Below are 72089 nucleotides of genomic sequence, written 5' to 3' on the forward strand. Positions count from 1 at the left end.
TAGGTGAGCTCGGCGTGCGAGTCCTTCCGAACTGTCGTCGCTGAGATCTATCGTCTCAAAATCTTTCGGTCGTTCCCGGTTTTCGGAGGGCGTTGGGGAAGAGGGAGGTGAGTCCCCAAGGATAATAATGGAGGGAGCCGGGGACGGAGATCGAGGTGGATCGGGGCGTGTGGGAGAGAGGGGAGGTGGAGGAGAAAGGTTCCGCTGAGATTCGGCAGGTGATTCAGGTGAATCAGCGAGAAGGAAGGGAGGAGTTCGCTCCTGTTCGGTGGGTTCGAAGGGAGAGGGAGAGGGAATTCGCGGGGTTCCTGCGTATTCGGGGGATGAAATCGGAGAGTAATAAGGTGGGTCGCGGTTAGGTGTATTACAATTTTTTTCTTTGACATAACTATTAATAGTGTTAATGTGTTCTCTAGCTAATATCGAGTTTTTCGTGGAGTAATTTATGGTCGTCGGTTGTAGAAAATAAGTCCGCCGTAGCCCGAGCCAACTCTCGCCTTAGACGACGATTGCGACGATTTCGGGACCGCTTTATAACCCGTTGGGAATGGCGCGTAGTCTCCACTAACAACAGCGATATATGAGAGCTGTTCTTCGAGAAAGAGTCCTTGAATTCAATATTTATTTAAGAAGTGAAATTTTAATATTTATTCCGAAGAAATTTGCATCTTTGCAATTTTGTTTAGGGTGAGGGAACTTTGCGAGGGCTCTCACTGCAGTTATGCAGGAAACCCGACGGATACAAGAAAAGGTCGCGCTGCAGTTATACAGGAAACCGTGGAACCAAGGCTCGCACTGCAATTATGCAGGAAACCGTGAAACCAGGGCTTGCACTGCAATTATGCAGGAAACCGTGAAACCAGGGCTCGCACTGCAATTATGCAGGAAACCGTGAAACCAAAGCTTGCACTGCAATTATGCAGGAAACCGTGAAACCAGGGCTCGCGCTGCAATTATACAGGAAGCCTTCAGCGGGGGAAGGAAGGGTTCAGGAATAATTAATACGAACTTCTTCGAATATTAGGTAACAGCTTTGAATAAAAGAAATTAATTTATTCAAGAACTCTTTTTAGTAGAGTGAGATTGTATATGCATATAAGGGGACTTACTACTTATGGCGTGCGTCGATAAAATGTTCGGTTCAAGATCGGCCCGTTGTAGGATCAGTGGGCCTCTAGGTCTGGCTGGTATATTCAATTGTTGTTATGCCGGAAGTTTACAGAGTTTCTCACTGAGTGTTCACGCTGATCTCACACTAAGAATTCTTTCGCGCACTAAGTGTTGCAGTGGAGACGCAAGGAAAACTGTGGATGTTCGATGAAGAACGATAAGTATCGCTCCGCAGAGAAGTTCGCGTTTATATCTCGGTTTTTGATTCACGCCCTCCATTCCGCCTTTTGACAAAATCCTGCGAATAGAGATTCATAATCGCGTTTTTAATATTTTTACTTTCCCTTTCTATGGGGAGCGTTGCAAGGATCGACGAATCAAAAGTTTAGTGCAGGCGTCTGCGAATCGGAGCTCGCTTTCCAAAAACGGGGATGTCGAGATTTCGATATCGGCGGCGGTGTTTGTTGTTAGTTTTTCCTATATCGCGATATTTGGCGTTTGTTAGTGCCGCTTTTATCGGCGGGTTTTCGCTTTATTGCCCTCACGTGCGCCTTACAGCTTGTTTGCTGAGAGGCGATGCGTGTGGCATCTTTTTAATCTTTATATTTTTCGCCGCTTCCTCGCGAGAATACCCGCAGGTGTGCTATCTTATTTTGCACACTTTCGTTTTCATTATTTGTTTTCCCCTAATCTTATCAGGGAAGGATTTGCTTTCGACGCGTTCTCGCCGTCGTTGTGTTTTCCCGATTTACAATGTTTGTCGGTTTCTCGCGAGAGTTTCCGCTGCGATGCCGCTTCGCTCGGCACGTTTAATTTTATCAATTCATTTTTCTAGTTTTCCCCTCAAAGGTGGGCTCGCTTTCGGCCCGCTCTCGCCGTCTTTGTGTTTTGCCGATATGTGATTTTTAACTTATTATTCGCGAGAGTGTCGGCAAGAATCCGCTTTCGGTATCTTTCCGCCCGGTCTTTTTTATTTACCGATTTGTAATATTTATCGGTCGCTCACGATATCTGCAGCTGTCCGTTTCGCTGGGCACGTTTTCGTTTTATTATATGCGTGCCACTTAGATTATTATTATCATCTCTTTTCTTCCTTTTTTATTTACCTAACAACAAACTTCGCCTTGATCGTGGAGTCCGCCGGACGTAACAATTGAAATGTTTCACATTTTATTTTAAGACTTTAGTACTCTGCGTTGATACCACTGCTTTCACACGCACACACTCAAAGCGATTTTGTCTTTCAAGGTATCACTCACAACGTGCATGGACGAATATTCATTTGATGATTATTGCAAGTACACCTTAATAGGAGATAAAATTACATTATGTGAGTGTGCAGATGTGTGAGTATAAACCTGTCACGATTGAGCGATGCATTTTGACAGTTCAAACGTATATCGAGAGGTTAATAGTGTACTCGTATATTAAAATAGTGATTTCAGTATATTGGTTATGTTATAGCCCGAACTATAACCAGTAGTTATTAGGAATAAGAATTCACTAAATATTTTTATAGAATATTATAAGATATTTTTACGTATAAAAGAGCGCTCTCGACAAACGTTCGTCGCGTGAAAACGCTAACGCAGCGAGACACGCGCGAAGCACCGGAAACCGCGAGATGCAAGCGAAGACCTGCGACTTCAACCTGCTTCGCTTGCAGTTAGAACAAAAACGCGTGAATATTATTAACCAATCGGGGACTTGTTTCCAAGGGCCTCGCCCGTTGAAAATCAAAGAACAAAAGAAGATATAAGACGGAGAGCCCGCCCGCGAAGGCAGTCTCGAATAAAACTCCTAAACATCAAGACGGAGTCGCTAATAAGAATCCGGAACATCAGGACGAGACTCACTAATAAAAATCTGAATCATTAAGAAGAATTACTAATAAACGCTCGCTAGCCAAACCTCGAATGTTACGCGAATATTTAATTAAAGAAATAACGAGAAATAAAGTGAAATCAAATTTAATCAGAAATAAAAGTGTATTTTAAGAGAAAGAAAAGAGTACAACACTCCTAACTTCCTACGAAGTCCTGCACGACCCGAGGATCCTCATCCTTAATTCGGCGCAACCCCAGTGCCTTGCTCGAGGCACACAACAGTTAATTAAAAAAATTTAATGTAATTTAAAAAAATAGAGATAAAGAAGACAAAGAAGAGAGGAAGAAGAAGAGAAAACAATTAGAGAGAAAGGTATGTATACTTTATACATATATGTATATGCCATTATCCTTTCTAATTTATATTCACTATTTTATGAAGAGCTTTATATCATATTGTTAAATATTATTAATAAGTATTATAGTTAAATATACATTATTAATATTATTTAATTTTATTAATTATATTATTAAATTTTCTTAATTTTATTTATTTTTGAGCTGCACATTTTCTAAATATGTTTTTAAATTTTATTTTCAAACTTCGAAAATGTTTACAAAAACATATTTGCATACAATATTAAACTTTTTACATACTCGGCGTGTTTTTTTTTTTCTTTGAAGATTTTTTTATGGTTTAAAAGACTAAAGACAGATTGTTCTAACTTTTTGGTAAATTTTATCCGACAGATAACATATCTTCATCTCTTTTCAGATAAGTTTAAAGGACGATTCAGATACATCCGTATTGTATCCGTGATCCGTTCCGTACTGATACGGATACTGAATTACAAGAATATGTAATATAAAATTAATGGAAACGATATTTTCATCAGTGCACGTCCGTGCACGGATGCTAGATTCGATCCCATATGATTAAATGCAAGTATTTATACTGTATTCGTACCCTCAATGTCTGTCCCGGCATCGCCGACATCGTTCTCGACGAGATTTTCGCGGCACGGACGAGGACGTGCCGATGCTGATATATACAAATACACTTATTACCGTATAGCGTTCAACTTTTTTTGTGTCATTTGCATTAGTCCGCTACATCAAAAACAAAAAATGAACAATGAGAAATTAATTGAATTAGTACGACAACACGTCGAACTATATGATCTGTCGTACTCGAAATACCTGAATGGAAACCATAAAGAAAAAATATAAAGGTATTGCTCAAGAGCTTAATTAACAAAGTAATTTTACTCACTATAAATATTATTTTACAAAAATATATAATATTTATGTAAATATTTACCTTTATTATAAACATTATTATATTTATTCTATTTTATTATAAACATCATTATATTTATTATTTACTTATTTATTATTTTTTACTTACATTTATTTATTTTTCATAATTTTTTTATTTATATATGTATATTATTCTATGTATATTATTCTTAAAACTTATTTTCAGTCTGTGTCTGTAAGACTCGGTAGAATAATATAAGAGATAATTATTAATATAAGAGATAAATCTTTGAAAAAAAGAGTAATAACAAGTGGCCAATCTATTGTAAAAATAAATAAATACAAATACAAAGATCAATTAAGTTTCTTGAGTAGTTTTTTTAAGGAACGCGATATTGTGTCTAATATAAGTCAAGATGTGGACACACAAGTGGAATTCAATAGATGGCAATAATGCAGATGCAGACAATAACAAAACTATTGAAACGGTTTCTAATGAAGATAACGAAAGGCCAGAGGAAACACCTGATCATACAAAACGTAAACCCATATCTTCGATTAGGCAACAAAATCAAAAGCACCAGAAAGCGCTGCATCTATCTTAATGAAGTACATAATAGACAAAAATAAGAAAAAAACAAATATTCTGCATCCTGTTGACACTTTCCTTAAAGGACTTGCTCTCATTCTTAAAAATCTTAGTTCATATTTCCTTAATATAGCAAAAAGGAAAATTTTTTCAATTATCCAGGAAATAAAATAAAATAAAATAATGGAGTAACAAAGACAATTACAAGCAAATAATAGACATTATTCAAGTATTCCTAACTATTCTGCAACACCAACTCCCATCTCAAATAAACATGCAATAGTGTCATCGCCATTGTCATCAACAATGCATGCATCATTACATTCCCCAATACCTTCAATATCTAAATATTTTACTTTATAATTAATCCCCTCTTATGTTTTTCATAATTTCTTCTTCGTATTTTTAAAACGGCTCGTTCTCGGCTCAGGAAAATCCTAGCGAGCTCGGGTTTTCGGCATATGAAAATATTAGAATGACAACAGCTTTTTTTTCCACCTGGCCAGAATTCACAACAGAACGTATTAGTTACTTTATGAGGGGATTGGCTTCGCGGAATTGTTTTTTCCGCATTACTAGTGATTATTTTATTTTACTTTGTTTCATCTCAAATATTAGTGTTCATTAATATATTTTAACAATATTTTATTATTTAACATTATCTTTAACATCTGAATATTTAACTTTATTATTTTATTTTACTCAGTTATCTCAAATATTTTGTTCATTAATAGATTTTGTAAAAGGTAATAAATAATAAATAAAAGATAATGAATAAAATTTCATATATATTGTGACGACTTTTCTTGTAATTGATTAAATCAAAGGAACGGAGCAAGGGCCGTCATCAAAAAAGAGATTATCTAAATTCGCGCGTGAGGAACTCGGATGTCGGGCGTTCTGCGCGTACCGCAGCAGAGAAAAAGGTCGTAATCTTCGCGATACTTTAAATAATTAAAGTTGGGCGTCAGACGCGGTCTTCCACGCGTCAATTCGCGAAACGATAACCAAACACCAAACCTTGGCCGAAATACCGCTACAGGCCGGTTAGCTCTCCTAACAGTAGAGGGGCAGGGTAATGTTGCCGCGAAATTATTAGACTCGGAGATATCAAAAATCGCGAGAAAGGACAGACACAAGAATCATAAGTTTGCGTGGAGACGAGACAAAAAAAATAAAAAAGACGCGAGATAAGTAACAAAAATAATAATCAAAATTTATTACAAAAAAATAGAAAGAAATAAAAAGAATTAAGTGAACAATAGAATCAATAATTTCCAGAACAGAGAATAATAATGAGCAAAAGAAAATAAACGGACAATAACAGATTAATATCAATTATTCGCAAGCTAATCTAAGATTAGAACTATGAAACAACACGTTTCGGTATTGTATGGAACAGCAGTTAATAATTACGGCACAACAACAGTCACGAGAGTGCTGGGAATAATACTGCGCGAATGATTTTAAATTTATCAGGAGGTTCGCCAACGAGACTTTACAACTTACTCACTCAGCGCGAGTCGAAGGCCAAGACGAGAGAGGTTTTCCCATTATACAATACTCACGTAAAAAAAAATCAAAGTATTACGAATCGGAAATTACAATAACTAAGATATGTCGGGGAAGTCGTACGCGCGATCTAAAGCGGCGAAATCGATAACCGACCGCCGGGCGACGTGGCCGGGAATGCTCTCTCTCTCTCTCTCTCTCTCTCTCTCTCTCTCTCTCTCTCTCTCTCTCTCTCTCTCTCTCTCTCTCTCTCTCTCTCTCTCTCTCTCTCTCTCTCTCTCTCCCTCTCCCTCTCCCTCTCCCTCTCCCTCTCCCTCTCCCTCTCCCTCTCCCTCTCCCTCTCCCTCTCCCTCTCCCTCTCCCTCTCCCTCTCCCTCTCCCTCTCCCTCTCCCTCTCCCTCTCCCTCTCCCTCTCCCTCTCCCTCTCCCTCTCCCTCTCCCTCTCCCTCTCCCTCTCCCTCTCCCTCTCCCTCTCCCTCTCCCTCTCCCTCTCCCTCTCCCTCTCCCTCTCCCTCTCCCTCTCCCTCTCCCTCTCCCTCTCCCTCTCCCTCTCCCTCTCCCTCTCCCTCTCCCTCTCCCTCTCCCTCTCCCTCTCCCTCTCCCTCTCCCTCTCCCTCTCCCTCTCCCTCTCCCTCTCCCTCTCTCTCTCCCTCTCTCCCTCCCTCTCCCCCTTCCCTCTCCCACTCTCTTTTTTTCTCTGAGAAAAGACGTGTCAAACATCGCTCTGCAAAAGTGATAACTTTTAAGTGGTTATATAGTGAGGGAGAGTGGCGAAAAAGTATTGAAGTAATAGTTGCATAGACCGGGAATAGACATGAGTGTTATCTAACAGGAATATGCTGATTTGTGAGCATGAGAGTTATATTTCTTGTATGAGGCATCGAGATTTCACGCGACAGGTAGACATTAAAGGTGGACACAAAGCGCTGACGTGTGAATTTGGACAAAGATAATTGACCGCCTATGCTGGTATTAACAGCTTCGGCCGGTAATTATCGATATGAACGATGAATATGATGAGTATCGATGCTCGGCATGTAAGAAGGCAATAAAAAATCAGGTTGTTGCATGCAAGTCTTGTGTTAAGCTGTTTTACCATCCAGGATGTGCAAGTAAACAAAATTTATGATAGAAATCGCGAACTGGTGTCGTGTCCTGGCCCATTTGAGAAATTTACAATTGAAAGTGAAGCAGATATGAAGAAGGCACCGACAGCAGCGGGGAGCAGCAGGGAAAGACAAGGATCTACAGGATCTACGGGTTCGTTTACGACATCAAGCAGTGGAAATAGAATATCAGGAGCGAGTGGATCATCGAGTATTGACGTAAAAATAGATTGGCTTGTAAAAACTGTGAAAGAAATAAAAGACGAAACAGCATGTAAGAAGGAAATTAAAATGATGGTTAAGGAAATAGTTCGAGAAGAATTTGGAAGTATTAAACAAGAACTGGAAGACTTGAGAAGAATTATACAAGGAGGAGTGGGTGGACTGGCAGGAGGAGCTCAAAGATGTTATAGTGAAGCAGTTAAAGAGAAGAAAAAAGAAAATATTATAATTGTCAAACCCAAGGTGCAACAGGAGAGTGAAGCAACTAAAAAACTGATAAAAGAAAAGGTAGATATCAAGAATATGGCTATGGGAATAACGAAGTTAAGAAAAGGAAGTAAAGGAACAGTGATTCTCGGCTGTGAGACTGGAGAAGAAATGGAAAAGCTAAAGGCGACAGTACAAGCCAAGCTGGGCGAGAATTTTAACGTTACTGAGTCACCGCGGATGAAACCTAAGATAAAAATTGTCAATATTGGCGAGGAAGAAATGGAGTTGAATGATAATGATTTAATAGGTACAATTAAGAAGCAGAACAAAATTGACGCGAAAAATGAAGGAATTCATATGCGAATAGTGAAGAGAATAGTTAAAGAGAAAATAAATGAGAAAGATCAGTCCGGAAGAAGAGGAAAAGATGGTATCGTAATAATTGAAGCAGATGAAGAGACTCATGAAGTAATGTTGAGAAAAGGGAAACTGAATGTAGGATGGAGAAAGTGTCCTGCATTCAATCACATTAACATTAAAAGATGTTTTAAATGCTGGGGTTATTATCATATTGCAAAGAATTGTACCCGTAATGAAACATGTCACAAATGTGCAGGAAATCACAAGGTGAGTGAATGTACAGCGACAAAGAAAAGATGTATAAATTGTATGTTTAAGATTCAAACATACAATTTGAAAATAAATGATGAGCATGGCGCACTTGATCCGGAATGTCCGACTTTCAAGAGGGCGATACAGGAGGAGAAGAGGAGGGCCGGATGGGAGGAAGATAAATAGCAACTACAGAAGGAAACGGAATTAATACTATATACAAATGCGCAAAGTTTGATGGCGCATAAAGACGAGATACAGCATCAGATTATGAAGAAAATGAATCCTGCGTTTATAGCGTTATCAGAAACCAGAGTGACTGCTGAAATTGAAGACTGTGAAGTGAACGTACCGGGGTATAGTATGATTAGATGTGATGCTGAAAACAGAAATACAGGAGGGGTTCTTTTATATGTAAGGGACGATATTAAATATGAGATAGTATTAGTAAAAAAGTTAGAAGCGAATTGTTGGTGTGCTGCGATTGAGGTGAAAGATAAATTGTATAAAGGAGTGATAACAGTAATATATCACTCACCGAGTTCATCGCATGGTGAGTTCGTGAGATTTCTGGAGGATATAATAGAAGAATTAATAATACGGGGAGAATGTATAGTAATAGGAGACTTTAATATAGATATTATGTTGGACTCGTTTTATACAAAGAAGTTACAAACGACAATGTTGAGCTTAGGCATGAAACAATATGTAAATAAACCGACGAGAATTACGAAAGATAGTAAGACAATTATAGATTTAATTTACGCTAATAATAAAATAGAAGTGCAAGTAATTCATGAACCTAAAATAACGGACCATGCGTGGTTAAAAGTTGATCTTAATGCGAATAAAATTGATAATAAATACAGAGAATTTAATGCTAGGAATTTTAAAGAGTTTAATGTAGATGAATTTATTAAATTAGTGGAAAATAAATTAGGAAAAAGCCAAGATATGAATGTCAGTGTGAAAGCGAAGAAACTTGTCGATAATATAGTAGATGCATTGGATGCTACAGCACCTAGAAAAAAATTTAGAATTCCGAAAATATGGGAAAGGGAAAAGTGGTTTCGGATGAAATAAGGGAAGCAGCAGCTAAAAGGGATGAGGCGTATAGTAAAGCGTTGTATGATGACACGGATGAAAATTGGTCACAGTTTAAAATCGAAAAAAATGCAGTGGTTAAACTAATCAGGACAAAGAAAAAAGAATACTATGAAAATATGATAGATCATAACAAGGGAAATCCGACATCTATGTGGAAAACCTTAAAAGAAATAATAAGGGGCGAACCAACGGGTACAAAAAAAATAGAGAATATAGATTTTGAAATATTAGATAATACTGAAGGGTGCAATATAGCTAATAAATTTAATTTATATTATATACAGAGTATTGAGAACATAGTGAAATCTATAAGTAGAGATAAGTTAGGAAATCCAGGTAAAAGAATTATTTTTGTTATTGAAAGCGAGGGAATAATGGAAAATTTTGAGATGATTAGAATAGAGCATTTACAAAAAATTGTTATGGAACTACCAAAAAAGAAAGGTACGAAGGAGGGATTAACTAGTGATATACTTAAAGCAGTATTTTATGTAATAAGAGAGGAATTTATTGATATAATAAATAACTCTTTGAGGGAAGGTTGCTGTCCAGAAGGTTGGAAAACGTCTACGATAATACCGATTCCAAAAATAGAAAAAGCCAGAAAAGCAAGTGAATTTAGGTCTATTAATATGTTACCAATATTCGAGAAAATATTAGAATTAGTAGTTAAAAAGCAAATTGAGGCGTATTTAGAAGATAACTGTATTATAACAGAACATCAGTCAGGTTTTAGAAAACAGTATTCGTGTGAAACAGCGATTCAAACAGTCATTGACGAATGGAAACTGGTAGTTAGTGAGGCAAAAATGGTGGAGGTAATTTTCATGGATCTCAAGCGAGCATTTGAAACGATAGATAGAGAAAGACTGTTAGAGAAATTATATCAATACGGAATTAGAGGAACAGCTTTAGAATGGTTAAGATCATATTTAAAGAATACAACACAGCAGGTACGATTTAACGATGAATGGTCTACATTATTGGCCACAGAATATGGAGTACCACAGGGATCTGTATTAGGACCTTTGTTATTTATAATATATATAAACAATATAATTAAAGTCTGTCCGGAGGGATGTAGTATAAAAATGTTTGCAGACGATACGCTAGTGTATGTGACTGGAGAGAGTAGTGCGGAATTAGAAAGAAAAATAAATATGGCATTTGTTACAGTGGAAAGATGGATGAATACAAATAAGTTAAAAATGAACGCAGGGAAAACGAAATATATGATAGTTCGAAGTATAAGAAAAGAACTGAGAGGTAACATTACACTGAAATGTTTGGATGGAACGGAGATAGAGCGTGTGGAAAGAATGAGATATCTAGGCATAATTATTGACGATAGGTTAAGATTTAAGGACCACTGTGATTATATGCTAAAGAAAATAGGGAAAAAAGTGAGTTTTTTAAATAGAATAGGTAACTACATATCGGCATACACTAGATGTATTATATATAAGTCAATAATAGCACCTCACTTTGAGTATTGTGCGACGCTGTTAATTGATATGGGAGAAACACAATGAATTGCAAAAAGCGCAAAACCGGGCCATGAGGGTCATATTGCAATGTGATAGATATACCAAAGTGGAGAGTATGCTGCAAGCGCTGCAGTTTATGTCCATAAGACAGAGGCTGAATTATAATGTGTGTATATGTATCTTTAAGATTTTAAAGAATATGTTATCGGATCAATTAAGAAATAAGTTAACAATAGTGGGAGAAGAGAATGAAAGACAGACACGGCAAGCTGGGGACATTGTAGTACAGTTTCGTAGAACAACGAGTGCACAGAAGAGTATGTTTTATGAGGGAGTGAAAATGTACAATGCCTTACCAGCTGAAATAAGACGAATCGAAGAACTGGAACCGTTTAAGCGAGAGTTAAAGGAGTATACTGTAATTAATGTAAATTAGACTTGTATTTTACAAATAGCTGAGAAAGCTAATAAATATCAATCAATCAATCAATCAATCTCTCTCTCTCTCTCTCTCTCTCTCTCTCTCTCTCTCTCTCTCTCTCTCTCTCTCTCTCTCTCCCTCTCTCTCTCCCTCTCTCTCTCCCTCTCTCTCTCCCTCTCTCTCTCCCTCTCCCTCTCCCTCTCCTCTTTCGGCGGCGTGTGTCGCTCTCGGTCGTGGCGAGTGTCGCTCTCTCGAATTTCTATCGTTTTGAGTTAATCTGCACAGCATTTATTCATCACACAAACACTACTGTCTCCACTGACCAATAGGCTGTTAAAGGCTGTTGCAATTTGTCAGATTACTGCATCTGAGAGGTGAGAGTTTCTTCTATATATTTTCTGCTTAAAACACAGAGAAAAGGAACTGAGAGTCTCGGTGACGGTCGGAGTCACCGACGGGCGCGTGCCGAGATGTCAAATCAAAACAAAACAAAACAAAGCAACGCGCGTCAGGGCATCGACCCTTGTGTTGACAACATAGGAGAAAGAAAAGCGCTATCTAAAAGGCCTTCACAGCTATCCTTGTCTGGTGTGTCTGATAGGAGCGTATCTCCGAGGGAAGGCTTAAATCCGTCAAAAATAAATGCTCTAAAATCATCAATTAAGGAACAGTATGACAACGTAATGAAAATCCTCCTAACAAGCAAGGAAACATCTGATAGGAAAAATCAAATTGAATCCACTCTCCGTCTTTGCAAGGAGTCGTTCCTCGAGGCGGCTTCGGCACTCACTTACTTTCTGGAGGAGGACTCGCTCGAGAGGAAGACTGATGTGATAAGGAGCGCTCTCAGGGAGGTGCTTAGCGAAAGGGACAACGACAATCAACTGGCGCACTTGAGGGTTGAGTCATCGAGGACCTATGCATCAGCGGTGAGAGGTGAGGCCTCCACAGTGCGTGTCTCGGGCGGTGCTGCTTATGAGGTGCCCACGACAACGTCTTTTGACATCGTACCTGACGGAAATGAATCGATTAAGTGCGCATCGTCGCAGGCTACCAGGGAGACCGTGTGCGGAATCCTCAAGCCCTCCGATTGTGCTCTAAAAGTGACCCGAATCAGCAACATAAGAAACAATGGAATCCGGATTGAGGCCGTCTCTCCGAACTTGGAAAAAATTAAAGCGCATCAAAACCTCGCGCGCGCCGGCTTTAAAATTATAGAACGAGCAAAAATAAATCCAAGGCTTATCATACGTGGAGTGCCCTCTCACATGTCGGATGAGGAGGTTGAGAGGGGGTTGATTGCGCAAAATCTCAGCGGTGAGAAAAGTGACGTCGGACCTAAAATTATATATCGATATCAGAGCAGAGCCAATAAGAACTTCTCGAACTACATCATCGAGGTAACACCAGGAGTACGAGAACGGTTGCTTGAGAATGGTCGGATCTATTTGGGTTATTCGGCATGCAAGTTTGGAGACCATGTCAGAGTCCTTCAGTGCTTCAGGTGTATGGCCTTCGGGCACATCGCAAAAGACTGCAAGTCAGCGGCGGTCTGCGGGCATTGCTCGGAGGCTCATGAAATGAAGGATTGTGATAAGGAGAGGAAGTCGCCTTGCTGTAGAAACTGTGTGAGAGCATCGAGGGGGGCACAGAGCGACAGATCACATTCGGCCTTGGACACGGATAAATGCCCAATACTTCGTGACAGAATTATGGACAGAATCAAAATGATCAACTATGGATAGACGGTCACAGGGAAGTGAAAGGTTGTCTATTTGTCATGTAAACTGTCAATCTTTGGTGGCGCACTTCGACGAATTCTGTCACTACTTTGGAGATGGAAGATATCACATCATTTGTCTGTCAGAAACGTGGCTGAGACCTGAGGTTCCTGACAGCATGGTAAGAATTCCAGGGTATAATCTTATGAGGAACGATCGCGATGGCAGGAGGGGAGGTGGAGTGGCCTTCTATATTAGAGACTCGATTAGTGCTGTTGTTCTGGAACGGTCCTCGGCAGACTTACAACACCGGAAGCCGGAGTTTCTCACGGCGGAAATCATTTTCAAAAAAAATGTGCGTAAGCTACTTCTCGCGGTGGTTTATCGACCTCCGAACTGCGGATACCTTGATGAATTCATGTACATCTTTCAAGATCTACAGACCAACTACCAGCATGCGATGATTTTCGGTGACTTCAACGCTGACATGAGAATTAGAACTTTCGATAGCATACAGATTGAGAACTTCGTTTCATCGTCTGGGATGTATCTAATACCATACGGAGCCACACATCATCTCACGAACTCAGCCACTTTCCTCGATCTGTGTATAATTGATGATGTAGATAAACTCATCAATTACGATAAAGCAGCGGTACCTTTCTTGTCGGCGCATGATCTTATTGAGGTCACCTATGGCATAAGTGTTGAGAAGCGAGAGGAGAGGCGTGTCCTTTGCTGAGACTACAGAAGCTTTAACAGGGAAGTCTTCCTTTCGGAGGTGAGTCAACTTGACTGGTCTGAAATCATGATACTGGAAAATATGGAGAATAAGGTGAGAGCCTTCAATGACAAACTAATGAGCTGCCTAAATGGACATGCGCCTCTGAAATATATCTGCTTTAAAAACCTCCCGGCACCATGGCTCACGGACGAAATTCGCGACGCAATGCATGCAAGAGATGTGGCAAGAAGACTGTGGCGGAGGACGAAACACATTACCAACCATGAACGCTTCAAAACAAAGAGAAATCAAGTGCAGAATATGATCCGGACGGCAAAGAAGGACTACTACATGACCTTTTTCTGTCAGAAGGACAAACCTGCCTTAGTCTGGAGTAGACTAAAACACCTCGGTCTAATCAAAGCCAAAAACTCCCACGGAAGGCTGGTTCTCTCAGTTGACGAACTCAATCTATACTTTGCCGATGCTGGGGGAGAACTTCAAGATCTCACAACTGAAGAGTCGAGTGGAGGAAACCCTGGACGTGAGAATTTTGACGACAGTAAATTTTACTTCAAATATGTCCGGCCTGAGGTAATACGGTGATCACTTCGCTGCAGGTCAAATGCGGCGGGTTTGGACGGAATCACGCCCAAGCTCATTCAAATGACGCTACCATACATTATGCCGGTCATCAAGCACTTGTACAACTTTTCTCTCATGTATGGAGTGGTGCCAGCGGTGTGGAGGTCGGCGGTCGTCACACCTATTCCCAAGATCAATCATCCGACCTTGGTGCAGCACTACAGACCAATCTCTATCCTGCCATTCCTCTCGAAGGTTTTGGAAAGGGTGCTTTTCGATCAGCTGACTGAATATCTGAGGGAGAAAGATCTTCTAGATCCGTGCAATTCGCCTACAGACGAAATTCCTCCACGCAGACATGCATCATAAGAATGCTGGATGACATTCGACTAGCTGCCGATCGAAGAAAAGTCACCATCTCAATTTTCTTTGATTTCTCCAAGGCGTTTGATAGGGTGCAACATAAGATCCTTCTCAAGAGACTAAAAGAAATGGGGCTCTCTGACATCCCTCTGGATTGGGTTGCTTCTTATTTGAGTGACAGAATGCAAGTCGTAAGAGACGGGTTTAACGGCACCACATCATCTCCGGCACGCTTAACTACAGGAGTACCTCAGGGCTTTGTACTTGGACCGCTCTTGTTCACGCTTTATGTTGCTGACATTAGCAAAGAATTGCAGTACTGTAAACATAACTTCTACGCGGACGACCTGCAGATCTACCATCACTGTGAGCCATCGGATCTACCAAACAGTATTCAGAGGGTGAACAGGGACATCGTCTCCTTAGCTCAATGGGCTGCCATCCGTGGACTAACACTCAACTCAACAAAGACGCAAGCCATCATCTTTGGTACGGCTAGATATATAAATTCAATCAAACATGACTTGCTACCTGCGATCAACATCAACAAACAGGCCATCAAACTTTCTACCAGTATCAAGTATCTTGGAGTTACAGTTGCCAACTCGCTATCTTGGAACATTCATGTTCAAAATGTCGTCAAAAAAGTACATACAAAATTATACCAGCTAAAATTAACCAAACATTTGTTGCCAAATGAGCTTAGACTGCGCCTAATCATCTCGTTGGTTTTTCCGCACCTGGACTACTGCTGTGCGGCGCTCACGGACATAACCGAACAGCAAAATCTGCAGCTCTACAAAGCAATAAATGCCTGTATCAGGTTCGCAGCAAATGTAAAATGGAACGAGCATGTGACGCCGCACTACAGGGAATTCCGCTTGCTTAAAACAGAGGCCAGAAGGAGGTACTTCATTGGATGTCAGCTCTTCAACATCATTTGCACACAATAGCCACATATCATCTACAATGAGCTTGCCTTCAAATCTACAACGGCACTGAGAACGACCCGGGCCGCGGGAGACTTACTCTCTCTGCCCTTGTGCAGGACAGAGATATATAAACGCTCGTTCAAATCTAGCGCGTCCAGGCTCTGGAATGATCTGCCATCTGATATACGCGAGGCACGGACAATAAACGACTTTAAAAGTAAACTGTACGATCACCTACTCAGAACGACCTTAACATAATCACGAATCGAATCGTGGACTACAGTAGCCTCATTTTCATTCTTAGTTTCTCAGTTTCAATTTTTCATTTTCAATTTTCATTTTCAATTTTCATTTTCAATTTTCATTTTCAATTTTCATTTTCAATTGTTTCAGCTATTTGATTAACAAGCACCTATCATTCTTGTGCATCTTTCATTTTCTCATACACATTTCACTCATTAATCTTACATAAAGATACACACACATGTAAATAAGATGCACGCGCAAGACATCTATTCATATCTCATTGCATATCTTCAAGTTTGTGTAACAATGACTACTGTAAGGCGATACACGTCGCATGACTTCTTATACACATTTGTTCTTATTTTTCTGCTTGTAATCTGTACTAATATTTGTGCGCTTGAGGGGACGTAGTCCCAGAGCGTTCTCAATAAATATAAGCTTTCTCTCTCTCTCTCTCTCTCTCTCTCTCTCTCTCTCCCTCTCCCCCTCTCCCTCTCTCCCTCTCCCTCTCTCCCTCTCCCTCTCCCTCTCTCTCTCTCTCTCTCTCTCTCTCTCTCTCTCTCTCTCTCTCTCTCTCTCTCTCTCTCTCTCTTTCTCGCGCTCTTGCCGGTGGTCGCGAGGAACACGCGTTTTTTCACACAAAGTAATTACGTCGCGCGTACTCACATCCGCACTCTCTCTACAAATTATTCTCGCGAACAAGATTCACACGCCGGTTATTGCCGGTTACAACGTTTACAACGAAGATGCAATTACACAAGTGCGTGAAAACGTAAAATCGCGACGCGCAATACCCGACCGAATCTCGGAGAGACGACAATTCTGTGCAATCGAATTTACGGACTGACGGTCTCGGAAACTCTCGCCGCTTAACGCCGGTCGTTCACAAACGCAATTCGCTAAATTCCGGGCAAAGCCCACGTAAACGCAAAAATTACGCTAAACGACTCGTAACGGCGTTAGAGCGGTCGAGGCTCGGACATGCACGAACGTAATTCCATCACTTACTGCACAGGTAGCCTCACCGATAAAGTATCTTTCAGCTGGGCTCCTTCAAGTTCTCGGTAGCCAGGCAGATCATCAACTTTCTCGAAACCGGGATTGGGATCTCGACACTTGGCAGGCTCTAAAGCGGGCGCGCTAACACGAGAACGATCGTCACGAGAATGAAGGATCTATCGCCCCGGGTCGATAGCAGGACTCAATCCTACGCGAAAGGGGTGCGCGGATGCTCGCCAAATTACGGCGTTGTGTCGCTTATCGCTGCCGCGCGCATTGAGCTCTATTGTATACTGGAGTGAGCCATCAGTTACAGTCTGCTCGTTTTAGTTTGTATAAATTCTTCTATGGAAATGTAGAATTGAAGTTAGATTAAACAAACTCGTTGTACATCACAAAAAAGACAGATATATTTGGTAGTAAGTCTGTCTCACTTCATATTATAATGGCACTCAACCTATCATGAACGTCTGACAAAAATAGCCTCTAAACCAAATCTGTCTATCCTTTAGAGTCTAAAGTTTAGACCTGATTTTGTTACCCCTACTTTTCGATGGTTCACTCCAGTATGTATAGAGCTCAATGGCCGGCCTACTCAACACCGTATTCGGGGCGACAGCCCTTATCGCCAACTCGCAATAATTTTTCTACAGGCTAATTACGCCACTTTCTCGAGAGCTGTTCTAGTTCCTGGACCTTGTGGATTCAAAAGGCGCGTTCGAAACCAACTTCCGGCTTCGCCAGACTGCAGCGTGATGATTTTCGTCCTCCACTATTCGGGGTGATTTTCTCGCCATTACAGGATGCGTCCCTGTGCTCTCGCAAGGATCCACCCTCTCCGTGCGGTAACGGCTGCGTTGTCAGGTCGGCCAAATTCCGTCGCTCGGCAAATATTATTTTTCTGGATTGTTTGCTCCCTTTCTTGCAAGGTCGGCTTCGCTGTTATTCTCTCGGTGGTTCTTTCCAAGCCTCTTATCCTTCGTATGGGCAATAATACTTCGCGATAAGGCTGCTTTTAAGAAAAAGTACGCAACTGCATGTTGCAAATTACATAAATTATTTTAAAACAATTATGTGTTTTCTTTACACTAATTGATTGGTTTCATTATTCCATTGTAATCTTATTGCATAAATGTATTAAGATAAGATTACCGAAAACTGAATATTTTACAAGACACCAAGAGACACGGAAGTGTCTCGCGCCAAGTTTAATAAGCGTAGCTTTGCGTAGCGACCGCGAGGCATGCCGTGTGTATTATACGCGAGTCGGACAGTTGAGTGTATCATATATTTCTGATACGCAATAACGGCTGAAGCGATCGAGTTCTTACTACGCTCAATCGATAGATTGAGTTCAAATTATATAATAAAGGTGCCTTTATTTTTTCTCTATGTGTTTTATAAAAGGAGATATTATAATGTAAAGTTTGTCTTTTTTAAAAAATTGATCAAGTTTGGTCGTCGTCGACCTTCTCAATGCGCATGTACCAGAAAATGTACACTTCGAGCATTCATTGCAAGACAGCGTTGATGTCGTTAGGTTATCAGTTTTGACAGTTTTGATTTGACACATAGGTTCAGTTTTAATGTAGGTAAGTAATAATAAAGAAAAAGTCATAAGAATTTGATAACTTATAGCACTATTACGAATGCTATGAGCTATTCTCTTTATATTATTTTTAATATTATTAGCTTTCATTAATTTTCTTATTTTATATCAATAATTATATATGTACTTATAAAGAAATAATAGAGTGATAGTTATAAAAGAAATATAAATTGCTTTCTTGTCATGCTACCGTCCTATTATTTTTTCATAAGTATGTAATTGTTGATATAAAATAAGGTATTGAACAAAAGCTTTAATAAAATAATAAATAACGTAAAGAGGAAAGTTAAATAATATGCATTTTATTTTATGAATTAAATTGTAACAAATGATTTAATTATATATATAATATATATTTAATACTTATATATATATATTGCGACGACTTTTCCTTTCGATTCGCGCGCGGCAAACCGGAAGAATGGAGCGGAGTCGTCTACAAAAAAAACGAGACAGATATTGTTATTAATTAATTCGCGCGTGGGAGCTAAGGTATCGGACGCTCCGCGCGTACCGAAGAGGGGAAAAGGGCCGTAATTAGTACGAAATGATATGCTCCGGGCGCCAGACACGGTCTTTCACGCGTCAATCCGCGAAAGAATTCAACGCGAAATCTTGGCCGAAAACCCGCTACGAGCCGGTTAACTCTCCTAACGGTAGAGGGGCAGGATGGTGTTGCCGTGAAACCAATAGATTCGAGAATGTAAAAAAATCGCGAAATACTCAAACGCAGGACTTACAATTTATGTGACGAGACGAGACATACAATAAAAGATGAGATCCAATTAGCAAAAAATCATAAGAGAAATTTATTATATAAAAAGAATAGAAAAGTAATAAAAGAATTTAACAAATAATATGCCGAATGCGACGGAAACATCAATTCGTTCAATAGTAAGGATAATTTTGCGTTACAATAATTTAATAAAGAAAATACGAAGCTACCCAGACAACAAGCATGTCTTACAGATGTTTGAAAGACGTCTTAAAGACAATTTTTTAAGATATTTTTGAGACATTATCAAAAGACGTCTTCAAGAGGTCTGAAAGACAATTTTTTAAGACGTTTTTAAGACATTACAAAAAAAAGTCTTCAAAACGTCTTAAAAATATCTTTTTAAGACGTCTTTAAGACATTGTCAAAAGACGTCTTCAAGACGTCTGAAAGATAGCTTTTTTAAGATGTCTTTAAGACATTACAAAAAAAGTCTTCAAAACGTCTTAAAAATATCTTTTTAAGATGTCTTTAAGACATTACCAAAAGATATCTTCAAGATATCTGAAAGATAACTCCAAGTCCACAACAGGAGAGACCATCGATGACTGCATATAGAGGGGTTTTATAGTGGGTGAGAATCCCATACTCTTCCATCACACTGCGGGGGGTGCATAATGCATTTCCCGCCTTTTTTTGAAAAAAAACGTCTTTAAGGTATTACGTCCAGACTCAAGGAAGAAAGAGTCGAAAGGAAGGACGTAACTAAATTTATATTTCGAACGACGGCAGACTATCCGTCGTTCGACCCGAACGAACGTCTGGGCCCAAATAGGTCAACGACCGCAAGGGTCGCTCTTACTCTATTTAATGGGCAGTTCGCTCGGTGGTCCCTTTTCGGCAAGAGAATTTAATCTCTTTTGCGCAGGATGGGACCTTGTGCGATCTTGATTTGCGGGAATGAGTGGGAACGGGTTATAAATTAAAGAGTATTAGGCTTCATATTAAAACAATTAATTTATTTTACTCTTAAAGAACGAGAAAAGAAGAATTAAATTCATAAGAATCATATTATACTTATTGTACATTATTATACATTATTATTCTTATTATTATTTGTTCTAATTTTGTGTACTTCTCTTAGTCGAGGAAAGAAAAAAAATGATTTGATGCTCGTGTGTATGAGTGAGTGATTGTGTATAAATCGCGGGTGATACATAGATACGGAGGTCGTCAATCGAGACAACGAGGAAAAGTTTTATTGTTTAAATTTTAGGGTCCCGATTGGTGGTTACAATAATTTAAGCGCTAATAGATATATAATTTTGTGTCCATGTTTGTGCGTGTGAGAGAGAATGCTAGGTTATGAAAGTTCGGTAATTTCGACGGTGGAAGGGAAAAGGAAAGCGCGGAGGATATCGACGGGGAATCCGATAGGGTTGGGATGGATAGGGGTAAACATAGGGATGAGGGCGCCGGGGAGACTTCCCGCTACAATTCTCATGAACTGCTCTTCATCGGGATCATCTGGCCCGCAGGTGTAAACACCTTCTGGGAGTGGGAGCTCTAGTATAGGGAAATTAGAAAGGAGCCATCTATAACATTCGTCTTCGTGTTGGAATGGAATTTGCCCGATGTGTCTCCTTAAAAAGGAGTAAGCCTCGTTATAAATAAAGGGGATTTCTATTACCTCTTGACAAGTGCAACCTTCGTCACACTCTATATTAAGTGGTGAGGGGGAGGGAGAATGATTGAGACAAGGAGAGGGAGGGTGGTTCTGAGGTGCAGAGGATGGAATGTGCGATGGCTCTGGAGAGGAAATCAGAGGGTCAAGGGGAGTATCAGGGTTCCTATTTCTGCTGTGTTTATTTATTATATTAATGTGTTCTGTAATTAAGCGTTCTAATAATTCCTGGGTTGGACTATCGTTCGGGAATGAATCGGCCGTAGCCCGAGCCACTTCCTGCCTCAGGCGTCGATTCCGACGATTTCGCGCATGCTTTGCTCCAGCTCTCGAAGTCCGCTTTCTTAAGTCGTCCACTAAGAATGACGAACGATAAGAAAAATAGATCGAGGCGATGGAGTGCAATTTCGAAATAATTCTTGGAATACTATTCTCCTTTCATTCTGTCGTTATTAATTCTATTTCTTATTCCTTGCGCTTGTAGTATTCTAGAGAGAGAGGAGAGAGAGAGAGAGAGAGAGAGAGAGAGAGAGAGAGAGAGAGAGAGAGAGAGAGAGAGACTGGATAATGTTGAGTAGGGGAAAGGTATGGGAAACGGTAATCACGAATCTCTCCGTTATCACGGGAGATCCTGAGTGATTTTTCGGGATGGATGAAATCACGGATCTCGCCGTTATCACGGGAAATCCTGAGGGATTTTTGGAACGGGTGAAATCACGAATCTCGCCGTTATCACGGGAAATCCTGAGTGATTTTTGGAGATGGGTGAAATCACGGATCTCGCCGTTATCATGGGAAATCCTGAGTGATTTTTGGAGATGGGTGAAATCACGGATCTCGTCGTTATCACGGGAAATCCTGAATGATTTTTGGAGATGGGTGAAATCACGAATCTCGCCGTTATCACGGGAAATCCTGAGTGATTTTTGGAGATGGGTGAAATCACGGATCTCGCCGTTATCACGGGAAATCCTGAGTGATTTTCGGGGTGAATGAAATCACGGATCTCGCCGTTATCACGGGAAATCCTGAGTGATTTTTCGGGATGAAAGAGAGAGGGAGAAGAAGGTTTAGGGTTGGATATGATAGGACTTGCGCAAAAGGAGATAAAGAAGATGGCTTTATCTTAAATCCAAGAATTATTTTGATACGGGGTGAAAATTGTACTTTATCTTTTTCCCTTTTTATATACATATATGTGTGTCTTGACTTACTGTTAGTAGAGTGCGTTGTTAATAATTGCTGCAGGGTTTTAGTCTGGTTGTGTGGTCTTCCAGACTTCCACTATGTTTTTTTTTTCACTTGCACTCTAACGAACGTCGAAATTTGAGTTGAAAGCGGATTTCGAAATTGAAAGTATAAAAGTCCGAAGAGTCTAGATACGAGCTCGGATAGCTTGTACACGGCAAAACTGCGCTCGAAAGTTCGGATTAAAATCTACTCTCTCGAGGGATGTCGCGGGTATATAAACCTTCTTGCTTCTCCTTCCCGTTAGTTTGTTAACATTTCCTGACGAATAGGAAATTTTTCAATGACGCCCTTTCAGTCCGGAGGCGTCTCTTGACTTTAAAAGTTTATCGGGATTGGTCAGGGCTTTTATTTAGGGCCCTAGGTTTTGACCAATGGAGAATTTGTTGAGGTTTATATTTTTATTATCCTCTCGAGATTATCTCGGTGATCTGTCAGGCGGCATTTGTTTGGATTCGGTTATCGTTGTTAGTCTGGTAAAATTTTTATTCGTTTTCAAGTAGAAGTTTTCTTCTAAATTTTTATTGATTTTCAAGTGGAGATTTCCTTCTAAAAAGTTTTTATTGATTTTCAAGTGGAGATTTCCTTCTAAAAAGTTTTTATTACTTTTTAAGTAAAATTTTCCTTTAAAAGAAAGATTTTTATTGCTTTTCAAGCGCGAGTTGTCAACTAGTCAAAGCGAGAATTTCAGACACCGCGAGTTACATCTGATATGTATCTCTCCTTTTTTTATTTTTATTTTTACGATTAACCGTCTCCGGTCAGCTGCTTCGCCTGCCAGATCATAGTCTTATTCCCACGCCTGTGATTTTTCAATCATCGCCTTGCATTCTTCGAAAGAAAAGAATCGTGGAGTCCACAGGACGTAACAAAGGCATTACGAAAAGATGTCTTTAAGACGTCTTAAGGCCGTCTTAAAGACGTCTATGAAACAATTTGTCGATTGTCTTATATTTAACAGTCGACGCTGTGCGTTATTCAATTTTGTTTAATGGCGAGAGTTGCCGTACAGAAGACATACGAGAGTGCAGGATACTGCAGTAAAATTGGCGAGACAATAACTGCGCTGACATCGAATCGGCAAGACAATATCATCAGCGATATATAGCAACCCAGCGACATCGATATATATCGAGACAGCGAACTGGCGGAAAGTGAATAGCCGGTAGAATATAGAGCAAATTCGCGCGATATAGCGAAATTGAGAAGAAGAGAGTACATCATCATAAGGTACGTATATTTATTTAAATATAATTTTTTAAAATATATAATATATACACTTTCATTATCGCATATTTCATTAATAAATATTAAATGACATGCCGTTCTACTTTTATATAAAATAAAAAATATTATGTATATAATAAATAATAAAATATTAATATATTGTGTAAAAATTTTAAAAAATATATTTTCCCAGACAGCATCAAAATCGAAACATATCTAAAATCGGGTCATAAGACGTCTTTAAGATGTCTTTAAGATGTTTTTTAGATATCAAGATGTCTTAAAGACGTCTTAAAGATGTCTTATGTTCTGATTTTGGATATGTTGCTGTCTGGGTTAAGAATTGCGATTTTTATTAAAATAAATTAAATGTCTCGACACATAATTTTAATAATAAAATAATATATAATAATAATAATATCAGAGACTGCATCACAGTGCCATTATAAATATAATTATAAATATTTTTGTACGTTATGCGACGGTGCCCCATTTGCTACGCTACACTGGCGCGGCCAGACGTAGACAGTACTGCTTCTCAAGGCGCTCGGCTGCTAGTACACGTGCTTGGAAAAAATGGCACTGCGATGCAGTCCCTGATATTATTATTATTATATATTATTTTGTTATATATATATATATAAATTATTTGTTAGATCTGTAACAATTAAGTAACGAAATATTGACTTAAATTGCTAATGTTAAAATATATATAGTCAATATTTCGTTATTCATTAATTGCTATAGATCAAACAAATAATTTATATATATATATATATATATATAAATTTATACAAATATAAGTGATAGGCCTTAAGAGCCGAACGCGGATGTCGGTGCGTCGATTCCAACGAGAATTAATTTTTCGTTGGAATTAACTAATTGTGCACGGGGCACACATTTTGCTTGGTACACCGCCAAGACTTTATTAAGGAACAATCTCAATTCGAGATTTTTAATTCCGAAAATCCCCTCTAACCCCCCTACAGAATTATAGGCGAGAAAAATATAGATCCGAAAGTCGCTGAATCGGGAATCGAACCCGAGACCTTTCGCTTGTCGGGCGACTGCTCTTCCATCTGAGCTATTCAGATCCTTTCGATTCTATATTTTTCTCTGCTTTTTTTAAGTAAATACTGTAAATAACGCCGATTCAGCGACTTTAGGTAATGAAGTTGAATTAATAAAATCTAAAACTTGATTTCAGCAAATGACGGTACAAGATAAAAAATCTAAATAATAAATAGATAAAATATCAAATAATGAGTTCATGTTTTTCACAATTAGTTGAAATTAATTTCAAAAGAAATAAAAATTAATTATAAATACTTATAAGTTATTAACACATTTACCTGCACTGAGTTGTTGTTTTAAATCAGTCATTTGATATTTGTATGTTGTTTTCTTTTCTATCAAAAGCTGAAGCTGCTTATGTAAAGTATATACTTAATTTTGTTCTTGCATTTGATCATGATGATAATGTGGCGTGTTGTTTGCTTTTTTATCTTGTACTGTCATTTACTGAAATCAATTTTTAAATTCTATTAATTCAACTTCATTCTGTATAATAAATATTTTTATAAAATTGGACAATTATAAATATTCTTCGATAACAAATCTAACAAATATAACATCTGTAATTGTTGACTCGCAATAATTAATTCATATATTTTGTCACCTATTTCTTGTAATTCCTTCTCTCTCTCATCAGGGAAATATTTCCTTTTATCAATAATATCTACAATTGTCAGGCAATTGTTGTGTACGTGTGTCGGTTAAAGACAAAGATTTTATTCTCCATAATGACTTTCCAATTCATTTTTATGTTGTTGCTCCAATCTGTAAGATCATAAATTATTTGTAATATAACTCTCATACAACCATCTGTTATAGCCCGAACTATAACTAGTAGTTATTAGGAATAAGAATATTGTAAAACATTTTTACTTATAAACGAGCGCTCCCGCTAAACGCTCGTCGAACGAAAACGCTAACGCAGCACGCACGAAGCACGAAAATCGCGAGATGCCAGCGAAGGCCAGGGACTTCGACCTGCTTCGCTTGCATTTAGACCAAAAACGCGTGAATATTATTAACCAATCGGGGACTTGTTTCCAAGGGCCTCGCCTGTGGAAAATCAAAGAACAAAAGAGGATATAAGACGGAGAGCCCGCCCGCGAAGGCAGTCTCGAATACAACTCCTAAACATCAAGACGAGATCGCTAATAAGAACCCGGAACATCAGAACGAGACTCACTAATAAAGATCTGAATTATTGAGAGGAATACGAATATACGCTCGTTAATCAAACATCGAGTGTTACGCGAATATTTAATTAAAGAAAGGACGAGAAATAAAGTGAAACCAAATTCAATCAGAATTAAAAGTGTATTTAAAGAAAACGAAAAGAGTATAACACTCCTAATTTCCTACGAAGTCCTGTTCGACCCGAGGATCCTCATCCTTAATTCGGCGCAACCCCAGTGCCTTGCTCGAGGCACACAACACATCTTTCATAATTTTTTTTTTACAAAGTGTCACTTATTTTCAATATATCGAGAAGATATCGAGAAGAATTTGAAACAAGCCTCTTCTCTCATATGATCCATAGGTTTTAATCTTATTTCTTTCACTAATCGATTCGCCAACATTTGCTCAGTTCCTTACTGATATTTATACTGCTTCGAAAGTAGACACCATTCTCACTGTAATCAAAATGTAATCGTGCAAACCCTTAAGTCCATATCAGACTACGCATTGAAGATTAAGATTACAGATTAAAGATTGAAATTTGACCAATCACAAGATAAAGAAATTTTAGTTCCTTTTATTTTGTTTAGTTCCATTAATTTTATTTCAATAAATTATTTATTTTGATAAATTCCAATTTAAAAAATTTAAATCTTTAATTCTCAATCCATAGGGCCGGAGCACAGACTTTTGCATAACGCAGTGTAAGCCCATTCTACACACCTTCCGTAACTATAAACTTAACCGTAACGTAAAGATTCGACCAATCGCGTTGCTTGATTCGGCCGTCCGTAACAGTAGCAGTAAGAATCAAGCAACGCGATTGGTCGAAACCTTACTGTTACATCTTACGGAAAGTATGTCGAATATTATATTATTTTTTTATCCCGGCTATAGTCTGATACGTGCTCTTGCACAATGGCAGGCAACAAACAATAAAAATAGGGAATAAAAATATCCACCAATAGGAGCAAGGAATAATATCTATTTTTCTTTTCTTTATTGATGGATGTTTTCTATTCCCTGTTCCTACAGCCTGTCTGATATTATGCAAGGACCTTTAATCTCATCTAAAAAATGTCTCTCTCCCTCTCTCTCTCTCAATAATAATAAATTAATAATTTTTTCAAATTATTTATTTATTTAAAATAAAAATTTATTTTTAGTTTTATAAAATGTTTGCTATTAAAAAGGAAACGGCATGCCATAGGATTCTGCTTTTGTTACAAATTGATGTTTGCATTTAAAATTGAAATTATCTAGTATTAATATTATCAAATATTTTAGTTTCTTTTTATTTTTTAGAATACTTTTGCGTGTGTATAAAGGAATTTGAAAATTTATAAAATGCCGAAGACAAAGAAATTTAGAGATTTATCTCGTAGTCAACAAAATCGACGTTTATTGCTTGCACGACAAAATAATGATACGCATAATATTTATAATACAAAATATCTTCCAAAAAAGCAAAATACAATAGACAATTCGAATATAATAGACAATTCAAATACAGTAGAATTGCATCAAATGAGCCCAGATATACCAAATGCAGATAAAACAAAAAATAATATTGAATTTAGAGAAATTGAAGATTTTTGTACAATATATAATAATACAAAAAAACAAACTTTACAACAACGATTGCATATTTGGGTTACTGAATACAATGTGACCCAAACATCCTTAACAGCCTTATTAAATATTTTACGAGAAGAAGGTCATGAATTGCCGAGTGATGCCAAAACTATTTTAGGCACACCTAAAAACATGGTTCTTCGTGAATGTGGGACTGGACAGTATTTTCATTACGGCTTAGAAAAAGTATTACGGGAAAAATTAGAAAATTTTAAAAATATAAGTCATGTTATTAAAATAAATATAAATATTGATGGCCTTCCTCTTTCAAAAAGTTCACAAAGCCAATTATGGCCTATACTTGGTCAAATCTATAATACAGAACTCATAACAAAACCTTTTTTAATCGGTGCCTATCACGGTTATAAAAAACCTACGAACGCAAGTGATTTTTTACAAGAATTCTGTAATGAATACCGCATTCTGCAAGAGGAAGGTTTTTTTTTAAAGATAAAAATTATTATGTACAAATCAGAGCAGTTATTTGTGATGCCCCTGCAAAATCTTTTATTACTGGAACGAAGGGGCATAATGCATATTTTGGTTGCGGAAAATGTTGTTGTGAAGGTGATTATTATAATCACAAAATAGTTTTTTTGAATGAAAATGCGCCGTTAAGAACTAATAATGATTTCCGCAATCGCAAAAATGAAGAACATCATGTTTCCGTTTCGCCCTTTGAAGATTTATCTATAGATATGATTTATTCTTTTCCACTGGACTACATGCATTTGATATGTTTAGAAGTAATGAAGAAAATGTTACATTTATGGATTAAAGGAAATCATATATATCGGTTACGTGCGAAAATTTATACCGATAGAATTTAGCCGTCATCCGCGAGATTTAAATGAATTAGATCGATGGAAGGCAACAGAACTGAGAATGTTTCTTTTATATTTGGGACCCATAATTTTACGCAAATATTTAAAAGAAGATTACTTTAAACATTTCTGTGCTCTACACACAGCTATACGTATTCTATGCCATACAAAAGATTGCTTGCGTAATAATACATATGCACAAAAATTATTAATATATTTTGTTAAAACGTTAAAATATTATACGGTGAAGATAATATGGTTTTTAATGTTCATAATCTAATTCATATCTGTCAAGATGTTAATACATATGGTTCCCTCGATACATTTAGTGCATTTCCCTTTGAAAATTATATGAAAGATATAAAAAAAATGTTGCGTAAATCAGAAAAACCGCTATCGCAATTAAATAACAGGCTCCATGTAATGGAACGTATAATTAAATGTACAACTAATTATAACGGTTCCATTGATGAGCCATTACTTATAAAGCCAGATAGGAAACAGTTCCCCTTACAATATCAAAATACAAATCAATTATATAGATCATATAAAAAAATAAAATTCAAAAATTTTACACTAACAACTAAACCTCCTGATAACTGTTGTTATCTAAAAGATGGATCCGTTTTTTCTATAAAATATCTCGGTTTAGAAGATGAAAATCCAATTGTCGTAGGAAGTAAATATCTTGATCTTCGACCAATACCTATGTATCCTTGTGATTCCCAACATCTAAAAATATATATAACAAATAATGAAACATTAGATCTGGAGGTAATATCAGCAAACGAAATAGATAATAAAGGCTTACAAGTCTTTTATAATGGCTATAATTACATAATGCCTTTATTACATGTATAATTGTATAATTATATGTATAAACATTGAATATGATGAAGATAAGTATAAAAAGTAAATATTTATATTATATTTATATGATAAATATTTATGTGATATTTTATATTTATATGATTATTATATTTAAAATGTTTTCTATCACATTTAATAAAATCAAAGGACCCATTTTTTTGGAAATTGGGTCCTTTGATTTTATTAAATTTGATGAAAAAGATTTTAAACATAATAATTATATACTTTCACAAAAATTTTATTAGATTATACCCAATTTCATAAAAATTTTTTCAGATTATGTATTATATTATATTTTTTGATGATTGGTGCTCAATAATACCGGAAGTTTGGCTAAATTTCGGAGATAAAACATTTTTATGGTCTCCTAAAGAAATTAATGTTACAAAGGCAATTACAAAAAATATTCAACCAAAAACTAATTGGATTAGGCGCATTTATCGACGAATCACGGGACCATATAGTAATTATAAACAATTATATTACAAAATAGATGTTTAAAACATTTATCTTAATTATAAAATATATTCATTTTTTTTTATAGAAACATATGGAATAGCTAGAAAAATGGAAAAAGAAGCAATTTACATTTCCACTTCGGAAGGACAATTAAAAACATTAAATTGTTCAGAAAAAAATTTACAAAAAAGAATTGTAAAAAGGCCTCTTTTTTATGATGAATTGGACGAATCTAGCGAAAATGGTACATTAAATTCTTTTACTAAATTCTTTAGTAAAAGTTAACATTTCTATTAATAATATAACTATATATTTTACAGAACATGCAAGAAAAAAACCAAATCGTATACCATCGCCTCCTTCCACATATGTCTCAACTTCCTCTGATGAATGTAAACAATACAGCAATAGAAAAGTGGACAGTACGTATATTTCTTCTTTACTTGTAGTGACTTCTTTAACCTAAAACAAGAAATAATATATTACTTAAAGTTAAGAAAAAAATATTTTAAATATAAAAATACATTCATATTTCAAATTAATGACAGCAATTAATTTTGTATGAAAACAAATGTTTATAGTTGTATAAAACTTTCATATATAATTAAATTTATTATCTCTATTTTAAATAATTTTTGTTTATTTAAATTTTTAATTTTTTTAAATTGTAAATTCTAAATAATTTATATTTTAAATAATCTTTCTTTTATTTGTAATTTTTATAGAATACTTACCAAAAAGTATTAATGATGTGGCATCCTCTTCTAACGTGCGAGCATCTAATGGTAACCATATTCCAAAGGGTCGAAATGGTATGTATAATATGGATCTTTGTTATTCATTTTTATATCTGTAACAAAAAAATAATGTATAATATATATATATATATATATATATATATATATATATATATATATATGTGGGATATGTTGTTAGCAAGCGCTCTTTGTAATATCTAATCATAACTTTAAACTAACCGCTAAGACAGCGTAACGTTGGACGGCACGAAGGTAGAGGGCGTTAAGAGAGAGAGAGAGAGAGAGAGAGAGAGAGAGAGAGAGAGGCAGAACGTGAGTGAGAGACTGAGAGAGTGGAGGAGAGTCATCGTAAGATTGTATGTAGAGAGACACAATAAATACTTTTCGGAAGTCTAATCCTATAAATTGGGGGCTCGTCCGGGATGTGAAGCTTGTATGAAAAGTGACGAGCATCGAGATAACGCAGTTAAGTAGTAATAACGAAAAATAAGACGTAAGAGAAGCGGCCCACGCAACATCGTAAAAAAAAAAAAAACGAGGCGCGTAATAAAGACAATAGTCAAGGACGTAAGACGGTATATGAGGTTAGAGACGAAGAAGAAAGCCGATAGGCGAAGACGTAAGATAGCATAAAATATCTGTGTGACGAATAGTGACGAATGAAGATGGAGAATCTGGCGCAAATCGAGACGGTCAAACAAAAGATTCGGACAGCAACGACGGCGGCCATTAAGGCATTGCACCAGCTCATTTTCGAAGACGACGGAGACCGCAAAAATCGACAACGTCTCAGAGACTTTCAAGGCTTCATTTTTGGAGAAGGCTCACCAGAATATGTCAGTAAGTTGGAATATGCAAGACGATTGACACTTGGTGATTTAATATCTTGTTGTAATATTCTTGGCGTAGAATATAGCGGAAGTAAAGAAGAGTTGATTATTCGGATATGCAGCAGTTTAATGGATTTGAATACGTTGATACATGCAAACGAATCAAGCGAAGATGAGGAGGAAACTGCGGAAGAAAAAGAGGAACTAGACGAAAGCAGGGAAGATGAGGAAAGATCGAGTGAAAACGAAAGTCAACGCGGCGCACGAAGAAGAAGGCAAGTACCCATGAATTTTTCCATGACATATAGAGATGTGGAAAATTCTATTAAATCTTTTAGTGGTAACGACGCATATCCTGTAGAAAGATGGATCACTGATTTTGAGGATACAGCTACTTTATTCAGTTGGACGGAACTGCAGAAAGTAGTATTCGCTAAAAAGTCATTAACGGGCCCTGCCAAAATACTAGTGGAAAGCGAAGGCATCATTAAGACATGGAAAAAACTAAAGTCGATATTGAAAGAAGAATTCTCTGATAAAATCAACAGTGCTCAATTACATGAGATGCTGCTTAAAAGGAAGATGAAGAAAGAAGAAACAATACAAGAATACTATTTAGTAATGAAAGAATTGGCATCGCGAGGAAAGATAGAACCAGATGCGCTTATTCAGTACGTGATAGACGGTATTCAGGATGACACTAACAGTAAACTAGTGCTGTACGGAGCTAGAAGATTAGAAGATTTTAAGGAAAAGCTGAAAGTGTACGAAGCCATCCGGAGGAAGAATCAAGAGAAGGCAAAGAACAGAGAGAAGAATGACTCTACGGAAAGAGGGGAATCAGCGAGGAAAGCAACGTCGAACTCATCAAAGAAGACATGGATTAAAGAGCAAGATTCCGAGACACGATGTTACAACTGCGGAGCCAAAGGGCACAAATCTAAAGACTGTAAGAAAAAAGAGCTAGGTAAAAAGTGTTTTAAGTGCCAAAAATTCGGGCATACAGCCATTCAGTGTGATACGATGCAAGATAGTAAAGCAGATAAAAAACAATCGTCAATAAATACGGTTATCTGTTCGGCTAATAAGATGTTAAAAGAAGTAATGATTAACGATACGTAAATGCATTAATTGATACGGGTAGTCAAGTTACTATAATGCGCGAGGATATTTACAATAGAATCGATTCGAGACAATTATTGAATACAACTATTTATTTAACTGGTTTTGGAAAAGGCGAAGCACAATCTGTAGGTTGTTTTCAAACAATAGTTTTCATAAAATAGATAGTGAACAATTTCCGTGCACCATACACGTTGTTCCGGAAGACGCGATAAGTATAAATATGATAATAGGTAATGATATTTTAAATATGGCCAAAGTAACTATTAACGCAAATGAAATAGTAGTTCGTAAAACGTTACCTACCGCGTTTTTAGCACAAATTAACGTGTTCGATAAGCAATTATTAGATAGTGGCAATACTGCGGATCCAAAAGTTCGTGAAGAAGTCGAAAACGTAGTCACATCATATCAACCAAATAAATGTAAAACAACTGAAATTAGCATGCGTATTACTCTTAAGGAGGACAAACCGATTACTCAAAAACCTTATCGTTTACCCGCGCCGGAAAGAGAAATTGTAGAGAAACAAGTAGAAGAATGGATTAACGATGGTATAATAGAACCATGTACGTCAGAATATTCAAGCCCAGTAGTTATAGTAAAGAAAAAGGACGGTTCACCACGAGTGTGTATAGACTATAGAAAACTAAATAGAATTATCGAAAAGGACGGCCATCCATTACCATTAATCGAAGATTTGCTAGACAAATTAGAAAATTCATGTGTATTCAGTACGTTAGACTTAAAAAATGGTTTCTTCCACGTAGCCGTAGAAAAAGAAAGCAGAAAATATACTGCCTTTGTAACGCACTGCGGTCAATATCAATTCTTAAAAGTTCCTTTTGGTATGTGCAATTCGCCACGAATTTTTCAACGGTTTATAAATGCCGCATTTTGGGAGCTAATTAAACAGAATATTGTATTACTTTATCTAGACGACTTAGTCATACCGGCTACGAACGAACAAGAAGCATTACTTCGCCTGCGATTAGTACTAAAAACGGCGAGCGAGTATGGTTTACAACTAAACCTAAAAAAATGTCAGTTTATAAAAAAATCTGTTGAATTTCTGGGTCATATAGTGGACGGAGGCAGGGTTTATCCTTTTCCTGAAAAAATTAAAGCCGTAATTGATTATCCAGAACCGCGAGGATTGAAAGATGTTCAAAGCTTTTTAGGTCTATCAGGTTATTTTAGAAAATTCATTCCATTATATTCGATAATAGCGAGACCTTTAAGTAATCTGTTACAGAAAAATCGACCATACATTTTTGACGCGACAGTTAAAGAGGCATTTCAACAGCTAAAAAGGTCGCTAACTCAAAATCCAGTATTGAAAATATATCATCCTCGACATGAGACAGAATTACATACAGATGCGAGCATAGAAGGATACGGTGCTGTATTAATGCAAAAATCACCAGAGGATAACCTACTGCATCCTGTCTACTATATGAGCAAGAAAACTAAACGAGAGGAAAGAAATTATAGTAGCTATGAGTTAGAGGTATTGGCAATAATACAAGCAATCAAAAAATTTAGAGTATACCTGTTAGGAATTAAATTTAAGATATTAACTGACTGTGCAGCCTTTCAGCGTACTATGAGCAAAAAAGATTTGACAACTCGCGTTGCTAGATGGGCATTATTATTAGAAGACTATAATTATACTATAGAACATAGACCGGGGACACGAATGAAACACGTAGATGCTCTAAGTCGACATCCCGTCATGGCTATATCAGCATGTTCAATTATACCTCAGATCAAAATACAACAAGAACAGGATACTGAAATTAAAGCTATAACAGAAATTCTAAAAGAAAGATCATATGGTAATTATAATATAAGCGGAGATTTACTTTATAAGTTTGAAGATGGTCGAAATTTGCTTGTTATACCTAAATCTATGGAAACTGATATTATTCAAATGATACATGAAAAAGGACATATTGCCACAAAGCGGACTGAAGAATTAATCAAACAAGAATATCACATACGCGATTTAAAGAGAAAAGTCGAACAATATATTGCAAGCTGTATACCTTGCATTTTGGTTAACCGTAAAGAAGGTAAACAGGAAGGTTATTTGCATTCGATACCAAAACCCGATATGCCCTTGCATACGTATCATGCCGATCATCTAGGACCTTTAGAAACTACGAATAAGAGTTATAATCATATTTTAGCTGTAATAGATAGCTTTACTAAATTTGTATGGCTGTATCCAACCAAAAATACAACAACACGTGAAGTTATAACTAAGTTAAATATACAAAAAGAAACATTTGGAAATCCTGCGTGTATTATAACCGATAAGGGAACAGCCTTCACATCACAAGAGTATAATGATTATTGTAAAGAGGAACAGATTAAAAACATAACTATCACTACAGGTTTACCTAGAGCTAACGGTCAAGTAGAGCGTTTGAATAGATCGGTTATATCGATACTTTCTAAACTTTCAATAGACGATCCTACTAAATGGTATAAACATGTCGGAAAAGTACAGCAGGTATTAAATTCGACTTATCATCGTAGCATAACCATGACACCCTTCGAATTACTATTTGGGGTAAAAATGCGTAGTAATCTTGACCTTAATTACTTGACTTTAATTACGCGAAATGATAGAAGAGGAATTTCGATCACAGTTCGAAGAAGAACGTAATCAATCCAGAATTAAAGCAAAAGAACAAATTTTAAAAGTTCAATCCGAAAACAGTAAAACTTACAATCTTAGACGTAAAAAAGCACCTAAGTACAATATAGGTAATTTAGTAGCGATAAAAAGAACTCAACTCGGACCAGGCCGTAAATTGCGAGCGAAATACTTAGGTCCGTATGAGATTAAAAAGATTAAACCAAATGACACATACGATGTTATCAAAATAGGAGATCACGAAGGTCCGTTCAATACATCCACTTGCGCCGAATACTTAAAACCCTGGACACACACTAGAATTAAGTAAGCATATTATTTTATATTTTAATTTAAAACACAGAGAGTTACTTCGTTTTAATTTAATTTTCAAAGAATTTTAATTTACATGATATTGTTCTATGATTTACTTGTTAATGTAATACTCATAAGAATCATCCGAGACGTATGATTAAGCAGAATGGCCGAATGTGGGATATGTTGTTAGCAAGCTCTTTGTAATATCTAATCATAACTTTAAACTAACCGCTAAGACAGCGTAACGTTGGACGGCACGAAGGTAGAGGGCGTTAAGAGAGAGAGAGAGAGAGAGAGAGAGAGAGAGAGAGAGAGGCAGAACGTGAGTGAGAGACTGAGAGAGTGCAGGAGAGTCGTCGTAAGATTGTATGTAGAGAGACACAATAAATACTTTTCGGAAGTCTAATCCTATATATATATATATATATATATATATATACACAGAGTGTCGAGTAGTTCACAAATCAAAATATATTATATAAAAGTTCTCAAAAGACAAAGTAAAAAAATTTATTACGATTTTTGAATCCAAGTAATAGTTTTAAAAATATAAGTATTTACAACAAGCCAATCAAACTCTATAGTATAAATTACAAATTCAGAAGGAGGCTATATGGAGCCACGCGTAGGGTGTAGGTACGCAAATACTAAAAACAAACTTGTTGGAATAACAAATTTATTAAATCTAAACGTTTCGGTCCTTTCTTTGGACCTTCTTCAGTAAATTTAATACAATAAATTATAATGTGGAATCTACATACTGACGCACGCAGCGCAAAAAGCCGTGAGTCCCCCGATCGATACCCCACTAAGTAGACAAAGTGAAATAATATGTCATGAGGTACTCAAAAGTGGACTCTAATGAAGAGTATAGTGAGGAATTTCCGACAGGGGGCTCACTCTTATTCACACACTCATCCATCGCACGTTCACACGACCGTATGCGGACGCGTCCGACGCACGAGTGAAGAAGATATTCTGTTTGATGCTATTTATAAGGCGCCATACAATGGCTCATAGCCTGTTATCGAAGTCCATGTCAAACACAATGTGTGGAATTTATTTCTCTCCCTCTCTCTCTCTCCCTCTCCCTATCCCTCTCCCTCTCCACTCTCTCTCTCCCCCCCCTCTCTCTCCCCCCTCTCTGTCCCTCCCTCTCCGTCTCTCTCCCTCTATCCCTGTCCCCCTTTCCTCTCGCTTCCCCCCCTTCTCTATCTCCTTCTCTCAAACATACAATGTATGGAAATTAATGTTACAACTGATTTATGGCTCTATAAAGGAATTCGATAACAACTAAACGAAGACCGTCTTTCAGGAAATTTGTGGCATATTTGTCACAACAGATATATATGCTTGACTTAGACACTCTGTGTCTTCTTGTCGGTTTAGGCCATTTATCTGGCGCCTGATAAACAGCATCTCTACACCCTACGCGTGGCTCCATATAGCCTCCTTCTGAATTTGTAATTTATCAATGCAGGGAGCCTACATTGTTGACTTATTATCTATAGTATAACTTCGTCCCTAAGTTATATGTATGACAGTATTAGTGACTGAGAGATAAACGACTATTTAACCATAGAGTTTGATTGGCTAATTTTAAACACTTATATTTTAAACTGTTGCTTGAGTTAAAAAAATATATATATACATAATAAAATTTGTTATTATGTTTTTGTAGAACTCATAACATTTTGATTTTTGAATTTTATTGCAAATTACGGAAAACCCAGCACATATATATCCAAGTAGCAAACAAATGAAAGAATATATTGTATTTCAGATATTTCGGATAGTGAATATACATCACAAAATGATGTTAATGACGTTAATGTTCTTATTAAGGAAATAAATGACAATGTTCATGATATCATTAATGATCGTGTTAATGATAATGATGTTAATGATGATAATGATGTTATTAATAATAATAATGATGTTAATGATGTCAATTATACCAGTGATTCTAATGATGTTAATGTCAATAATACTAATGTCAATGATTCTATTGATGGTCATGACGTCAATGATGAAACACATGATAAGTGCCACACTTGTTGCGGTTGTTACTTCACTTTCATTTATATATTGCATCAAGTATAAAATATAAAGATGCTGATACATCATTTATGTTGCATAATCTTAAATCTTTTGAAATTCTGTTTAAAATTCTTTATAATCCTGTTTTAAAATAAAAATAATAAAAATATATATAGAATCCGACAAAAGAAGATGTAATGAGAGTTAGGCATGGAAATACAGCACAATCTTGTTGTTGGAAATCTTCTTTATTTAAATTTGAATGTTTCAGTTCTTCTTTTTAACTATCTTTAGTGCAACGGATAACAAAAAATTCTTCGCATTCTGAACTACCTCATCGTTTAAACTTCTTCGATGAATCTTCTATTAATTTATTTAAAAAGATTAATGTAATGCGAGATAATTATATAATGTAATATGAAAATGATATATAAATATAATAGAAAAATTTATTTGGTATTTTTTTTTAAATTTTTCTATTATATTCATATCATTTTCATGGGGTGAAAAGTGGTCTCGCATGCTCAGTGTATGGCTGGCATGCGGAAGGTCCCGGGTTCGAATCCAGTTCGAACCAACACACCCTATATGCCTGCTCGGGTACCGGTGGAAGAAGGGAGACAATGATGTTGAAGAAAGGGGGGAGAGCAGGATGAGTAGAGGAGATGGAGGATTGCTGGGAGAAGGAAGGAGGATGGAAGGAGGGAGGACAGTTTGAGAAGGCTGGAGGGGAGAATGGAGCCAGAGGGAGTATGGAAGAAGGAGAATGGAGGATTGCTGGGAGATGTGGAGGAAGAGGGAGTGTTGGAAGACGGGCGGCTGAATGTGGTATAATGTATATTATATAAGTATGGATTGTATTTATAATTGTAAGGTCGCCTATGGCCAGGGTAAGAAAGAGATGGGAGAAGTGTATTGTAAAAAGGTTCGGGAACGCTCCTTGGGAAAAGCGCCTTGTAAACCCTGAGAGGATATGCAATAAATGATACATACATACATACATACATTCATATCATTTCCATATTACATATTATATATAATTATTTCAATTTGCCTTAATCTTTTTAAATAGAGGATTTACCGAAGAAGTTTCGACATTGTAGTTCAAAACGCGAAGAATTTTACCTATTGTCAGTATTTGCTGTTATCTAAATAAAATTATATAGATAATTATCTAGATAAAATTTTGGCGTCATCTTATCTTTATATATATAATAAAAATATGTATTATCTATATCTGCATCTTAGATGAAAAAAAGTGTTATCTTCACTAAATTATCTAGAATAATATTCAGATAATTTGGTTTAGAGTCATAGCACATAATAATACTTAAGTAGTAGAACTTCAGCAGTAAGCGATAAAAAACTTATAAATAAAAGTATGAATATATTTATATATCACTTTTATAATTTACATTTTTTAATTTACATTTACATGTTTTCATCTCATCTTTATCTAGCTAATTTTAAAATCATCTAAGCACAACACTGTCTATTGTGCCGAAGATGGTCCAAAAGAACAGGGACTGAAACATTCAAATTTAAATAAAGAAGATTTCTAACAAGATTGTGCCTTATTTTCGCGCCTCTCATTAGCCCTTCTTTTGTCGGATTCTATATTTGTATATCAGTCTTTTTCTTGATTACTATAAGAATATATTGTAAAATATACTAATATTTTTGTTTTCTATTTCATAGAAGCATGTCGCGCAACACAAAAAACAATTATAAAAGCATGGCGTAAAACAGAGAAAAAATTAGATTTTTTGGTAAATTTAATAGAAAATAAGGATGCGGCACGTACTATAATAGAACATGACGCAAGATTATTACCTGCTTTTCCGCTGGAGACTCTAGAAGATTTCTTTAAATTTGAAGAGGACCTCCAGCAAGATAGAGAAATAAGAAAACAGTTTGTAAGTTTGTTAATTTGTCTTTTTGCTTTAAAATTTGAGTTCTGACAATTAACATTCCAAAATTTTGTTCAGAATTTGCAGAAATACACACACGGCACACGCGGTACACGGCACATGGCATACGGCACACGAACCCACGGGCACAATTGCGCACTTTTTCTTCTTCTTCATACTTCATAGACATATTAAAAGATAGACTGCAGTAAAGTCACTAGATATATAGTGACTTTAATGAGGCAGTAGCCGGGAACATCCTCTCCTGGGGGTCGATCATGTAACTTTTCTTTAGAGTGAAAACGTGAAAAGTGACAAATTTTGCTCTGTTCCGCCAATCACGCATTGGTTTCTATAGTGAAATTGTTCACTTTTCACGTTTTCGCTCTAAAGAAAAGTTACATGATCGACCCCCTGAGGGAAAAAGATAGCATGAAGTTACTTGGGTTTCTGTCTTCTTCTAGTGAACGTGACTTATGACGTAATCTATGCACCAGTACGCTGGGTCCACAATAGGTGATTTAGGGTCATTCCACAATAGGTTGCAAATATCCCTGTTGCTAGTTGACAGTTGCGGATTGACCAATCAGAGCAACTTGTCAGCTGATTGGTCAATCTGCAACTGTCAACTGGCAACGGGGGTATTTGCAACCTAGGCTGCTTTCGCAACAGAATCAAAATGATCCAGATTAAAATGATCCTGCGCTGTGATTGGTCAAATCTGAAATTACATAAAAATTCATTTAATGAAATTTATTCAGATTGACCAATCACAGCGCAGGATCAATATAATCTGGATCATTTTGATTCTGTCGTGAAAGCAGCCCTATTGTGGAATAACCCTTACCCTGAAAACCCATGCAGCGGAATAGCAGAACGCGGAACCAGCGGATCGCCAAACACCGAGTTATTCCAATAGAGCCCTTCGTCGAGCTCTATGGGAATAATTCTGTGATCCGCTGGTTCCGCTGGTTCCGCGTTCTGCTATTCCGCTGCATGGGTTTTCACCCTTAGGCCGACGTCCCATGGAGCGGATTGCGCGGAAGTGGAATCAACGGATCGCCAATCCGCTCCATAGGACGCCAGCCTTCTGGCCGTATCAAACTACGCGGATTAGGATTGGGATTGAATTGAAATATAACCAATCAGAATAAAGAAAATTAATCTCAAAAGTTTGAAAACTTTGCTCTGATTGGTGAAATTTCAATCTAATCCCAATCCTAATCCGTATAGTCTGATATGGCCATTAGGCCCAGTTTCACAAACGTCGCTAACTTTAACCTCCGGTTAAACTATATATCGTCTCTTTAAAAGGTGCCTTTTCATGCTGACGCTCGACGCTCATTTTTAGCGTCAAAAGACGTCACGTGACCAAAAATAAAGATACCAATTCGTCAATTTTGGTCACGTGACGTCTTTTGACGCTAAAAATGAGCGTCGAGCGTCAGCATGAAAAGGCACCTTTAAGAAAAAGTATCTGAAAAGAGACAAAGATTTAACCGGAGGTTAAAGTGAATCGATGTTTGTGAAACTAGCCCTTAGGCTGGGTCCACAATAGGTGATTTAAGCTCTAAGCCTTAAGAAATTGACTAATCATAGTCGAGTATTCTCCTCATACTTGACTGCGATTGATCAATTTCTTAAGGCTTAGAGCTTAAATTACCTATTGTGGACCCAGCGTTATAGAACCGTGGCACTTAAATATCTGTTTTTTGTTGCAGAAAAATAAAATTGCAAGAATTCGAGGCAAAACATATGCGACAAAAACAAGAAATTTATTGAAATATATTATAAATGATAATGTCGCCAAAAAAGTAACATGGACTGGAATGAAACAGTCAACTGGCATAAAAGAGACTGCATTTGCCAATATTATTATAGGTAATTAAAAATAAAATATATATATATAAAAATAATAAATATAAATAATTTACAAATAAAAATCATAAAATAATAATTAACAATAAATTTTTAGTTGCTCTTTCTTCGAATTTCAATTTGTTTTTTTATTTTAATTTTTAATATATATAAACAATATTATTATACATTTTATTATATTTAAATTTTAATAATTAATAAATTTTAATAATTATCTTTTTAAAATTTTAATAACATATTTTATGTAAAGTGTTATTAAAAAAAAAATATATATATATATAGGCCCGCATTCAAAACGCGCTTTTAAAGATATGTTAGCGCGTTGTTTGCTCGATACTGCACTGTTATTGGTTAACAACGCGCTAACATCTTTAAAAGCGCGTTCTGAATACGGGCCATTAAGTATAACAATTAAATAATATATTTTTTTAATTATTTCAGATTATGTTACTAGTTCTACGGAGCAATGCAGTTTGTATCAAGTACAGAAAGTAATTCAAGAATGGCTAAGACATGCGGGAGATAGAATATCGTATTTGTTAAAAAAATAAAAAATTTCATTTTTTAATATTTTTATGTGAAATGTATGTGATTATAAAAATAAAAAATATATATATTGTGTTCAATAAAAATAATATTTATTTTTAATTATAAAATAATAACGTATATGTATATTAGAATCGTAATAATAAAGACGTCTTTAAGACATAAATTTTTGATATTTTTAAGACGTCTTTAAGACATAAATTTTTGATATGTTTAAGACGTATTTAAGACGTATTTAAAACGTATTTGAGATGTTCTTAAGAACGTCGATTTTCGACGTCTTTAAGACATGTCTTAAAAACGTCTTTAAGACATTATTTTATAGACATCTTTGGAACTTACATTTTTGACATATTTGAGATGTCTTTAAGACGACATAATGTTGTCTGGGTAGGGCTTCGATTAATATTAACGGTAACTTTAACTTACACAGAAAATAATAATAACATAATGGACTAACAATAGTGACGCGTAATAAAAATAATAAGAAGAAGACGAAATTTGTTAGCGCAACCTACGATTTTAACAATAAGAACGAGATAATCTCTCGCGACGTGATCCGATAGTCTTCCGACGGCACGGGATCGGATCTTCGCTCTCTCTCTTTTCCGCGTTCGCGCTCTCGCGTGATCTCTCTCACGTTCGCGCTCTCTCGCCAAAGGTCGTGAGCATCATCTGTTCTCTCTACAATTAAAGGTGTTACGCGAACTCTCTTTCCGCACGCTCTTCACTCGGATCGATAAATATTCCCGCGACAAGATTCTCACGCTACGACACTCCCTCAATCGCACGACACAATTATACAAAGACGCGACAACGCACAGTCGCGATACGCAAATCCGACCGAATCCCGGAGAGACGATAATAACGCGTAATTTAATCCACGGACTGACGGTCTTGGAGGCTCTCGCCACTTAACGTCGATCGCTCGCAAACACTAAAGCACAAAAGATCGGGCAGAGCCCTCGCGAATTCCTTCAACCTAAAGTTACACGCCAAAAGCTCGCGACGACGCTAGAATGGCTAAGGCTCGGACGTGCAAGAACGTAATTAATATTGCGTACACGGGTAACCTCACCGATAGATTTTCTCTTCTTCTGGGCACCCTTGCGTCTTCGGAACTTTGGAATCTCGGTAGCCTCGAGATCAGCTGACGGGAGCGGACACGAGACGCGCAGGACAGGCAGCACAAGAGTGTCGGATCTACTGCCCCGAATCGATATCGGGACTCAATCCTGCGCGAAAGGGGTTGCGCGGACGCCCACCCCAATTACCGCGCTGCACGACTTATCGTCGTCGCACGGTTTACGCACGGCCGTACTTAGGGGCAACCGCGCCCTTATCGATAATTTTGTAATAATTATAGCAGGCGTTAATAGCGCTACGCTTTCGAGAGCCTCGGCGATCCTTGGGGCCTCATGGTATCTAGCGGCATGGCCGAGATCGTTTTTCGGTTCCGCCGAATTGCAGCTCGATGAGATCCGCCCTCGTGGATCCGGGGTGACTGCCTCGCCCTTTCGGTGTACGTCACTGCTTGGTCTTGAGGGTTTACGCGATCTGCGCTGTAACGGCCACGTCCTTGAATCGGCCGACTTCCCAATTTTTGTAAATACTGCGGCTACTAACGTACTCTGTACATTTATGTTTCAATTAATTGTTCCATTAATTTGTTTTAACTTTAAGATACATTGCAATAATTAATTAAACACTATGCTAATGACAAACGTACTCCGTGCATTTACATTGCAAATATTTCTGTATTTTTTAAATTAAATTAATTATTTTAGGATATATAAATACATTGCAGTAAATTAATTATTTGTTATGTTAAGATATATTGCAGTAAATTAATTATTTGTTACTTTAAGATACAGTACAGTAATTTTGAAATTTAGCAGCGCCAAGTTTCTTTATAATAACTAAAATTTTTTTATTTTTTTTTATTTTGTATTAATTTTTAATTTTTGCATAAGTTTTTAATTTTTAATTTTTTGTATAAATGTATATTTATTTGGCGCAACTTTTTGATATCATAATTTTTTGTAGAAATATTAATTTTACAACACAAGTTTACAGTACTTTAAAACACACTATTTTTTCTATAACACTTTTTCACATGGCGCGTAAACTTGGCGCTTTTTTTTACCTTTTTTAAAAAAAGGTAAGTTTTTTTATGGATATCATTCTTTTTTGTAGTATATATTTATTTATACCTTTTAAAATAAAGAAGCAAAGAGCCACCGCCCTGGTCATGTTTTATCATATACAGGGTTTGTCAAAAGTGTGGAAACCCCTAAATAATTTTTGTAAAAATGAAAATATCAAAAAACGGTAAAACACGTATTTTGATTTATCAAAAAAGCTACCCTATGACATGGATACCGATCATCCCCCACCCCCTGGTACGCGGGGGTAAGAGGGGGGTTGAAAATTTTAAATTGGATTAAGGGTCGAGTGGGGGCTCGTTTGAAAGGTCTTTTCATAACAAACACACCCTTAAAATTTTAAGTCGCTACGACCCCCTCATTCAAAATGGCGGCCGTTCAAATTTCGAAATTTCATGCACTTAGTGTTATCCAGGATCAACTGCGTGGAAGTGGCATTGATCCCTTGTGTGTGTGTGTGTGTGTGTGTGTGTGTGTGTGTGTGTGCGCGCGCGCGCGCGCGTGTGGCTAAACAAGTGTGAATGTGTACATAGTGGTGATAGGTTGCAGAACAGACGATTGAAAACTGTTATCTCTCTTTAATGATTCAAAACCTTTTACTCCGTGTTTTAAAATAAATTTTACTCAGTGTGTTAAAGTAAATGCTGAAAGTGGCTGCCATTTACTTCCTGACAATATGCCAATCTTTGATAGAATGCAGAAATGGCTCTACGATTCATCTCAAAAGGTATCAAATCTATTTCATCCCTTATTCGCTGTATCAATTCTTGGATGCTTTCAGGTTTTGTTTTGTAAACCTTACTCTTCAGGTATCCCCATAGATAATAATCAAGAGGAGTTAGATCTGGTGACCGAGGTGGCCAATCCTCTCCTCCCTCATTTCTGTTCCTTCTTCCTATCCATCGTAATGGAAAAGTCTCATTTAAAATTTGATGTGGCCGTAAACCAAAATGAGCAGGAGCTCCATCATGCTGAAACCATATTTCTTCGAAATTATTTGGAAAAATATTTCATATGGCTGGAATTATTTGATCTACAAGTAATCTCTCATACCTTTGAGCGTTCAGATTTTCTTAAAAAAAAACGGCCCTATTAAGTAGCCATCTATTATTCCACACCATACATTAATTTTTTCGAGATACTCAAAATCAGTTGTTCTCACGGCTACTCAAAATCAGTTCTTTTCACAGATTTTAGGCAGATTAAAAATTAAACGTTTTAAAAATGGCTGGCGAATTATCGGAACGTGAAAGAATCACTATCCTCATGATGCGTGGATGGGGTGACAACGAGCGATCGTATGCTGCTGTCGCTCGATTATTTAATGAGACGTATCCGAATCGTCGAATTAATAAGTCCACTGTCTTAAAAACAATAGAACGTTTTAGAGAAACTGGTAGCGTAAAAAATCGCCCTAAATCAGGGAGACCATCGTCTGCCACTAACGAAGAAAAACAACTTGATGTTATGCAGACATTTATTGAAGATCTCAATTCTACTATTAACAGAGCCGCTCAAATTCACGATATTGCTCCCAAGTCCGTTTGGAGAATTTTAAAGAAAAACTAGTTCTATCCATACAAATTACAATATGTTCAAGAATTGCAAGACGGAGATCTGGACCGTCGTATAGGTTTTTGTGAAAGAATGATGGCACTAATAGATGTCCGGCCCATCTTCCCTTATCAAATTGTTTTTACAGACGAGGCAACTTTCACGTTAACGGGAGAAGTTAATAATCAAAATTTTCGTTTCTGGTCAGATGAGAATCCGAATTGAGTGCGGGAAACTCACACACAATATCCACAAAAAATTAATGTATGGTGTGGAATAATAGATGGCTTAATAGGGCCGTTTTTATTAAGAAAATCTGAACGCTCAAAGATATGAGAGATTACTTGTAGATCAAATAATTCCAGCCATACGAAATATTTTTCCAAATAATTTCGAAGAAATATGGTTTCAGCATGATGGAGCTCCTGCTCATTTTGGTTTACGGCCACGTCAAATTTTAAATGAGACTTTTCCATTACGATGGATAGGAAGAAGGAACAGAAATGAGGGAGGAGAGGATTGGCCACCTCGGTCACCAGATCTAACTCCTCTTGATTATTATCTATGGGGATATCTGAAGAGTAAGGTTTACAAAACAAAACCTGAAAGCATCCAAGAATTGATACAGCGAATAAGGGATGAAATAGAATTGATACCTTTTGAGACGAATCGTAGAGCCATTTCTGCATTCTATCAAAGATTGGCATATTGTCAGGAAATAAATGGCAGCCACTTTCAGCATTTACTTTAACACACTGAGTAAAATTTATTTTAAAACACGGAGTAAAAGGTTTTGAATCATTAAAGAGAGATAACAGTTTTCAATCGTCTGTTCTGCAACCTATCACCACTATGTACACATTCACACTTGTTTAGCCACACGCGCGCGCACACACACACACACACACACACACACACAAGGGATCAAATTCATGCCACTTCCACGCAGTTGATCCTGGATAACACTAAGTGCATGAAATTTCGAAATTTGAACGGCCGCCATTTTGAATGAGGGGGTCGTAGCGACTTAAAATTTTAAGGGTGTGTTTGTTATGAAAAGACCTTTCAAACGAGCCCCCACTCGACCCTCAATCCAATTTAAAATTTTCAACCCCCCTCTTACCCCCGCGTACCAGGGGGTGGGGGATGATCGGTATCCATGTCATAGGGTAGCTTTTTTGATAAATCAAAATACGTGTTTTACCGTTTTTTGATATTTTCATTTTTACAAAAATTATTTAGGGGTTTCCACACTTTTCACAAACTCTGTATGACGGTCCTCTTTGCTTACAGTAATTTACATTCTATGCTTCTAATGTATTTTTAATTAAAAATTTGATATATAACTGCTTCTTTATTTTATAAACTTTATAATTTTATAATATCCTATATATATTATTTATTAGCCATCTTTTGTAAAAATATTATATAAACATCTTTAGCACCTCTAGGCCACTGTTTTTTTTTAACTTGCGCATCATCAACTTCGACCCAAATATTAGATACACCTTCTCTACACATACTTATATAATGACCTTTATCAATACATGAACTATGATGAAATATAGCATTCATCGTCTTATATGATTGTCCAGCTATTAATACTTTAGTTGTTGGAACAGCACATAAGTTTAATTTGTGTGCTACTTTCATTAATTTATCATCTTGTGAAAATACTATTAAATGAATAACAACTATCTTTCTTGCCAATGTTATTTCATTTTTAAATATTATATCATTTCCAGTACAATGTTCACATGATTCATTATCTAATACATTCCAGTGTGAAAATGTAACATTTAATAAATCATTAAGATTATAACTTTTATTTTTCAAATTATTAATAGGAATTGAAATAATAATATTCTTATTAACAGTAATTTTAGTATTACTACAAGTTTTGCATCATTTAGTAGAAGTAACTTGATATTCTATCAAATTTCTTATACAATCATATCTTTCACAAAGAGTCGTAAGAAAATGGGATGCATTTCGTTTCGCGGTGTTCGAAAAATATTCTCCTAAACATTGCCGTATTGCATATGTATTTAAATTAGACATTCCATATTCATATCGATGCATTAATAAACGTAAAACATCTGATATATCACAATTAAATAACTGTTGCCTAATAACATTTAAATGTAATAAACATTGCAATACTGCATTTGCATAGCATAAAACTTTGTCTGTATTTTGGAAACCACGTATGATCCAAGCAGTACTTCGTCGAACTGTTTGATCTGAACTTGATTTTTGAACAGAAGTAATTATTTTTGGCAACGCCCATAAAACATCTTTTACTTTGCGATAGCGTTCTTTTGACATGGTAATTATTTCTGCGTTTCGATTGTGTATCTGTTTTAAACGATTATATTCAATAATAGCTTTTTCGCTAGCTATTACTGATGAAGGATCGTAATTAATTAAATGTAATCCTTCTAGAGATGTTACTCGCGATAATGCAACATAAATTTGACCACAACTAAATACAGAGTTACCGATGTCCATAATTGCACTTCGCAAACTCAATCCTTGGCTTTTATGAATAGTGATACCGTAACTCAGAGATAATGGAAATTGTTTTCTAATAACATACACTCTATCTACCACCTCAAATTTAACACTTACTCTTCCAATTTCATATTCTAAACCTGATGGTAAAAGAAGTTTAACTTTTTCTACGTAATTAGTAGATGTATCTTGTACAATTGAAATTACTTTAGCAATTGTACCGTTTATAAGACCTAAACTAGCATCGATATTACTTCGAATCATAACTTTTGCTCCAATTTTAATTTTAATTCGTTTTGAAAGTCCAGCTGTTTTAGAATTATCATCATCGTTATTTGACAATACTTTTAATGCTTTCTTTTTTAAATATGCAACACAATTAATCGTGTCTTCAGCAATTAATAATATTTCTTTGGAGACAATACGACTTAACATTGCATCATTAAGAACATCACACATATTACAAGTAGACAATAAACAAACAGTGTCCGATGATAAATTATTTATAAAATCACATAATTCGTTTAATCTAGATTCGAAAGACTCATCTTTAAAAGATATTTTTCTACTTTCTAAAATTTTACAATCAGATTTTGTCATTAAACCGATACGAATTCGCGACAATAACTCACGAAGAATTATCTCCTTGCTGACGCATATTGATTGTCAATTCATCGTAGTCAAATAATGTAGTCCATTAATAGCATTTAAGGAACCAAGATGTTTAACAATTTTTTTATCTGATAAATGCATAAAGATAGGATCTTCGTGTACAGGAGGTAAATGAAGCAAGTCTCCGAATAAAAGAATATGCTTTTGACCAAACCAACCATCATCGCAATCACTAGTGTCAAATATCTCAGACAATCGAAGATGTATATACATTAAAGTAAAATTAGATATCATTGACACTTCATCAATTACAAAAAGAATAACATCTTTAAGATCTGCTCGTAAAAGTTTCAATACATGATCAGATAGTTGTCTATACTTAGGAGTATGACCATGTTCAACGGGTAATTGAAGCAATCTATGAACTGTCAAACCATCTATATTAAATGCTGCAATACCAGTAGGTGCTGCTACAGCAGTATCTTTGTTGAGATTTTGTTTTATCCAGCATTTAATAGTCTTGATTAAAAAACTTTTTCGAGTACCACCTTCTCCGGTGACATATAATCGTAATACATATAATCGATTTATCTGATTCTATAGTAATGATAACTTTATTGAATTCTCGTTTTTGATCTATATTTAATTTTGCTATCATTTCAGATATATCATTTTCTCGAATTACTTTATCACCAAGGTCTTTAAAATCTTGTATTGCTTCACCAGCCTCTATATTTTGAACACCTGTCGGATTTTTAGGATCATTCTGAGATTGTTGTTTTTCTAAATTGTCATCTAGACATTGTTGAACTAACTGTTTTGCAGTTTCAAATGCTTTTTGCAATTCTTCTAATCTTTCATGATATTGCAATGCTTCTACAAGATGCAGTTTTACTTTGTGAAACGATTCAGCATAAGTTTCGCATTCATTTCTAAGATCCTCTAATTTTCGCCATGGTTTAAACATAAGCAATAACGAAAAGAAATAATTTTCCGGCTGTGTATTAACATCATATCTATAATGATTTATAAGATATCCACGTTGTCACCGTTTAAAATAATAACCATTACTTATTTTATAATATTCAATATCCTCATTTTTCGGTTTGATCTTTGAGATATCGTATCACTGTGCAAATTGATAAAGAGACATATTTTCTAATTCGTTTGGTCTATGTGGATAATGATTATCTATCAAAGATGGATAAAATATATCTGTAGATTCAGCATCAAGAGCTTCAATTTCTCTGTGACTTTTTAATTTTCTAGATCGTATTTGATTAACATCTAACCATTTGATTGATGTATTTCGATCAGTTCCATATAAAGAAATACCTAACAATGTATCAGCAGCTTTGAGAGCTCCACATTCTCTATTATTTGTAAATCGCAATGCAATATTCCAAAGATAACTCGCTAATGATTTGTTTTTATTTTTATTAAGGATAGGATCGGACAGTTCACTTTTTCTCGCTTTATTCATATATTTAGTAATGTACCAGGTAAGCAGTGATGATTTTTCACCAATAAATTGTATATCCATATTACCTTCCCATGCAGTAAGAAGAACAGGATTATAATCATTTATATTAACTTCATTATCCGTTCGAGGAAGATCATAAAGCCTACTTTTATGTTTCAATTGCTTTCTACCTGCTATCGAAGTTGCCACATCTCTCATATTCAAAGTTTCAGTAACAGGTCGAGGAAATCCAAAACGACACCGACGAGTAACTTTACGTCCTACTTTTTTAGAACGAAGACAATAATCGTTATGTATATGTTGCTGATGCGTATTAACACGCCTGTACAATAATGGTGAAATATTTTGATCCGACATTTTGCAACTTATATGTTGTAAGATAAATTTAGAGACTTCTTCAATAGTAGATTCACCAAAAATAGGTGCATTTTTAATCCAAATTAATAAGTGGAAATTCTGTATACCTCTATCTTGGTATTCTCGTCGCCAGAAATAATGCGTTACTTCTCCAATTGGATGATCTTTAGAGTTAATAAAGTCAAGCATTGCTCGAAACTTATTATCAAGAAACCTGGATGTTGATATAGGATCTCTAGCAACAAGTACGCTAACGCATAAAGAAATGTCATGCCATCCATTTACTTCACGAATATATTCACCTAAATCTTCCCATAATCATTCACTCGGATTTAATGTTAAAAACCATGTCGCAGGCCCATAATGCTGCGTCATACAATTTAAATCACTTCTCGGTTTACGCCAATATTGCTCCGTATTTCGAAGTGTCGAAAATATTGTACTCAGATTAGATACCAACAATTCTTTCGATATTGCGTCTAAATATTCTGTAGCTGTATAACGAACTCGCGGATTAGTTACACTCATTTTATGAAAAATTCCATGACTTAATTGACGCATATTTGCATTGTTCAATAAATAAAATAAATATTGTTGATTTAATCTGTATTGTGGATGTTTAGATGTCAAACGACATTTAATAAATTCATGATCATAAAGTTTAACTGGTCTATTCTCATGTTGTCAATTAATACCAAATGGGTATATATCTGGAAAACACATTAAATCTAAACATTTTTCACGATTATCCAAAGGCAAATCCTGAATTTTTAACATTTGATATAAACTTGTCGCAGTTTTATTTGCTTTTTTTCATATAAGGGATCGATAGTATATTGCTCGTAATAGCCATCATTTTCGTCAGTAACCTGAGTTAACATTGCTTTTTGTGGATCTTCTAATATTTCTTCTATATCATTTTTTGTCTCTTTTATCAAATTATTTGATAATTCAGAGTTGTCATTTAATATTGCTTCTGTATTATTTTCTATCTCTTCCACTTGGAATACTAAATTTTCTAACTTTTCCAACTTATTATGATTATTTGGCAGTATAATGTGAGAGTATAAAGCATTGTTGTGCTTTAACCATGTTAAAGCATCAAATACTTTTTTAACATTAACCATCTCTTCCCAAATAATCTTTGATTTTGTCGGAATACCTCTAACTAATATATATAATTCATGATTAATATTTATCGCATCAGTATTATGACATAATTTATTCCATGTCTCCTGTAACGGAAGTAGTAAATGAAATGTTCTACCTTTAACTTTTTGTATCATTTGCCTTTGAGGCAACTTTTTATTCATAACAGTTTCCATTTTGAGAATAGTTTGAAATGCTTTAGCTCTTTGTATAAGATTTTTTTTAAATGTGTTAAGAGATGAGAGAATTTTTTTAAATGTTTAAGAGATGATATTACTTCGGGCACAACATTTGTAAAGAGATTATTCAAAATGCAATATGCAAGTATTAGACCTTTACGAAATTTGCCTGCACAATAATTACATATACATATATTCTGCATTAATTTTTTGTTGTTGAACATGTGCCATTAAATCTCTCCAAATTTGAATGTCTATTTGTACTTGAATATTACTAACTTTAAATAAATTTTTTTTATAACACAATCTCTCACATGATACGCAAATATGCCGTGGTGTGTCTTCTGAACGTTTAGTTAAAGCTTTAAATGCTTCATGATATTTTGAGAAAATATCATCATCACTCAGAATTGTATCTGTCTGTTGATGTTTGTATATATCTGCTTTTTCTTGTGCAGAAGTTACAATTTCATTTAATGCGTTTAAATCAGCATGAGTTAATGCTTTATCGAGATTTTTCGATAAAAGCTTTCGATAAAAAGCTGTCATTTGATAAATTAAACACTTAATATATCTTACTTTTGGAAAATGAGGCGATAATAATTGAACTGGAAGAAACATTCCTTTACAAAGTGTTAAATCAATATGACAGCTACGCGTATGACCCAATTTCTCATTTGAGGTTTTTATAGTACATCTATGAAGGTTTTGTATCAATTCTGGTACATTTTTTAAAGTACATTTATCTATAGTTTGCATGAACTTTTGATAACGATCAATTAAAGACGGATCAATTTTACATGAACTATTGTACAACCAAGATTTTGCTAGTGATTCTTGTAACGGTAATATATTCACAACTTATCCTTTCGTATCTATTACCAAAGATTGTCTCTTCATCGAAATGAAGTTACATTTTTTATTAACGGTAATATATTCAGAATTTCTTTTTTCGTATCCAAAGGTTCTTTTGAAGTTACATGATGATATGTAGAATCAATAAAATAATTTTCGGATGAAGCTGTATGTCTAGATTCGCCACATAACACATTTATTTTTTCTTCAATTGTAGAACATTCAGCGACAAGTGTCAAACTTACTTCTGATTTCTTTTTAATTAAAGCTAACAATTTGTATAAATTGCGAACAAGATTGTTCCTAATATACATACACCATCTTACGATTTTTTCGGTTTTTAGTCGTTTTTCAATATGACCTTTAATATTGAGTTTCTCTGTAATATTTTTTATAATTATTTCTAAAGAATGAGACGAAATTTTATAGAGTTTTCGATAAAATTTTTTTATATTTTTTAATAACTTGTTTTGAAAAATTGAAATTTTTAATTGTAGGTACAGATTTTGTGCTTATTTTAGAATATTGCTTCTGTTGATTTTCCTTTTTAACACAATTATTTTGTGAATCTTGTTTATATTGATTTTTCAAATTTTTTGCATATCGCTGTCGCTTTTTAGCGCGATTATTTTCAAAATCTTCTGCATATCGCTGTCGTTTTTTAGCGCGATTATTTTCAAAATCTTCTGCATATCGATGTCGCATTTTAGCGCGATTATATTCCAAATTCTGTGCGTATAACTGCCGCATTTTAGCGCGATTATTTTCCAAATTCCGTGCATATAGCTGCCGCTTTTTAGCGCGTTTATTCTCCAAATCTTGTGCATATTGCTGCGACATTTTAACACAATTATTTTCTAAATTAGTACTATTTTCTAAATTTTGACTTTCTTTTAAATATAAAATCTGTTCTTTTTTATCTTGATTTTCCAAATTATATTTGATTCTTTCCTTTTTGATATCTTCTAATTGTACATTATTTTCATATTGATATTGAATACATTTATTTCCAAAATTTTTATTTATATCGTAAATTTTATTTTCTTTATCATCTGAAGAATATTTATTAATTTGTTCAATATTAAGATTATTTAATGTTTCTAAACATTGATTTGAAATGCATTTTGTTTCCAACTGACTATTATTCAAAGCTTTTTTAGTTTGAGCAATGTCGAAAATTTCCTTTGATTTTAATTTTTGATGTGTCTCATATTGACGTCTCTTACGTACACGAGCAGCGTCAATCTCTTTTGCTCTTATTACTGCTAATGGAAATATTTTTTGAGTATTATATTGTAAATCTTGACGAAAATGCTCAATTACATTTGTTTCAAAAATTTTTAGCAAATGCAGACGCATCAAACTATGATCATATTTTACTTTTTCAAGTTTAATATTAAATAACAATGAAATCGCAAAAGCTATTGCAAAAACACCACAATCGTTACAGTTTGGTTGACGTTGCACAGTAGGAAATTTTACACGACGTTTTTCAAAATTATATATTGGAAATAATCTTGTTAAGAATTGCTTATGATGCTCATGTAATTTCTTAGAATTTAAAGAATCATAAATGAATATATCTTTCGTGTCATAATAACTGCATACCCAGTGTCCATCAAATGGACTCGATGAACTATGCAATATTTGTATATGTTTTTTATCTACTGGCATAGATTGAATCGTATCGAGACATTGCACTCGCCAGGTTTCGACAGGTCTAAAATCTGAACAATTTTGTAAAAGACGACCGAAATGTTCCATATGCATGTCAGTTAACCATTCACCTTGAATAATTATATCTTTTTCTTTAGAGGATAGAACCATATGCTTCTTTGTTTCAAGACACATTTTGTATATATATAATGAAGACAAATTGTTTTATATATTCTTTTATTATAAGTACGCAGTAGCCGCGCTTCTCAATCGCGCAGTATATTGGCGCTATATATTGCAAAGCAATTCGTTTTTCACAGGCGCACAGCAGCTTCTTTTTACAGGCGCACAGCAGCTCTGTATCGGCGCACAGCAGCCGTTTTTTATAGGCGCACAACAGCCTTTTTTTACAGGCGCACAGTAGCCTTTTTGTATGATAACTTATGCTATTACCGCTACTTCTGCTTCAAAAACCGCTAAATTTTGAAGACGTCAGTCCTGAAGGTAATCTTGCGCCAAAAAATATAACTTATATTTTGTCACTAACATCATTTAAAAAGAATGGATACTTTTAAATTCAAAAAAATTGTTCGAAAAATATAAATAAATTTACAGATAAAAATATATATAAATTTACAAATATAAATAAATTTACTATTTAGTATTAACTTTTATATGAATTTCTCAAGAACAAATGTAAATATCAAAGTTTATTTAAATTGTATGTGTTTGTAATTATTTTTTCTATAAACTGTGTGTGTGTGTGTGTGTGTATGTGTGTGAATCCAAAAACTAAGAAAATGTGTCATTTAAAATTTTGTAACTTTGCATATAGATTAGCGCAAAACCAAAAAGTTATTTATTTATCAAATAATTTGTTACAATCGATTCTCAAGACCTATTTTTTTGCAAATTTAAAGTATCCATTCTACTTAAATGAACCTATATTAACCTGGCACATTTACCATTAAAAATTGGGTTTGGCTATAGTGCATAATTAAGTGCTAATTTTTTGTTAATTTATTGTTCTAAGAACAAATTTATTGCTTTTACACATTAATAAAAAAATGAATTATTTAATTATGCATTATAGCCGAACTTGATTTTTCAGTGCTAGGTAAATATATGGATCTTAAATAATGATGTCAAAAAAAGACTAATACTAAATAACAAACAAACCTACAATATGTAAAGTGTTTACTAAATAAGTATTAAAAATTGAAGATGATCTATAAAAAGGTCCTATAAATATAAGTCCGAAATTGCTTTTCTTTCAAAATACAAGGTATCAATGAAAAAAGTCTGAAAATTTAGAAAATCTAGAAATCGTTCAAAGATATTTTTAATTACTGTTATTTTCCATATAATAGGGGGTATAAAGGATTCTTACTAGTTTATTAGCCCTTACTAGTTCTTTATACTCGAATTTGTATTTTTATTTTAGAGTTTTTTTGATTTTATTATTTTAAAATAATTCTTATTCCTAATATTTAATATTTATTCATAATATTTTCTCTATTGTGCGCAGGGCCTAAGTGACGCATTATATAGTAGTATTATTATGACCTTGTGAATAGCATTGTCAAGATTACATGAAGATCACCTTGAAATTTTTAAATGTAAATCTTCATTTTTTATTGCATATTCGTGTAGCTTACCTCGAGAGCTTTCCAAAACATTATAATAAATATTTTTTCATTAAGTTTTTGAATTACGAGACTTGAAATTTACAGTATTTTGACGTAGAATGCAAAATATCTTGTGTAACATTCAGTTTTCGGTAATCTTATCTTAATACTTCTATGCACAGAATAATGAGACCAATCAATTGGTATAAAGAAAACACAGTTGCTTTTAAGAAAAAGAACGCAGCTGCATGTTGCAAATTACATAAATTTTTTGAAAACAATTATGTTTTTTTTACACAAATTGATTGGTCTCATTATTCCGCGCATAAAACTATTAAAGGTAAGATTACCGAAAACTAAATATTTTGCAAGATATTTTACATTTTATAACAAAAAATTGTTAACTTCAAGCCTCATAACTCGAAAAATACTTAATAGAAAAACATTTTATTATAAACCATGTGAATTTATAAACGCTCGCTATATATCAAATATGAATAATGAAAATTATATTGGCTATGCGAGCCAAACGTGGATGTCAGTACGTATACTTCCAATGAAATTAATTTTTTCGTTGGAATTTAATTCATTGTGCACGAGGCACGAATTTTTGCTTGGTATTTATGCCAAGACTTTATTTGGGAATAATCTCAATTCGAGATTTAATTTCCCGAATCCCCTCTAACCCCCCTACAGAATTATAGGCGAGAAAAATATAGATCCGAAAGTCGCTGAATCAGGAATCGAACCCGAGACCTTTCGCTTGCCGGGCGACTGCTCTCACCATCTGAGCTATTCAGACCCTTCGATTCTATACTTTTCTCTGCCTTGATAAACAATGCCTGTTAAATCTTCAGTCGCCCGGCAAGCGAAAGGTCTCGGGTTCGATTCAGCGACTTTCGGATCTATATTTTTCACGCCTATAATTCTGTAGGGGGGTTAGAGGGGATTCGGGAAATTAAATCTCGAATTGAGATTATTCCCAAATAAAGTCTTGGCATAAGTACCAAGTAAAAATGCCTCGTGCACAATGAATTAAATTCCAACGAAAAAATTAATTTCATTATAAGTATACGTACTGATATCCACGTTTGGCTCGCATAGCCAATGTAATTTTCATTATTCATATTTTATTATAATATTTTGGAAAGCTCTCGAGATAAGAAAATGCAATAAAAAATAGTAGGTTCCATTTAAGAAATTGAAAGTGATCTTCATGGGATCTTCAAACAACTATCCAAGATCAAACCGTTTTTCTCTACGATCGCTTCCTGCAAAGTTACGCGGGATGATAGATTAAAATTGGACATCCTGTGTGTGTGTGTGTGTGTGTGTATATATATATATATATATATATATATATATATATATATAAAATATATTTATTATATATTTATAAAATTAATAAATTAATTAATTTTAAGACAAATAAAATAAAATTCTTTTTATGTATTAAATATATCTAAACATCTTTCTTATTTACATACCTGCATATATTTCGTTTTAAAATTTTCTGATATTTTAGTATTTTCTAATTTTTCCCTTTTTCTTTCTCTGAACTTTTCTTTTGTCTGTCCTTCCCTTTTAATTCTTTGGCTCCTTTCTTAAAGAATATTTAAAGAAGAAACAGTTATATAATAAATTAATTAAAGAGATATAATCTTAATAAATATATAATATATATAATATTTTATATATATATATATATATATATATATATTAATCTACCCTATATATATATATATATATATAAAAAGATTAGTTAAAATTGGTCACGTTTTTATGTCACGCATTCAATTGAAGTTATGGTAAATCTTAGAGATACTTCTCCCTTCCTCTCTCCTTTCCTCCTGATGGCGACGAAGTAGTTTTTTTAAATTTTACACCATCACCCACCCACTCACGCATCCACCCACGCACCCACACATTTATTGACCGATTTTTTTGAGATTGGCATCAAAATTTTGCAAATTTTTAGGGAATGGCTACTAATATGATTTTTTTAATTTTACACCATCACCCACTCACTCACGCATCCACCCACGCACCCACACATTTATTGACCGATTTTTTTGAGATTGATATCAAAATTTTGCAAATTTTTAGGGGATGGTGACGATGTGGTTTTTTTTAATTTTACACCCCCACCCACGCACCCACCCACATACCTACACATTTATTGACCGATTTTTTTGAGATTAATATCAAAATTTTGCAAATTTTTAGGGGATGGCGACGATGTGGTTTTTCTAAATTTTACACCACCACCCAGCCACTCACGCATCCACCCACGCACCCACACATTTATTGACCGATTTTTTTGAGATTGGTATCAAAATTTTGCAAATTTTTAGGGAATGGCTATTAATATAATTTTTTTAATTTTACACCATCACCCACCCACTCACGCATCCACCCACGCACCCACACATTTATTGACCGATTTTTTTGAGATTGATATCAAAATTTTGCAAATTTTTAGGGAATGGCTACTAATATGATTTTGTTAAATTTTACACCATCACCCACCCACTCATGCATCCATCCACGCACCCACACATTTATTGACCGATTTTTTTGAGATTGATATCAAAATTTTGCAAATTTTTAGGGGATGGTGACGATGTGGTTTTTTTTAATTTTACACCCCCACCCACGCACCCACCCACATACCTACACATTTATTGACCGATTTTTTTGAGATTAATATCAAAATTTTGCAAATTTTTAGGGGATGGCGACGATGTGGTTTTTCTAAATTTTACACCACCACCCACCCACTCACGCATCCACCCACGCACCCACACATTTATTGACCGATTTTTTTGAGATTGGTATCAAAATTTTGCAAATTTTTAGGGAATGGCTACTAATATGATTTTTTTAATTTTACACCATCACCCACCCACTCACGCATCCACCCACGCACCCACACATTTATTGACCGATTTTTTTGAGATTGATATCAAAATTTTGCAAATTTTTAGGGGATGGTGACGATGTGGTTTTTTTTAATTTTACACCCCCACCCACGCACCCATCCACATACCTACACATTTATTGACCGATTTTTTTGAGATTGGTATCAAAATTTTGCAAATTTTTAGGGAATGGCTATTAATATAATTTTTTTAATTTTACACCATCACCCACCCACTCACGCATCCACCCACGCACCCACACATTTATTGACCGATTTTTTTGAGATTGGTATCAAAATTTTGCAAATTTTTAGGGAATGGCTATTAATATAATTTTTTTAATTTTACACCATCACCCACCCACTCATGCATCCATCCACGCACCCACACATTTATTGACCGATTTTTTTGAGATTGATATCAAAATTTTGCAAATTTTTAGGGGATGGTGACGATGTGGTTTTTTTTAAGTTTACACCCCCACCCACGCACCCACCCACATACCTACACATTTATTGACCGATTTTTTTGAGATTAATATCAAAATTTTGCAAATTTTTAGGGGATGGCGACGATGTGGTTTTTCTAAATTTTACACCACGACCCACCCACTCACGCATCCACCCACGCACCCACACATTTATTGACCGATTTTTTTGAGATTGGTATCAAAATTTTGCAAATTTTTAGGGAATGGCTACTAATATGATTTTTTTAATTTTACACCATCACCCACCCACTCACGCATCCACCCACGCACCCACACATTTATTGACCGATTTTATTGAGATTGATATCAAAATTTTGCAAATTTTTAGGGGATGGTGACGATGTGGTTTTTTTTAATTTTACACCCCCACCCACGCACCCACCCACATACCTACATACACATTTATTGACCGATTTTCTTGAAATTGGTATCAAAAGTTTGCAAATATTTAGGGGATGGCGACGATGTGGTTTTTTTAAATTTTACAACACCACCCATCCACTCGCGCATCCATTCACGCACCCACATATTTATTGACCGATTTTCTTAAAATTGATATAAAAATTTTGCAAATTTTCCGGGGATGGCTATTAATGTGATTTTTTTAAGTTTTACACGTCATTTTGTGTCAATGTGTTCAAAATGTTCCGAAACATCGAAAAATGACATTTTTTTAAATGTGCATATACATATATTCTTACCCATACATTACATATGTGCATATATATATGTTTTTACCCAAGAAAGATACAATAGGGTGATATGAGGTTTTATTTCTTGACGTAATGCCGGCGTCACACGATGTAGGTTTTTCTGTATAATTAGCTGTACGCTAGTTTGTACGCTGCTGTGCTTGCACTTGTGCATGCCAGACACTTCGATGCATTGAGTGCGAACGTCTAGCTTGTATGATTTCTATGTTTGCTACGGTGCATTATTTCGTGCTCGTTTCCTTGCATGCACCAATCAGCGTTTCGGAAATGTTTCATTCAATGCAATCTTCACTGTTGATATGATATGTCAAAATCGTTTGACAGAATATTAATATTTTAATAAAAATGTGGAATAAAGAACAAATAGTTTCTACGATTTCTTGTATTTATTTCGCGATGAAGTAATAGCACGAATGCAGCCAATCTCCGTCGTCGCAAAATTTAATTTACTATATACAGGAGCTGTTGTTCCTCCATATCAATTTCTTTTAAAATATTTTATTTAATTATCAAAACCTATCAACCAGCTATGATTGACGTTTGACGTTTTCTTTCGTCTGACGTCTTCATACAACACTCCATACAGCAAACCAACTTCGTGTGACGTGTTTATACAACGCTCTATGTAGCAAACCAAGCAACGTACAGGATACAAGCTAGCATACAAGCTAATCATACAAAAAAACGTACATCGTGTGACGCCGGCTTAAGTCATTTTATAAATGATTATATACATAAGTTGCTGGTTTCATATGTTAAATGTCATAAATAATGGATGGAATGGATAAATCGAACGAAATAGTAAATGTTATTATGGATGAAATGAATAGAAATAAACCAGAATGTGTTGTGATGAATGAAATAAATGGACAGATTGAAACAGATCAAATTGAAGAATTTAAAAACGGTAAGTAAAAACAATAAAATTTTTTGATCGTTCAAATATTACTTATTCTCTTTTTAATTATTTTAAATTTTACTAATTTATCTGTTATATATTTATACGAATAATGTTTATGATGTTACAAATAATTTTTTAAATCAAATTTTATTTTTCTTATTCTTATTTTTATTATCATTATATATAACCTAATTTTATTTATAATTAAAAAGTTTCAGTGTTTGAAGATGGGCTTGATCATTTATTAATAAATGCTTTAATTGAATATGAGAAACAAAAGGAGTATAAGAAGTGTAAGAATGAAGAATGTAAGGAATGGAAAAAAGAAAATAAAAAGCGTAAAGACGATAATAACAAGAAGAACACGAAAAATAAGAAAAATAAAATTTGATTTAAGAAAATAAAATCTATATGTGTATGTATGTATATGTATTATAAAATTTATTTTATTAAATATTTACAATTTTGAAATTCTTCTTTATTTATTTAATTGTAACACTTCGGCATATAAAAGTATAAAATTATTTATTTATAAAAGCTTATTTTGACATAATAACATGTATCACAAACTTCGTTAATTTATTTTGTTAATTGAAAATATATAAATAATTTGTATTAAAAAATTTTTTTCAAAAACAATAAATAATTAAAAATAATATAAATAAATAATAAATAAATAAATAATAAAATAATAAATAAATTAAAATAAATTAAAAATAAATAATAGGGTCCGAATTGATACTAAATACATTCCTGAATGCGTTGCTTGGAGAATTGTTAATAAACAAATCTGTCATTTTGTGAAGACTCTTTGCCATTTTCGGATAAACGTTTGACAGCTGGCCAGCTGTGCAGACATCTCGAAATAAAATATATTTAATATATATTATATATAATATTATTAATATTTCATAATATATAATAATTTATCTACCCTATATATAATATATATACTATTATTGATAAATTTATATGAATAATATTATTGATATTTTTTGAACTTTTGTTTTATTGATATATGTTTAAATGCAAAATTTAAATTATTTTAATAATTGCAATTTTTAAAATTTTTTAAATATAAAATACTTTATTGATATTTTATTAAACTTTACTTTTGAAATAGAAATTATCTACAATTGTTATTATTTCTTTTGCGAGCGCAAGTGTGTTGTGCGAGAAAGAGAACCGAGGTTTGAAATATTGAAGTTGGCCCGAGTTACATTTTTTTAAAGAAACGAATGATAAGGAGAGGAAAAAAGATATTATTACACACAAATATTAACGAGCAATCGGGAGAGGAGATAAAGAAGATAGAACGTGAGTTGGAAAGAAAAAGAAAAATAGGTAAATTTAGATAATCAGTACATATTAAATACTTTATTGATATTTTATTAAACTTTACTTTTGAAATAGAAATTATCTATAATTGTTATCATTTCTTTTGCGAGCGCAAGTGTGTTGTGCGAGAAAGAGAATCGAGGTTTGAAATATTGAAGTTGGCCCGAGTTACATTTTTTTAAAGAAACGAATGATAAGGAGAGGAAAGAAAGATATTATAATACACAAATATTAACGAGCAATCGGGAGAGGAGATAAAGAAGATAGAACGTGAGTTGGAAAGAAAAAGAAAAATAGGTAAATTTAGATAATCAGTACATATTTATTATTGTACACATACATACACACACACACACACACACACACACAAATGAAAATATTTATTTTCATTTTCTATTTAAATATTTAAATTAATAAAATAATTTTTATAATGGTCGCGCGCGATTATTTAAATTTAAATGCAAGCAAAATTTCAATCATTAATAATTGCGATTTAAACAATTTTTAAATATTAAATAATTTATTGATTTATGTTTTAATGCAAGCAAAATTTCGATTTTATTAATTTTGAATATATAATTTAAATTTAAATTATTTTAATAATTGCAAATTTTAATTTTTTTAAATATTAAATATTTTATTGATATTCTATGGAACTTTATTTTTGAAATAGAAATTGTCTACAAGTGTTATCATTTCTTTTGCGAGCGAAAGTGTGTTATGAGAGAAAGAGAACCGAGGTTTGAAATATCGAATGGCCTGAGTTACATTTTTTTAAAGAAACGAATGATAAGGAGAGGAAAGAAAGATATTATCACACATAAATATTAACGAGCGATCAGGAGAGGAGATAAAGAAGATAGAACGTGAGTTGAAAAGAAAAAGAAAAATAGATAAATTTAGATAATCAGTACATATTTATTATTGTACACATACACACACACAAATGAAAATATTTATTTTTATTTTCTATTTAAATATTTAAATTAATAAAATAATTTTTATAATGGTCGCGCGCGATTATTTAAATTTAAATGCAAGCAAAATTTCAACCATTAATAATTGCGATTTAAAAAATTTTAAGACTTTGAAGTTTTGACAATGCTTTCTCGAAAAAAACAAGAAAAAAAACGTAAATATAGTACGGATGAAGACAGTCCTTCGGTATCCAAATCGCTAAAGAAGACATGTACTAAACGTGTGAGAGAATATAGGGAAAGACAGCGACAGATACAAGAAGAACAGGGACCTTCAACATCCAAACAGTTAGCGAAAACATCTGCTGAACGTAAGAGAGAGAGTAGGGAACGACAACGACATTTGCAAGAAAAACAGGAACTCTCAACATCCAAACAGCCAGCAAAAACATCTGTTGAACGAAAGAGAGAAAGTAAGGAACGACAATGACAGTCATTAGATCCAACTACTAACTTTTAGTAGCAACTCACGATGTTGGGGAAATGACCGAAAAGTGCCAATATTGTAACGCAATATTTTGGAAAAATGAATTCTGTAAAAAGAGTTGCTGCCATAACGGTAAAGTAAAATTGTCAGAACTATCTCCATTCCCGATTGAATTACAACAAATTTTCTGTGATAGAACATTTAGAAACGATATTCGCATATTTAATTCGATGTTTGCTTTTGCTACATTCCAAGCAGATATAACATCAAACAGAATACTTCCTGTTTTGAAAGTACAGGGGCAGGTACATCATATTGCTCCAATATCTCTTTATGGATCACCTAATAAATCGTATTGTGGTCAGATTTATATGTATGAACCTGATGTTGCTTTGCGATATAGAACAAGCTTCGGAGCAGCTGCTCATTATCAATTATACCGTTATATTGGCGAGATAACAAAAATTTTAGAAAAACATAATTCATACGTTGTAAAATACAGAGCGTTGAAAAATGTAGTACAAGAAAATCAGGAGGAATATTTTTTATATTTTACAAGAGGGCCTGACAAAAGAGTATATAATAAACCAGTAACGTCTGAATGTGCAGTAATAATTGTTTCAAAAGACGGTATAATTCCAAACTTTGATTTATGCGTTTATCCTAAATCCAGTAATGAAGGTGTTCTGCTACCAAAACTTTCTGCACATATAGACCCTATGATTTTTCCACTATTATTTCCAAGTGGAGATTTAGGTTGGACATCATATATAATGCAGACAACAGAGAGTACAACAAAGCAAATATCAGTGCTGCAGTATTATGCCTATCCTTTGATGTACAGAAACATAGATCAGTTTAATCCTATTTATTATGGAGGCAAGTTACATCAATAATATGTTATTCACGCATACATCCGAATAGAAAATCAGCGTCTCAATTACTTCCTACACAATCAAAACAAATTGAGAATTGAGTGTTACCAAGGATTAGTAGATCATGTATCGAGAAGTGCATTAAATAATCCGGAGAATTTTCAGAACCAAGCAAGATTAGGCAATATATTTGTGTTACCATCTTCGTTTATAGGAGGCCCACGACATATGCAACAACTATATCAAGATGCATGGCCATTGTAAGAAAACATGGAAGACCTGATCTTTTTATAACCATGACTTGTAATCCGGATTGACCAGAAATAAAGAGAGAATTGAAAAATTTTAAGTATCTTAAACTGGAATCATATGACACTCCATTACTCATTGTAAGGATATTTTACTTAAAATTTAAAGCTTTACTGAAAGAAATATTAAGCGGGAAATTATTTGGCACTATAATTGCATACGTCTATACAATAGAATTTCAAAAACGTGGATTACCTCATGCACATATGCTTTTTACAATAAAACATGATGAAAAACTAAGAACTCCAAAACAAATTGATAAATGTATATCGGCAGAAATACCAGAGGAAGGTTGTTTGAAAGCAAAAGTTATTAAACACATGTTACATGGACCACACACGGATACTTCTCCGTGCTTAAAAAAAAACGGGGAATGCTCAAAAAAGTTTCCGAAAATATTCATAGAGCAGACAGAAATGAATGAAAAAGGATACCCACGTTATAGACGTCGAGATAACAGAACAGTAGCAAATAATTACAATGCAAAAGTTAAGGGACAATTAATAGCAGTGGACAATTCTATGGTGGTTCCTTATAATTCTTACCTTTTAATGAAATACAATTGTCATATTGTTGTAACCGTAAACACTATGACCCAACCACGACCTAAAAACCCACAAAAGAAAACGCAGAATCAGCATTTCAAAAGATATAGCGCGCGCCTCGAAAACGCAACCGATTGCATACACGCGTTAAGACATCGCGACACATTCGAGATCGTAAAACGCAGACGATGCAAAACCGATTGCATACATGCGACACATTAACCGAAAAACAAAACCTACTTTCGGGTAATATAAGCGCGCCTGATTAACTCCTCGGGGCCGTATTCCGAACCGAGGACGACAAGTAATTACATCTAATCTATTGTGAGGACGCGCTGCGATTCGACATACCAAAGAATTGTACACGTGAGTTGGAATAAACTCTTCTCTTGTGACCAAAGTGTTCTTTTCACCACCCTCGACACTCGGAGTCCTAACTCCTAAGACGAACGGACCCCTCAAAGTATCCTACAAATCCCGTTGTACCCTGAGAGGCACAACAAAATGGTGGCAGCGGTGGGATGCTGATACTGAGCAATAAAGGATATCTGACAATACAAGATTCCTGACAACAAGAGAGATCTGCCAAGTAAGGATCTGCCAACATCGTCAGTGCTCGAGGACCTCAAAAAAGGAATACCGAGAGAAGCTGCAGCGGACCAGAACAGGACCACTCAACCACGAGACAGCACAAGGAACCGACCAACAGCCGACCGTGCGAAAACGACGAGCGAGCGAAAGAAAATGCGTATCATCGTTATACTGTAAGTCAGCATATTGTATAATAATATTGCCTGAATGTCGGCACCGGCAAAAAAGAAGGTCACGTTTCAACGACCACGTTTTTTAAGCGCACCAGCGAAATTAGCAAATAGATTCGGCTTCGTAACGCCCGTGCAAGTAGTAGAAGAAGCGGCCCGCGATATTCGCGATAGCGTCCGAAAGAATCTCGAATCCGAATACCCAGGCGAATCCGCGCGAACCGGAAGCTCGCGAACCCGAAACCCAAGGCGGAAAGGACAACCAGTCCTCGCCGCATAATAATAACGAAGCAGGACCGAGCAATATCGATCGAACATCGGTTGATCGCGTTTCGGTAAGACGAAACTACTCCCCCGTGTCGTACGATAGTAGTATTTTTGAGATACCTGACGGAAACACTATGACACACCCCTCGGTCCCGTCCGACGACATAGATAGAGAAATCGAGCGTATGCGAACGCAGACTAGGCATGGCGCCGCCGCCCATTACGAGGATGCGGGACGTCCTAGCGAAGATCCGAGCAACGCGGTATTAGTCGAGGTTTTGCAGAGCTTCCGAGAAATGCAAGAGGAAATGAGACACCTCCGCGATCAGATGCGGGACCTACGTACTAACCGGGAAGACTTAAATAGAACGCGAATAATACACGAAAACCCCTATGCCGACCTCTCCTATGGACGAACCGTGAGCGATGTGCGCAGGCAAACCGCACATCTGCATGGTTTCTTACGACTGAAAGAAGCGCGAGACATGATACCTGAGTTCGACGGAACCTCCCAAGCCAGACTTAAAGAATTTCTAAGCGCCAGCTCCTACGCTATAAAAAATATTAACCCAGTAGACGAAAAGACGCTACTAGAAGCGATACTCTGCACCAAGCTAAAGGGGAAGGCTATGCTCGACTTTGAAACACGCGACATAAACAACTTCGCCCAACTTAAACGGGAACTGGAAATCTGCTATCTAAGCAAGAGGAGCACTACCCATCTTCAGGTGGAATTCAACACCCTGAAGCAAAAACCCGGCGAAAGCGCCCGGGAATACGGACTACGCGTCGATAATTTAGCCATGGAACTGTACGAATCCATGATCGAAGGGCAGGCTTTCGGCAGCGAGCGCAAGCGCATTATACTCGATACGCTGCAACAACAAGCCCTGCAGAACTTCCAGATAGGCCTCCAGGAAAACATCCAGCTGATGGTACGAGCACAGCATCACACGACGCTACAAGACGCCATCGCACAAGCCAGCGCGGAAGAGAAAGTGAAGGGCCCGACAGAGCAGACACTGCGACCCCGGACCGACCAGACCGCTTCACACGCAGGACACATCAATAAAACTATACAGTGTCACAAATGCGGGAAGACCGGACACCTCGGACGAGACTGCCGCACGAGCAGATACGCCAACAGATTCTCCTTGCCAAAACCACAAGGGAAAATCAACGCTGTTGAGAAACATTGCACCTACTGCAAAAAATCAGGTCACGGTCGTAACGAATGTTGGAGTCTGCACGGACGCCCGGGAAATACGCAGACAAGGACAAACGGAAATAAGAGCGCCCAAGGCCATTCTAACACTAGTGGACAGCGAAAGAAACATACAACACCGGAGGATGAAGAAGACGAGGAAAACACGAAACGGCCGAGACCCGCGGCCGAGTACCAAATATCGCAAGTAATCACACAACTACCCACTACGACAGGTCTAGATCTAGTGACTCTGCCCATACAAGAGGCAAAGAAGGGAAGGTTAAATTTACTCTTCGACACCGGCGCAACAGTGACCTTAATTAAATTAAGAAATCTAAAAGGGGAAGCCGTGATCTACGAAGAGAAAATGGCATTGACCGGAGTAACGGGACACCAGATCCAGACCATAGGAAAAATCAAGGCCACAATAACCTTGAAGGACCGAAAAATACGGCATCCTATCTACATCGTGAAGGACGATTTCCCCATCGACTACGAAGGAATCTTGGGAGTAGATTTCTTGCAAAAGCACAAGATAACGTGTGATTACGACAAAAAACAGCTACAACTAGCAGAGACAATATTAAAATTACGCCCGTACCGCGCGCTAATGCTGAAGCCGCGAAGCGAAACAATCATCCGAGCCACCACCGACTCGAATAAGGTAGGCGTGGTACGCGCCGAAGAAATGCTGCCCGGAGTATTTATCGGACACTGTCTCGTAGAACCAGAAGAATTTTCATGCCCGGTTAGCGTTATAAATACAACCGAAAAATACATTAAAATGTCAACTCCATGGGTAAACGTCGAGGAAATTACGAACACGGTGGCTCGAAGAGAGAATGTCCCGCCCCCCCAGGAAGCGCCTACACTCTCCCGCAGCGAGCAAATAAAAAATTTCCGACTACAACATCTCAATCAAGAAGAAGAAAAAACATTGCTTCAAATCTGTGAGGAATTCGGTGACGTGTTTTACCTTAAAGGAGACGCGCTGACTTGCACTCCGACTACGTCACACGAAATCGCGCTCCGAGCTGACAGTGCACCTGTAAACGTACGCCCATACCGATTGCCGGAGAAACACAAAAAGGAAATAAATAAACAAATAGAGGGCATGTTGAAGGACAAGCTAATCCGACCTAGTAACAGCCAATGGAATGCGCCTTTACTTGTGGTCCCCAAAAAAGCGGATGCGGAAGGAAACCGAAAATTACGCATAGTTGTAGATTTCCGGAAACTTAATAATTTAACCATAGGCGATTCTTTTCCAATACCAAACATAACGGATATACTAGACCAACTGGGAAATGCAAAGTACTTCACCACCTTGGATCTAGCGTCGGGCTACCATCAGATACCCATGGCCGAGCCCGATAAATGCAAGACTGCATTTTCCACACCGTATGGACATTACGAGTTCAATCGAATGCCATTCGGGTTAACGAACGCGCCAGCTACATTCCAACGGTTAATGAACTCCGTGCTGACGGGACTACAAGGGATCAAATGTCTCGTATACTTGGACGATATAGTAATATACGGTAACAGCCTAGAGGACCACCACATGCGACTCGCCGAGGTTCTCTACAGATTACGTAAACACAACTTAAAACTCCAACCAGACAAATGCGAGTTCCTTAGAAAGGAAGTAATATATTTAGGGCACATCGTTACAGAAAAGGGGATCATGCCTGATCCTTCCAAAATAAACGCCGTACAAAAATTCCCCACTCCCACCAAAGCTAAGGAAATACAAGCGTTCATAGGTTTAGCAGGTTACTATAGAAAATTTATAGAAAATTTCTCAAAAATTGCTAAACCCTTGACAAAATTAACAAAAAAGGAAGAAAAATTTGAGTGGAACAGCGAACAGCAAAACGCATTTGACACGTTAAAAAATAAATTAACTACCGCACCCATACTAAAATATCCGGAATTCGACCAGGAATTCCTCGTAACAACGGATGCCTCAGATTACGCGGAGCCATACTGTCGCAAGGCCCGGTAGGACAAGACCGCCCGATTGCTTACGCAAGCAGAATTTTGTCGCGGGCGGAACATAACTATAATACTACTGAAAAGGAACTACTAGCCATAGTATGGGCAGTAAAACATTTCAGGCCTTATCTGTATGGTACGAAATTCAAAATTATCACCGATCACAAACCATTAGTATGGTTATTTAATGTAACGGATCCTGGATCGCGATTGATGCGTTGGCGATTAAAACTTGAAGAATACGATTACGAGATTGTACACAAGGCAGGCAAAGCTAATAAAAACGCCGACGCACTCAGCCGACACGTAGGTGAAATTAATAAAATCGATGAAGAAGAAATTAATAAAATCGATAAAGAAGAAATTGATGACACAAAAACAGAGCGGAAATACACGGAAGAGGAGAAACGCCGCATACTATATGAGTATCACGACGCACCCCTAGGAGGACATCAAGGGACCGAACGCACCATTAACAGAATCCGGTTACTACACAACTGGAAAGGACTGACTAAGGACGTAGAAAACTATGTAGCAAAATGTGAACTCTGCCAAAAAAATAAACTTTCGCGAAAAAACAAAGCACCGCTGGTAATAACAGATACCGCAAGCAAACCATTCGAAAAATGCGCTTTAGACATCGTAGGACCCCTAACGATCTCTGGTAATGGGAATAAATATGTACTTACCTTCCAAGATAATCTAACTAAATTTAGTAAAGCGATTCCGATAACTAATCAAGAAGCCGCAACAATTGCAAGGGAATTCGTAACAAAAATTATCTTCGAACATGGTATCCCAGAAAAGGTCTTAACCGACCAGGGTACAAACTTCCTTAGCGAAATGTTCAAGGACGTCTGTAAATTATTAAAAATTGAGAAAATTCATCCAGAAAGCAGCGGAGCCTTGGAACGATCACACCGTACCTTAGCAGAATACCTTCGCCACTACATTAATGCTGAACAAACAGACTGGGATGAATGGACATCATACGCAATGTTTTCATATAACACCACACCGCATACAGCCACGGGGTTCACGCCGTTCGAACTGCTTTACGGGCATCAAGCAACCCTATCTACGGCATTATCGCAACCCCCGAAGCCGACATATACATACGATGACTACGCGCAAGAATTGAAAGAAAAATTACGCGCCGCCCAGCAAATCGCAAAGGAACACTTAAAAAAACGAAAAGGTGAAAGCAAAGGATAACTACGACAAAAAATCGAAGAATACCACGTTCAAGGTAGGAGAAAAAGTACTATTACACAACGAAACCGTCCGCAGGGGCCGATCCAAAAAACTCGATGCATTATGGACCGGACCGTACACAATCATCGACAAAATCTCCGATGTCAATTATAATATTAAAGTAGGACGAAAGATAATAAATACACATGCGAACCGTTTAAAAGCGTTCATAGAACATTAAGAAAGAAAAATTTCGGCACAGCTATTTCCATTCCAGAGCGCTAATGACATGGAAGATGCAGCCTACTACCGCAAGAAAGGACCTAGAAGAGGAATACGAGGTAGAACAATTTAATCGAGAGCCAGGGATATACTTCGAAAAAATCGGTTATCTACATCAAGTAGAATCCACCTGGAAGTTAATAATTAATATAGACCTAGGAACCTTAAATAAAAGATTCCACGATTTACAAAATTATATTGATCACGGACACCTCCTACACAAGATACAAAATAAAGAAAGCTGCCAAATCCAAAAAACGATTATCGAAACGGAGAATGATAAATTAACACACCTCTTAAAACGAGTAAACACCATATACAGGACACCGACAAACAAACGAAGAGGACTACTCGACGGGATCGGGACACTAGCAAAAACACTCTTCGGAACCATGGATGCCAATGACGACAAGGTCATCAAGGAACAACTACTCCTCTTACAAAATCAAGAGCAAACACTGTATCACACGATGAAAAATCAAGTAAAAATTTTAAACACAACAATTGCCCACATCGATAATCTGGAAAAAACAACACAATACAACGAACAACTATTACTCAATTTTACCACCAAAATCCAAAAACAGATGGCAAATCAAGTACAACGAGAAGAAATACACGAATACTTCTCCATAGTTAATGCCATAATAACGGATTTGATGAGAGACGCGGAAGACGTCATCGAACACTTAATGGCAGTAAAAACAGGAAGGATACATCCGAGGTTAATTCCGTTAGATCAAATCATAGAAAGTCTCAAGGAAGCCACGTCACAAGTGCCCCAAGGACTATTCTTCCCCTTCGGAATCTCCGAAGACAATTGGCTCACGATTGAAAAATTCGTAACAGTTAGCGCATATTTTAATAACCCTTATGTACACACTATTTTGCGCTTCCCACTAATTTCGCATCCTAGATATAACATAGTGAAGGCTATCCCCCTACCGAGTTATAGCCACGGGAATTTATTTACCTTCGCAGAAATAAACCAACCGATAGTAGCCATTGATAACGAAAATCAAAACTATCTAACAATAACGCAAAGTAATTTAGAAAAATGTATTAACGTAGACAATCACTATATATGCGAACAAAATAGGCCCATCTATCACATAAACGACAATGCGATCTGC

General features: G+C 35.8%; 2 protein-coding genes and 3 pseudogenes across 3 annotated transcripts in view; 4 read left to right on the forward strand and 1 right to left on the reverse strand.

Annotated features, from left to right (window-relative positions):
- The first annotated feature begins 27112 nt into the window (after positions 1–27112).
- Positions 27113–29085, forward strand: LOC145938316 (uncharacterized; annotated as a pseudogene).
- Positions 29086–29373: 288 nt separating this feature from the next.
- LOC145938317 (uncharacterized) lies at positions 29374–31044 on the forward strand. Its single transcript, XM_083041819.1, has 5 exons — positions 29374–29557; positions 29639–29797; positions 29874–29975; positions 30279–30365; positions 30965–31044. Exons 1-5 carry the CDS (start codon positions 29374–29376, stop codon positions 31042–31044), a joined length of 612 nt encoding a protein of 203 aa, XP_082897945.1.
- Positions 31045–31099: 55 nt separating this feature from the next.
- On the forward strand, positions 31100–32427 carry LOC145938318 (uncharacterized; annotated as a pseudogene). The gene is made up of 2 exons (XR_014425703.1): positions 31100–31151; positions 31221–32427. The product of XR_014425703.1 is annotated as an uncharacterized LOC145938318 (transcript).
- Positions 32428–46713: 14286 nt separating this feature from the next.
- Positions 46714–51609, reverse strand: LOC145938320 (uncharacterized; annotated as a pseudogene).
- Positions 51610–70970: 19361 nt separating this feature from the next.
- Positions 70971–72089, forward strand: part of LOC145938321 (uncharacterized) — a 1680-nt gene continuing 561 nt past the window's right edge. Inside the window, exon 1 of the mRNA XM_083041822.1 lies at positions 70971–72089. This exon is cut by the window's right edge and continues 561 nt beyond it. Within this exon, the coding sequence (XP_082897948.1) occupies positions 70971–72089 (1119 nt within the window).

Source organism: Prenolepis imparis, unplaced genomic scaffold (genome assembly GCF_030444845.1).
Source record: "Prenolepis imparis isolate NDT839.2.m4 unplaced genomic scaffold, iyPreImpa1.0 SCAF_7, whole genome shotgun sequence".
Taxonomy (NCBI): domain Eukaryota; kingdom Metazoa; phylum Arthropoda; class Insecta; order Hymenoptera; family Formicidae; genus Prenolepis; species Prenolepis imparis.

Coding starts and splice junctions, on each gene's coding strand:
- LOC145938317 (XM_083041819.1), top strand. CDS start 29,374: ATGTATTATATTATATTTTTTGATGATTGGTGCTCAATAATACCGGAA. Junction 29,558..29,638: donor ACGAATCACGGGACCATATA/GTAATTATAAAC, acceptor TTTTTTTTATAG/AAACATATGGAATAGCTAGA. Junction 30,366..30,964: donor TATTCCAAAGGGTCGAAATG/GTATGTATAATA, acceptor TGTGACGAATAG/TGACGAATGAAGATGGAGAA.